Source organism: Cyprinodon tularosa, unplaced genomic scaffold, assembly GCF_016077235.1.
Source record: "Cyprinodon tularosa strain WSP-4 unplaced genomic scaffold, ASM1607723v1 ctg708, whole genome shotgun sequence".
NCBI classification, from domain to species: domain Eukaryota; kingdom Metazoa; phylum Chordata; class Actinopteri; order Cyprinodontiformes; family Cyprinodontidae; genus Cyprinodon; species Cyprinodon tularosa.
The window spans coordinates 278679-348955 of NW_024039461.1; the positions used below are offsets into that span (position 1 = coordinate 278679).

Below are 70277 nucleotides of genomic sequence, written 5' to 3' on the forward strand. Positions count from 1 at the left end.
ACATACACTACATATAAGCAGACACCTAAGTGGATCCTGGCTGACATGCCTACAGGGGGGCCATCCTGGATATGAGCACAGTTCAGACAGCTGCTATCAGAATGAATAGGAGGTGCCTTAGATCTCATTTTAATCACATGAAAAACTAGTCAAAGATAATATTACAATAATCGCTTACATGTCACAACCACTTAAAAGACCAAAACAAATTCTAAAATTTGTTTCAGTTAAATTACGCATATTCATTCAGATTAAAAACTATTTGAACTGAACTCAAACTGGATGAGATGTATGCAAAGTTATATATTTTGCAATTAATATGAATATCATAAACACAATGTTTTATATTAATATATTATAAGATCATGTTTTACAAATATTATATATTTTTTATAATGTGATTTAGAAGAGAGAGTAAAGTTATTATTTTTTTCATTTTATGTACATTTTTATTTATTTTTCTCCTTGTCAAGACTTTTTTGTCAAATCGTAGTGAATGGTACATTTATGTTGTAAATAACTGAAGGCTTCCTCAAAACTCTTTTTTAAACTATGTTTTAAAAAAAATAATAATTACACATTGAAATGTGAACATTTGTTCTTTCATCAGTTAATTTGTGTCATATATGATATTATATATGTATCAGTTTAAATAGTTTTTCTTATCTGAATAAATATGCGTAATCTAACTGAAACGTAATTTAAACATTTGGTTTGGTCTGTTGTAATATTATATTTGACTTGTCTTTCATGTGATTACAATGAGATCTAAGGCACCTCCTATTCATTCTGACAGCAGCTATCTGAACTGTGAATCCAAGATGGCCACCCCTTAGGCACGTCAGCCTCGCTGAGGAGCCTGCGTATATAATGTCTATGGTCTATGTATATGAAATTGTACAATGAGGCAAATGGGCCAGCTAGTGGCCGGGAGAAGTCAAACTTTTGCTGAAAAGATTCAATGATAATTATAAAACTAAAAAGTGTGTTTGTTGGTCTTGAACAAGTGAGAAATAAAGCAAACTAGACAAATCTTTTAAAGGCCCAAATGTATGAATGTCCTTGATACGTACATGTAAAGCTTTGACCAGATCTATATATCCAAAATAAAGTAGCCTTCTCAAACCAACAAATCTTTCAATTCTTAAAAAAATTCTTAAGCAGTTTTCATTTTTAATCTTTGTTGGCTTATTACTGTCCCATTCTTTACCTTTAGACAGTTTTGTATGTGATTTTTATTTTTTATTTTTTTTTATAGCACCAACTAATTGAGGGAAATTACAATTGGCATCTATTGATGAATTGGTTCAATCAAAAAGGTAAATATTTTATATTGCCCAATAGTAAACAACAACAACCCGTCCCCATATAATCCTGATAGGACTTGTGCTATTTTATTTATGTTATGGAGAAAGATGAATTATCAGTCAACCCTTAATAGGGCAATAGGGCAGTCAACCCCCCCCCCCCCCCTGTACATCTTATTTTGGAATTTGACCAATTACATGAGCCCTCGAATGATATATTACCAACTCTAAATTAAGGTGACAAAAAAAGTTAAGTTAAGAAAAAAAGTTATTTAAGCTAAATGAAGTTCAAAAGTTAATAAGCATAGTTAACAATTATATTTAGGTTTATAAACTAAAAAATGTAAGTGCCTGTATCAGCATTAATGCCTCTAAGTTTATGTTGTACCAAACAAAATGTGTTTCTTTCACTCTCAGAGGGTTTTTCATGAATTTCTTATAGAAGCACTTTTGTTACTTTTCTTAATATATTTGAGCAAGATGCCGTTTTTTTGTTTTTAAATCGAAATCATAACCATCATAATATCCACACATTTTTTTATGTTACAAAGGTAATAAGGTCTTGTCCTGGATTCCAATTACACCTTTGGCTTGAAATTTTGATTTTCAAACTATTTCACTGAGTGCCCAATAAAGGGTTAAAGAAGAGTTGTAATGTTTGTTTTGTCAAGGCATTCAGATCAGGTTGTCACTCTATCATTGAGCCTCTCTCAGCAGAGTCTGACCTGCTTGATTCCTGGATGACTCCCTAAGTGGCTCCACACAGGCTATTATCTTTCCCCTAGGCTGTGTGTTTCTCACTGAAATAACGCCCTGGACTCACATTTGTGGGAAGAAAACTTGCACTCCTCACAAAAACCGCAAAGTTAGAAGTACTGTCAAAGGGACACTTTGCACAAGACAAAAGCTTTTGTTTCCCAGTTTTGAGTGGGAGACAGCCTGTCACTTTGAGAAAGACTTGGCTTTTGCTTTGAATAACTGTGGGGAGGAAGTGCCATGCACTTGCAATTAACAGTGAATAAAAGACTTGTGTTTATTAAACATATTGGACATAACAGATAACGGATAAAAAATATTTTTTTCTATTTAAATATTGATTTAAAAAATACATGGAGGAAAATAAGTATTTGAACATGGTGCTAATTTGAAAGTTCTGCCATTTAGGAATCATGGAGGGGTCTGAAATTGTCATTGTAGGTGCATGTCCACTGTGAGAGAAATAATCTTAAAAGTAAATCAAGAATCACAATGTATGATTTTTAACTACTTATTTGTGTGATACAGTTGCAAATTAACATTTGAACACCTGTCTACCAGCTAGAATTCTGACCCACAAATGCCTGTTATTCTGCCTTCAAAATGTCCACATCCACTCCATTTATTATCCTAAATTAGATGCACCTGTTTAAGGTCGTTAGCTGCATAAAAACACCTGTCCATCCCATACATCAGTAAGAATCCAACTACTAACATGGCAGAGACCAACAACTTGTCAAAAGATACTAGAGACTAAATTGTACATCTCCACATGGCTGGAAAGGGCTACAGGGAAATTGCCAACCAGCTTGGTGAAAAAAGGTCCACTGTTGGAGCAATCATTAGCAATTGGAAGAAGCTAAACATGACGAAACAATCCCCCTCAGACTGGGGCTCCATTCAAGATCTCACCTTGTGGTGTCTCAGTGATCCTAAGAAAGGTGAGAAATCAGCCCAGGAATACACGGGAGGATCTGTTTAATGACTGAAAAGAGCTGGCACCAACGTTTCCAAGGTTAGTGTTGGTAATACACCAAGACATCATGTTTTGAAATCCTGCATGATGGAAGGTTCCCCTGCTTAAAACAATACATTTCAAGGCCCTTCTTAAGTTTACCAATGACCATTTGGATGATCCAGACTCCTCTGGATCATCATGGGAGAAAGTTATTTGGTCAGATGAGATGTTTGGAGGAATGATGAGTACCATCCCAAGAACACCATCCCCACTGCGAAGCATGGGGGTGATACTGTAGCATCATTCTTTGAAATGTTTTTCTGCACATGGGACAGGGCGACAGCCCTTTATTAATGAGAGGATGACCCGGGCCATGTATTGCGAAATTTTTGGGAACAATCTCCCTCCCCTAGTTAGAGCATTTAAGAAGGGTGTTCTGTTATGCCAATGACCCGAAACACACAGCCAGGATAACCAACAAGTGGCACTTGAAGCAGGTCATCCAGGTTCTGGTGTGGCCTGGCCAGTCTCCAGACCTAAACTCAATAGAGAATCTTTGGAGGGAGTGCAAACTCAGTGTTTCCCAGAGAGAGCCCAGAAACCTGACAGATCTAGAGAAGATCTGTGTTGAGGAGTGGGCCAAAATCCCTCCTGCAGTGTGTGCAAACCTGGTGAAAGACTACAGGTGCTGGTCATAAAATTAGAATATCATGAAAAAGTAGATTGATTTCAGTAATTCCATTTAAAAAGTGAAACTTGTATATTATATTCATACATTACATACAAACTCATATATTTCAGATGTTTATTTTGTTTAATTTTGATGATTACAAATGACAACAAATGAAAATCTCAAATTCATCATATCAGAAAATTAGAATATTGTGAAAAGGTTCAAAATTGATGGCCCCTGGTGCCACACTCTAATCAGCTAATTAACTCAAACCACCTGCAAAAGCCTTTAAATGGTCTTTCAGTCTAGTTCTATAGGCTACACAATCATGGGGAAGACTGCTGACTTGACAGTTGTCCAAAAGACGACCATCGACACCTTGCACAAGGAGGGCAAGACACAAAAGGTCATCGCTAAAGAGGCTGGCTGTTCACAGAGCTCAGTGTCCAAGCACATTAATAGAGAGGCGAAGGGAAGGAAAAGATGTGGTCGAAAAAAGTGTACAAGCAAGAGAGATAACCGCACCCTGGAGAGGATTGTGAAACAAAACCCCTTCAAAAATGTGGGGGAGATTCACAAAGAGTGGACTGCAGCTGGGGTGAGTGCTTCAAGAACCACCACACACAGACGTATGAAAGACATGGGTTTCTGCTGTCGCATTCCTTGTGTCAAGCCACTCTTGAACCACAGACAGCGTCAGAAGCGTCTTGCCTGGGCTAAAGAGAAACAGGACTGGACTGCTGGTGAGTGGTCCAAAGTCATGTTCTCTGATGAAAGTAAATTTTGCATTTCCTTTGGAAATCAAGGTCCCAGAGTCTGGAGGAAAAGAAGAGAGGCACTTCATCCACGTTGCTTGAAGTCCAGTGTAAAGTTTCCACAGTCAGTGATGGTTTGGGGTGCCATGTCATCTGCTGGTGTTGGTCCATTGTGTTTTCTGAGGTCCAGGGTCAACGCAGCCACATACCAGGAAGTTTTAGAGCACTTCATGCTTCCTGCAGCTGACCAACTTTTTGGAGATGCAGATTTCATTTTCCAACAGGACTTGGCACCTGCACACAGTGCCAAAGCTACCAGTACCTGGTTGAAGCACCATGGTATCCCTGTTCTTAATTGGCCAGCAAACTCTCCTGACCTTAACCCCATAGAAAATCTATGGGGTATTGTGAAGAAGAAGATGCAATACACCAGACCCAACAATTCAGAAGAGCTAAAAGCCACTATTAGAGCAACCTGGGCTATCATAACACCTGAGCAGTGCCACAGACTGATCGACTCCATGCCACGCCGCATTGCTGCAGTAATACAGGCCAAAGGAGGCCCAACTAAATACTGAGTGCTGTACATGCTCATACTTTTCATGTTCATACTTTTCAGTTGGCCAACATTTCTATAAATCCTTTGTTTTTATTGGTCTTCAGTAATATTCTAATTTTCTGATATGATGAATTTGAGATTTTCATTTGTTGTCATTTGTAATCATCAAAATTAAACAAAATAAACATCTGAAATATATGAGTTTGTATGTAATGTATGAATATAATATACAAGTTTCACTTTTTAAATGGAATTACTGAAATCAATCTATTTTTTCATGATATTCTAATTTTATGACCAGCACCTGTATAGGAAATATTTGACCTCTGTAATTGCAAACAAAGGCAGATGTACAAATATTGATATTGACTTTCTCAGGTGTTCAATTACTTATTTGAAGCTGTATCATGCAAATAAATTTTAAAAAAATCATACCTTGTGATTTCTGGAGTTTTTTTTTTCTCTCATATGATGAACAATTTCAGACCCCCATATATACATATGTATACACATATATGCTCTGGTCCATCTATGTCTTGTTCCAGTAGCTAATTTGTCATCAAGTTGCCCTGGTTCCCTAGCAACTGACGCGGACCTTGTTAACCCGGGTGACGTCCGAGCAGATATGGCTCTTGTATTTGAAGTTTCCCCCGGTTCAGACTGTACAAAGATGCCTCTGAAACAATACAGCACATAACAGCAGGGTGTAAAATGCAGGCAGGAAGTGCATACATTGAACGCCACAACCAGGTAACTGTCATAGTGTACAGGAACATCTGCCATGAGTATGGGCTGGAAGTCCCAAGGTCAAAATGGAAGACACCTCCTAAGGTAGTTGAGAATGATCGAGCTAAGATCCTATGGGACTTCAAGATCCAGACTGACAAGCAGGTGATGGGAAGCTTGAGAAATGCCAAGGGCTGAAAGAGGAGCTAGAAAAGATGTGGAAAGTAAGAGCAGCAGTGGTGCCAGTGGTAATTGGAGCACTGGGGGCTGTGACCCCCAAACTGGGAGAGTGGCTACAGCAGATTCCAGGTAAAACATCAGAGGTCTCTGTCCAGAAGAGCCCAGTCCTAGGAACAGCTAAGATACTGCGCAGAACCCTCAAACTCCCAGGCCTCTGGTAGAGGACCCGAGCTTGAGGTTGACACATACCACCCCACTAGGGGTGAGAAAACAGTTTTTTATTTTTCTTATTTTATATATATATATATATATATATATATATATATATATATATATATATATATATATATGAGAAGGTAAACTGCTTCTCATCTTAAAACCCAACATACGATGTGCCAGGTGCTCTGTTGTTCCAGGAATAATCACGTCCTTGTGGTGTATTGATTGCAGCAAGTGCTCGTGAGGCAAATGTAGTATGGAGGTGGTGCGCCTGTATGTTAGAACAATGTAGAGAGTTGAAGTGCTTAAAAGCAAGAGCAAGGACACGGCACCATCTTGGCACATATTGCATTTAGTATTGTTATTCTCTATTGCTTCTCCCACATTATGCACAGATTTCTGTATTTCTATATTTTCTTCAAGCAAAGTTTAAGAGAAAGATGTCTTCAACTTTTGAGGATTAAAAAAAAAATCTCAGAAAGAAATGAAAAAAAAAAAAAAAACTGTATTGACCTCTCACTAAGAAGACAGGGGAAAATAATTTTCTGCTGTGACCACAAGGTGTAAATATTATTACTTGTCGCCTGCTCAACTGGCTGTGCATAACCTGACCAAAGAAACAATTAGTCTCTCACTCTGTGACATCCCTTAAAAATCCCACTAGTCTATTAATGTCATACGTTTGGGCCAAAAATTACTTAAGAGAGCATCTCCTTTACGGTACAGAATAATGCTGTCGTCCATACCTGATTTACGATAATAGATCAAAACTAATCAAGCCACTTGACTGTCCTTTGGGCATGGAAAAGCCAAATGGCTGGGCTTTGGGCTTTCAAATGTTAAGCTACAAAAACACAGCTTTGGCACAGATTTTATGTGGGCTTTCATGTAGGATTTATGCAACCTGCATTTTATTTCTATTTGCCGCATTTGAGCTGAAATGATGCATAACACTTGCCAACAGTCTTAAGTTTCTATGCCAGTGTGAACAGACTGAGTCTCCTGGCAGAATCCCTCAGGCAGGATTCTGGTTATTTTGTTACATCTTCCATGGAGGTATTAAATTTAAGCATGGCAGAATATTGTTCTCTTGAAAAGTCTAGATATAGTTTGTATAAAAAGATAGAACTGTGCATGGATTTTTCATTATTCTAAAATGTATTTCTCATTCTCTTCTGTAGGTGGGCAAAGCAGTTAGGAATGGAAACGAGGATATGTCACTTACTAATGAAGTATTGCTGATGATTAAAAAAAGAGGTTATTTAATAACATTACAGTTGATTAATTCACACAAATGCTTTTAATCCTGTTGTATCTGAAGCATTTTCCCCATAAACTCTTTGTTGCCAAATTAAAAGGAGTAGTATTGAGGACTTTCCGATGAAAGTAGCCTAAAATAGCCTTTAATTTCTAACACGGTTCCTTATCTGTTGGTAGCTGATGGAACGTGATGCATTTAGGTGACCAAAACGGTATAAAGCGGGAATGAAGGGAGCATTGCATGGATTGGTCAGCCACTGTAAGTGTAATTGTTTAAATAGAAGAAATGTATTCATTGAGCTGCCTTAACTTCCAAAATACAACTCACTAAACCTTAACTGCAGATTCTCTAGAACTTGCAAACATAACAACTTCTAAATGCAAGCCACCAGATATACAGTAAGGCAGAAACAATATGTAAATCTATCAAAGGTCACATAAAGAGACCTTGCTTCCTGTTGATTTGTTTATGTTTTATTTTTCTGTTAAATTAAAACCTTTCCTACTTCTTTGCTATGTTTTCCCTGCTCCATTCCCTGGCCTTCCAAACCCAAGCCAGTCACAGCTGATAGCATATTTTATTCAGTGTTTTCTGCTTTTGTTTCCTTGCTGTTATAAGAGAGGGTTCCTCTCTGCTGCTGCATCATGCTGGCTTTAGAGGAGCGGATGCTCTCAAATCAGTGACTTTACTTTATCCAATGGGCTTTGTTAGATAAAGGTTTTATCAGCTGGCACACAATAAACAGGATCTACTTTGTTCTATTACAATTTTGACTGCATTCGATGGCATGTAACTGGATCTGAAACTGATTATGAATTTAGTTGAATGGATTTTTTGTCTTTTTAAGTGCTCTGACATGAGGTGCAAATAGATGCTAAATAAATTAACTGTCTCTGTGATTATGCTCTCAACTAGTGTACACAGTAACACTAAAGTGGCACTGCAAATAAAATATTTATTTTCTTTATTCTTTTCAATCAGTTGCAGGTATGGCACAAAATGAGTGATAAATCCAAAGAAATACAATGAGAAAGACATCCGATCATTCATACATGGATATCAAGCACAAAACAGAGAGGATTGACAGGTTATCATTACAGGGTATCTCCACAGAACAGGTTGAATAACTTTAGTGAAAGCACAGTTTTTTTTTAACCTTTAATATTATGTCAAATTTCATTATTCCACTTTTTTATCTGGAAGGAGGAAGGGCACAGCATTATCTTTATTTGACAGCCCAGCCAAGCTGGAACTGGTGTGAGAAAACATGTGGCCTCAGCCTAGTTTATGCTTCCTGATCAGAAAATAAAGGACAACGAGAAGAGTAAAACCATCAATATGCAATGAGATTCACTGTAACAGTGAGAATCCAGTTTACCAACCAATAAAGCTGTCAGCCTGAGCAGTCATGCCATCAAATGTTGAAACACTGCATTTTCCAGTGTAGAAACTTGAAACTGCAAATATGTTTTTAAAAAATCTTATGTATCCAATAAGTTATATTTACAGAAATCTATTTAATGCCGTGGCTGAAGACAACTGCCTGTTTTTGATAAGGCAGTTTATTTCACTAAACGAGCCATGTTTAATTCTGGCATTAGATGTCCATGTTTTACACCAGGCATCCCCAAAGTCGGTCCTTGAGGGCTGCTGTCCTGCAGGTTTTAGAGGTTTTTCTGCTTTAGCACAGCTGATTCTGATGATTGCAGTTCAGCAAAAGCTTGTTAATCAACTATCAATGTAAATCAGCTGTGCTGTGGAGCAGGGAAACCTCTAAAACCTGCAGGACAGCGGCCCTCGAGGACCGACGAGATTCTGCTTCGACACACCTGAGTCAAATAATCAGGTCATCAATAAGACTCTGTAGGTCTATGATTCTTCCGAATACCTCAAATTCTTACTCCTACCTCCTGTTCCAAACTTCTGTCCCTTCACTTTTTGCAGGGTCAACAGTAAGAACACTATCCAAAGGGGGAGACAAGAGCTCTTGATGTTTATCATATTTTGACTACAGTCTTTTGAGAGAAAAAAAAAAGCAGAAATGTAGTGAACATTTGCAGAATGAAGTTCTCCACTGAGAGAAATATTTCTAAGTTCAACACAGAGTGCATGCAATGAAATAACGTTTTTAATTGTTCAACTCCATGATGCTTGCCTATATGTCGCCTAATACAAAGGATTGTATTGACACATTTCTGGATCAGCTTAAGTGTCCTTATCAGTTTGCACTATTCAGAATGAGACCGTAACTGCATAATCAAGGGGTGATTCGGTTGTTTGGAATCAGAGATGCATCTAAAGGGTGCGGGACAGCACATGTCAAGAACTGAAATTGAAGAAACCATCGCATAAAAATTCACTGCTGATATTTCTATATAATGCATAGCTGATTTGATGTCACTCCCTTCTATTAAATCAGTTCAGAACTTTATTGATTTAGATCAGTTAGGATGACCAAAATCAATAGACAATAGAGGAAATTATTTGATAGGGACAAACACACATTTACATAGACAAACTGAATGAAACAGCAGTCCCATGTTTGCATCATGGTGCAATAGCAACAGCTAATTTGCAGCACTTGTGCTGTTGTTTCATATTTGAAAGTGTAGATACACTAAGCTTACTATACCTTTAAGCCTAAAATAGGCTTCTGATGAAGTCATGGCTATGTGTGTTTCTGAGTGGTTATAAGTATGTTTTTCTTCTTCTTACAGTAAAAACACTGTTTACTTGGGCACAACGAAATAGATATCGAAGAGAGATTTAATCTCCAAAAGTGTAAACATGGGAATATCATGCCATTATACTGTTTATAGATGCCTCTGGTTCTGTTTCTCACAGAATGCCGTGTTTTGGTGGCAAATTTATATAATAATCCAAGGGTAAAGCCAAAATAAAAACTTTTCAGGATCATCAAAAAGGTGTAAGATGTTGATAAAATCCAAAGTGACAAGATCCAAAGTGGATTATAATAACATTGGTTGCAAGACAACTCAGGAAAGGGAAAAATATTACTCCAATACCCAGAACTGCTCTCTTTCAATTTTGGACACATTTCTGTGGATTACAAACAACTATTTCAAAAGGCTTTATTGGCCATTATTACTAGGGCTGTAAATCACATGTTTTATCACATTACGTTGAGATAAAACTGGTAATTTGTTTAGATGACACAATTGTCATACTTACAGAAATGCAATTAATAATAATAATAAAAAAAAAAATATCCAATTATTCATATTCTAAGAAGGTGCAGCCCGCACTAGAGTATCCTAAAGATAATTATGTTTTCATTAATATTTCAAATGTAGCATTGATGTAACTAAATTATTAATATTTTAACCAAAAATATCAATATGGATCCAGGTGTTGTTAGACCCCAATTACAGTATTACATTTTAGGAAAAAGGCCCACAAACACCATTCCTATTGTAAAGTAAATGAGTGGCAATGTAATCTTTTTTGGGTGCTTTACTATTTTAGGTAGGTTAATTGTGAGGAAAAAAGACATCGTGTGGAGATATTGAAGCAGAATTTCAAGACATCAAGGAGGAGATAAGTGTAGGTAGAAACATGACTCACTTACATTGCAGTAGCTCTGGTTGGAGGAATGGGACAATACTCCAGAAAACTATTGTTGTCAGGTGGTGGAAGAAAACCCAAAATGTTTGATCCACGTTTTACTGGTGGAATATCCAGGAAAATAACATCTATTTAAACTTCTACATTTTTATTTTAGGTGAACATTTTTTTTGGGAATAAAAGCAAAAAGCAATCATTTTTGGTACTTCTGTTTAACTTAAAGCAAGGCATTGTGACTCAGAGAGTAATACACATCATTATCTAGCGACAACTGTTTAGGCTACTGGCACAAAATGGTAAAGCCCTTCTTAAGCTAGACAGAAAATAAAACATTTTTTTCCCATGGACAAAAACCCCCAAAAAGGTTATTGTTTTTTTTTGTTTTTTAGAGAACTTTGATGGCACAAGGTATTTTGACAGTAAAGTAACACATACAAAAAAAAAATAATCATGTAATCATAGTTGAGGGTACAGTAAATTCACATAATGCTCAGTGAAGGATCTTGAATAATATCCAAAACAATCCACAAACTCACATATTTTGCTTCCAGCCACATTACAGAACAAAATATCGCTCTTTAAGCAAGTTTGCTTCAACACACACTTTATGTTATTACAAGGTATGCACTTTTAGGAATTAAGGCAAAATCCTCCTATAAATTTCATTTTGTCCCTCAGCGGGTAGTCATGGTTCTACTCACATGGATAAATTTAATCACATTTACTAAAGAACTGGGAAATTGTTCAAACATATTCCATCTTGCAGTAATTATTTTAAATCTGTTGCCTGCAAAAGCTCTTGACAGACCTCATCCCTGAAACGCTACGGTACCTCCAATTTAATGGCACTAAGGTAAGCACTGGGTACATTCATGCACAGTTGCATTTTTCATCTACATTTTTCATTAATGTCAAAATAAGTAACAGATATTTGGGGAAAACGAATTTAAGATAGAGCAGCATTAAGACCACTTTTTTGATATTCCAGGAGCCCAGCCTATCTGACAATAGCTTATTTTATCTCCATTTCCTGGAATGAAAAAAATGCTTTATCAGAAAAGATTATAAAACTGCATCATAGCAGAAAAACAATTTGCTGCAGTATGCCTGCCCTCTTATTCAGCCAAATGTTATTGCCTTTTGAATGCATTAAAGCTTGACTTGAATCAATTGTTTTCCACCACAAAAGAACACTGTAATATCTTTTGTGACCAGTATGCTGCTTTGGAATGCTACATACCTGACCAAACATCGCATTTGTTTCAGCAATATAGTGTTTGCTATTTTACTCGACTTGACAATCTTCATGTTTATTATTGCTTATAGTTTGTAATTATTGCTGTATAATTTCAAATAATTTGTAATTGGTATTGGTGAAGCTTAACAAAAGTACAATTAAGAAGGTATTATCGAATAGGCAGGAGTCACTTGCAGACAAATATCAAAATGGTGACAAAAAAAAAAAAGTGTAAAAGTTGCTGTATTCATAGCTCATTCAAGCTTACTTTCCAAAAAAAAAGATTTGCAATTTTTCCTCAATTTTCATCCCCTGGTGAGTGAAAATTGGGGACGAGCACATAGGACGGCCTTACGTAAAAATATCACCAGAATGATTGACAATTAGGTGGACCACTTATTTTGATGATCCACCTGGAAAAAGAACATCCTCCACTATACCTTTAAGGTTTATACTTAGTAAATGAACAATATTGTACAGTGAAGCAGGACACTGATGTGCTCCGGGTGCAGGTAATGAAAACATCTAAACTATTGTTTATAAGGAAAATACAATAAGTGCAATAAATCCTGAAAATATTAAGGAGTCATTCCAATAAAAATCCAAACTAATTTGACTCACTTTAGCATATTTTTATATACAGCACATTTGCTACAGAACGTCAAAGCAAAATGCATTGATTGTATTACTCTGTAGATAGTATTGTCTATATTAATTTCAGAAGAGCAACAGAAAATAAAAACATATATGTGTGTGTTTATGTACTGTACCAAAAAATATAGCAGTAAGAAAACAAAAACATCTAACAATATATTTGCTACTGAGTATCAAGATCCACTTTTCATGCTAAACTAAAACTAATATCTTGTTTTTCATTCCTGAATATTTTCCACCTTTCAAACTCTAAGTGTATTGCTTTATTTTCATTCACCTCTATTCAGAAAATAACTAATTAAAACCTGTAAGAAGTACAAGTGGCCCACATTGCTTATATATTTAAATCCTTTTAAATAAAGCAATGGTACTTTGTTGGAGGATTTTTTTTTCTCAAAGAACAAATGAGGGCAGAGAGTGTCCCCATTCTCTACGACCCCAACACTCATTTACAAGGACAGGAGAATGGCTTCAAATTAGAGAACTGCACAGGAATGGAAATAGAGGATGTGGTTGAAAATGCAGGGTGAAAACTATTTCAACTAGTGTAGTTATATTATAATATTTATTTCATTTTCCCTATAAATTATTTTTGAATTGAAAGTTATTTAAGTAAAATATTAATTCTAGTTGGCATAAAAATGTTCAAATAAAAATCTGATAAGGTCTGTCACAGAGTTTGTAAGCAGGAAGACTATTTTTGGTGCAGAATGTACAGGTTTATAAATTGGAATTAAACATAGAAAATTATGCGTTTTTTCTGGTTGGCAATTAAATTCCAAAATTTTATCTCAACATTAGAAGTCTAAAGAAAGAGCTAAAGAATATGAATCAAACTAGCTTTGTTCAGACCCACTAACTTCCTGTCTTCCCCCCAGAAAAAAATAACAACTCTGAATTGAAACACTTCATTTTATTAAGGAATAAACAGACAAGATATAATGCATTATTTAATGTTTTGGAGAAGCTGGCTGACAGATTCTGTGGTTGTTGGACAAACTCAAAGCGTATTTGCTTATTTTCAGTCATAGGCAATGCTACTGTAGGTGGCTCCTGACTGTAGCATAACACACTCTGGTACCGCTAGAAAACAGTTTCTGAAAATGGAAAATTCATTGACCTAAAGCAGCTCTATCTAAAGTAATCATTTATTCAAACGCTGAAGCATTCATGTATTTAGGGGCTGTTGTGGGTTTTATGTGCCAATCTTATTTAATGCCAAAGGGTATCAAAGCAAATATTTGAATAAACTCATATCCATACTAATAACAGCGACTGCACTTTGACACCTTTTGTTTTCTCCCATACCACAGAAGGATACAGCAGCAAGGGAATGGGTTCTTTGTCTGAGTTTGTAGTTTTGGAAACTTTTTCAGAGTCTGTATCAGATAAATCTTTTACGTTTCAATAGTGTCAAATAACCTAGAAAAGGCTGAAATTCTGCATCATCAAAAACACACAGAAAAAACATGTGATTTAGTAAAACATTACATCTAGTCAGAGTGTAAGGTTAAAAAGCGCCCAAGGACTTCATATACATTCAGTGTGATTTGAAATTTTAAATGAAAAAAATAAAATAATAATAATTAAAACAAAAGGAACAGATTTATGGATAAAATCTTTGATAAACATACTATCTAATAATATCATACAGACCAAACAGTTTTGTATGGATGCCCTGAAATGCTTGTCATCCTGCTCTGTTTTGCTTATAGCATATTTATCTTCTTTACATGTTTCAGATTCTTATAACAACTATTGTACACAGCTTTATGCTCACAAACAGACACACCCTACTCCGACTAATCCAGGCTTTTACTGAGGAGGCTACATATGTTGAACCACATCCGCATTAATGGAGATTTCATTTATACTCTCGACTGCTGTGGCAGCATTATAAATATGAACAATAAAATAGAATAGAAAATGGACAGACCTTTATGTCAAACACGGACTTGTGTTTTGAAAAGCCTGAATCCGTGAGAGTAGGCCCCGCATGTGTTGAGAAATATAAAGGAATAATATACTGTCGAGACCTTAAATTGTATGTTGTGCTTCCTGTACTCCAACATAAAACATTTATTATAAACCTTTGAATAGAATTTCTTTAACATTTACAAGTTATACATATACCAAATTGGTTTACTTCTTATGCTTCCATCAGCTTTGATATCTCAGCAATGCAAAGGGAGACAACAAGAAGAGAAAGGAAGTTTAAGTCTTCTTCAAACAAAATAAAATAAAAGAAAGAAACGAGACACAAGTCCTCAAAACATCTTGTCATAACCAACAATGAACAGAATTCTTGATATTCTTGATTTCTTTTTTTTATATAATACATTTTTTTAAAAACCCAGCTGGTTAAGGTTATGGTCTCAGGTAGATCTTCCACAGTCAATCTTCACAGTTTGTGTAAAAGCAGAGAAACATTCTCGCAAGAGTAATAAAATATCTTGACTATTATTATGGTCACTATCCCTTTTTTTAATTTTCATATTGTTCCATATAAATGGTGGTGGAGACGGGTGAGACACATCACCCTAACGAAGAGCCTGGAGTCCCGAAGTTTTTGCTTTCCTCGCTGTACAACTCCATGTTTTATTCAGTAGTTGCTCTTCTCTTTAGTTAAAAAATACTCGCCCACAGGGAAGGAGAATTATGAGAAGAGAGTAGGGTATTCATTCCTTGAGATGTCTTTATCCACTAGCTTGATCTTGAACCATCTTCAAGAATAAAAAAAAAAGAAAAGAAAGAAAGAAATCGTCAGCCTCCCTTTTTCCATTTTTATCCACATTCCTTCCGAGCGTGTGGCCAGGGGTGGGCACCAGCTCTGCCTGTTTTGCTGCCCTTTACGTTATAAAATGCAACGACCCAGGCATGTTACGCACACACATGGAGTCACAGGCAACCGTCCCATGGGGAAAATAATAATTGAGCAGCTCAACTTCTGTACTCCCTCTGAGCTTGCGTTGCTTTCCTTCAGCACTTGTGGGGCAAAAGAAACGATAGAAAATAGCCCATCAAAGGAAACATGAACAGAGACTTGTTCAATGTTGATTAACACTCAGGCTCACGATTCGGTTTGTAATCTGAAGGCACTTTTGTTTCATGGCAGAAAGTAAAGTGGCTTCTTTTCCACAGGCAGCACACTAAATGGATCTCTTTCTACTCTGCCTGTTTCTTCACTTAAAATTCTTCTTTTGAACCGATCTCTCCTCTTTCAAATTTTATTTTAGCTCCCTCAACTTGAACTTTACTGTGTACAACTTGCTAAGCGTTCTACCTTTAGCCCTGCGACCACACTGTCCGTTTGCCACTTGGACTCGTGAGCACAGTGTTATCAGATATGTAGGCAGCTACAGGGGGATAAACAGACATAACTAAATGTTGTCAGGTTCCAGATTTTCATACAGAAAAGCACCAAGCAGATAAGGAAATGCCAAAGTGTGAGGCTGGGCTAGGATGGAAAAAAAAAAAAAATTGATGATCAGCATCTGCTGCAAAAAAATAAGGATAAAAAAACAAATAAAAAAACGGTCTGATTTCACCTACTTCAAGGGAGGGAAGAAATACCCAAAATCTAAAAAGCCAGCAATCTGCGTTTTGCTGCAATCCAAAATGTTTTCCACATATTGACAAAATGATTCTTGTGCTTCACAAACTGATTTCCCTCAACCCTTGTGAACTCCTCTTTCTTGTGCTCATAAAATCCAGAGTCCTGCAGTCAGGATCGTTTTACATAGAAGAGGTCTCTTCAAATAAAGATTAGCAAGTTTTCTTTATTACTTTTTGTGTCGTCTTTCATAAAATCCACCCTGCCCTCCCCCCAATGGTCTGTGGTCCTTCTGGGGACCCTGATGCTTTCGGTATGCATGAATCTTTGGTGATTGGATGCAGAGGGTATAGCTCACAGACGGTGGGTCTGAACTCTCTCCTCCGAGATGACAAAGAAAAAGGGTCACCTTTGACCTTCAAGGAGAGTCAACACCAAGGTGGTGCAAAGCAGCCATATATGGGAGGATGTGGACAGAGCATTGGCACTGATATCTAAATAGGAGAAACAAAAGGAACTGTCAGCATTATGCACTACTAAACAATAAAGCATACAATTGCATAATAGTGGCTTTAGCTCTAAAAACAATTACATTGGCTTTCTATCTTACACATTAAATGTTTTTTTTTAAAGTGCTGCAATGTTTTTGGGTTACCTGCTAGCCAAGAAGGTAAAGGGTTCCACTAGTAAATATGCTGGTGAAGGTTCTCAGTCATCCAGGTTATAGTCATTCCCAAAAAAGGAAATTAAAAACAATCCACTGGACGTTGTTTCCAAGTTTGAAGATGTTTCGCTTTCAATCCAGGAAGCTTTTTCAACTCAAAATGTCAGGAATAGCATTGAGTTCGAGGTTTTATACATCAGGGTCCCCAGAAGGATAAAAAAAATACTTTGTTGGGCTACTGTATAGAACCTCGGACTCAACGCTATTCCGACATTTTGAATTGAAAAAACTTCCTGGATGGGAAGTGAGACGTCTTCAAACTTAAAAACTAAGTTCAGTGGATTGTTTTTAATTTTCTTTTTTGGAATTCCAAGAGTACACCTCTTCCTTCCTAACTTCCTGTAACAGTTAGGTTTGCTGCTGAACTGGCTTGTGCATAGCTAGGAATGGCAACTTTTGATTGTTTTTATATAACTGTTATAATTTTAAACATGCAGAAAATGTAAACAGAAATATTTTTATCTTTTTGTTTGCTGCTTCCTGTGAGTATAAATCACAAAATGCTTCAGCGACAAATAAGGGGTGTAGCTCTGGACAATTCCTCATCCAATAACAATAGGGTCTGTAGATTGCTAAAGTTGTTAGTTAGATGAAACAATTACGGTATTTGGGGGAAAAAAAAAAACAGTGTTTCCTTAATAATCATTTTAAATTAAAGTAGTACATCTGCAAGAATGCACTTAACCCATTGGCCACCATCTTTATGGGAGATCCTTTCTCTCAATTGACAGAACCTCAAACTCCTACCGGTTTCTCTGAAACGGTCTAACCAGGGCGACACAAGTTAACTCTCCTAACCTTCAGCTCCCTCTGAGATGCTGCTCAATATTCTCTCTTACATTATCTAAAGTCATGTAAGATTTATCATTCAAGATTAAATTTCATAATTTATTATCCTCTATCCTCAACCTGGGTGACGAGACCCTTCTACTCTCCATGAATTAATGTTACGAGTAACCATAAGGGATTGAATTAAATAAAATAAAGAATAAAATAATAGCATGAGTGGCAAAAAAAAACAACTAATCTACATGTACAGTGTACTTTATTTGATTTTTGTTTTTCACTCATTTTCTGCAACTTAAGTAAATGGGTAAAACAGATATTTCAGCAAGTGAAGCAAAGCAGTAGCTTTTCTCCTGGCTAACAATATGGCCTTGTCAACTGTAGGCCATTGTCTGTGGCCCAATATCTTTTTTTTGCCTTCATTGTTCCTGAGCTGCAATTACGATGTCCTGCTTGGCTAACAGCATGGCTATCGCTGATGCGATTACAACCTTGTTGCTATGGCAACCATGTTTTTTCCATGAGACGCTGGATCGGTGCAGCCAACTGTCTGAGATTAGATTCTGTAAATCTCAAGTATGCCTGGCGATGTAAACAGAGAATCTGGGGCTCAGATCAAATGAAAGACAGGAGGAGGTGGGCGCAACTCACTGGGCGGTGGATCTCGACACTCCCCTTCCTCTAGCGTGACATCATCTATAGCAATATCTCCCTCGATTCCTGGGCCCCGGATACCTTCAAGTACAACCTACAGAGAGTAAAACAGTTATTAGCAGATTATTTATTGTTCTATTGTCTTTACTAGGCTGAATTCAAAACATTACAGAAGGTGACAGGTACTACCTTTCATATTTAACAGTGAGTAACTATATTTTGATCAGTTAAAGATAAAGCATTTTTTCTGAAGCTGTTTCTATTTTCCAGTGTTATCCCTTCAGCTACAAAGTGTACATCAGCATCCAAAATATAACTGAATGTCAGCCAGTTTTATAGTCATGCACCCCTACAGTAAATAAATGCTTCATGAACACAGGCAGGAAATAAAACAGAGGACAGCCAGGGAAATGTATGTGCTCACAGGATTGATTACTTTTTTGTCTCACCTGGAAGGATGATGTTGGATGAATGCTTACTTTGGCCTGCTTCCACCGGTCACCTTGATTACCACTTAGCGACCACACGGGAGCGTCTAAGGTCATTTGGCCCTTTTGCTTTAGGAAGGCATTAAGTGTTCCTGTGTGAAGCAGAGAGAAAGTGACTGTGCCTGCTTTTTAAGACTTGTATCAATGTAAAATAACTATCGCTTTAGGTTCAGCATTATGAAAAAATGTAACTAAACAATCTTAACTGATTTACAGCTCTGCAAACTTATTGTTTGAGGTTTCTATCAGACATTTACCCTGTGTCATTAAAATGGTTACAGATATGGCATTGCATGGGATTAGAACACTGAGTAACTGCTGTGTCTTGCCAAAACAATTTGGTTTGTGAATAAACATTGATCTCTTGGCAATCAAGCTGATAGGCAATATGCTAGCCTGAATAAAAATCTGTTTGACTTTGACCTTTTTGGAAAAGAGGTGTCCAAGAAATATATCTGAAAATACAGGACAAGGTACAAACTTATTTTTATTGCTCCATTATAACAAAACAATATTAATTGGAATAACTTGAATAAGCCAGAATAAAGAGAAATCTGCAATGATTTTTTTTTTAAATGTGGACAGAAATAAGGTGATAAAAACAAACACCAACCAATAAAATAGACTAAAATAAAATAGACTACCTAAAAGATTATTAGTTTTTCCAAACTTTATAACATTATTTTATATGAGCAATTATGCACAACTTTCTCTAAATTGGGGACCACCGGCCCCCTATAGTTGTGCTTGAAAATTTACATTTACTTCAATAAAGACAGAAACAAATTACAAATACAAATTCCAGCAAATACAAATTATGACCATTTAAAGGTGTTGTCTGTAATGTTTAGTCAGAATTCTGCACCTGTTGACAGGTATGCTGGTTCACTGTTCATGAGCAAGGTACTTTAATTTGTCTGGGACAGTTGGTTTTTTTAGAATCATTTTTTAAATGAAAATCAATATTTCATATCAGAAAATTATCATTTAGTACATTTTTATTGATTATTACTTTTTTCAGTTTTTTTGTGATTTGATTTACTAGTGTAAATTTATCATTTTCTTTAACAGGGTATGAGGGTATGTTAATTTTCAACTACAGTTTACTGTACAAAGATCGCAGGTTGTACAAAAGTTTCTACAAATCACCTCCATGTAACAAGAAAAGATGTATCTCTGAAGATCTTATGGGAAAAAGCGTTCTGAGATTGGAGTTTCCAGGACTTTAAGTGCTATGTAAGGTAGCTTAAGCAAACAATCAAGTACAGACGTCCCAGCTATGGTCTTAATTTCATGATTAATCAAACTGCAAATTACAAAAAACATTTACTCATCATTTTATGTTCTATAATAATAATAATAATAATAATAATAATAACTGAACTTTATTGAACTCACATTGGAGAAATTTACATCTGCATTTAACCTATCCCATTGGGGAGCAGTGGGCTGCCATCGTGGGGTGCCCAAGGGGCAATTGGGGGTTAAAGGTCAGAGATCCCGAGTGTTAGTCTGTGGTAGTAGGTTTCAAACTCACAACCTCAGGATTCCGAGCCCTATGCCCTAACCACTAGGTGCCACTCCCCATTCTATGCCATAGTATAGTTTTAAAAACAGTATTTTAGAGACAATGATTATAAAAATGCTAAAATAAAACTGGAACCAAGATCTAGGAACATCAAAATTAGTATCTATGGGTTAAACATATTCCTACAGTGAAGCAAGGTTGTCATGATATGGACAGTGTTGTGCCTGAACGAGTTCATTAAACGAAAGTTCATGAACTCGTTCATATTTTGGGCGAACGTGAACTGAACGTACTGTATTACTGCCTGATGAACGTTATTGTGAACTCGTTCATTCTGCTGTCTGTGAACGGCTCGCTCTCTCAGTTCAACTCCTGTTCAATAGGTTGCCAAATTTCTCTAAAGCCCTCCAGGCGAAACCCCGGCTAAATCACACCGTAAACAGGCCTTAATATGTAGCGGGAAAAACACCCAATCTGGCAACACCAGCTACCAGTGTCGTAGCCTACAGCCGCGTGCGTCATCAAAACAAAATGCAGCGTGGAAGCCACAGCAGCATGGAGGCGACCGTGGATGCGACAAAGCAGCAGTATGATCACTTAAAACAGTTGTATGACCAGGTGGTCGGTGAGGATGATGACAATAATCTTACATTTCTCTGCAAACTTTGCCCGCCGGCTTTCAGTAAAAAAAAACGCACTTCAGTAACCCTAAATTCCTACCTCAGCCTGGTCCCTCAGTTTGTGTTAGTCAATGTTCTTGAGGGTTTTACTATTCATGTAACTTGTTTGTTAAACCTGCCTGGTATAATTTTCCAGGATTCCAGTATTCCTTTTTAGTATGTACTGAAATGGAATTTCAAATTGAAAAAATTATTAAAATTAAAAAAAACATTTGCACCTTACAGACTACTTTGCTGTTTTTCTTTTAATAAATCCTCATAAAAAAGACCATTCAAGCAGCACATTTTTCCTGATGTTTTTGAGAATATACTGTAGGGGTGAAAGCTGCAGCTGCTACTACTGTGAAGTGAATGGACAGCAACAAATGCTGTCCCCTCAATGCTAATGTAAACCCTGGTTGGATAAGGATTCAAAACTGGATATGAAGATAAAATCTGACGCACAGTTTCAGAGTTACAACTGACAAAATAATTGCTGTCTGTGGTTCTACAGTAGGTTATGGTGTAATTGAGCAATATATGAAAAAAAAGAACTATGAACTATTTCATTTTTTGGAACTGTGAACTTAGTTCAAAATTTTGAATTATGAACTATGAACTGAACTACTTCATTTTAAAATGTGTGAACTGAACTTTGAACTTGTTCACGTAGAAAGAGAACTTTCCCAACACTGGGTATGGATTCATGTCACTGGAACACAGAAAGAGAGCTTAAATTATGGTTGTGTAAAAACAGTCAAAAACACAAAGAATTTGATCTTTCCCAGTGGAAAATGAATAAGGACAAAATCAATTACTTTGAAAAGCCTCTTAATCTCTAATACAGCAAAACAGAATAGTTGTATGCAGGTTCCACACTGAGTTTAATCAAAATTTAAGAGTCGTAATCCCTCCTATTTCCGTCCTTTTAAAATATTTATATTCCCATGCAAATGAAGAAAAGCCAAGCAGTGGCAAAGGTTAAACTCTGGTCATATAAATTAGTTTTGCAAGTGATAAATTATTCTGTAATGATCAAATTAAATTGTGATTTATGTGCGATGTGTGTCGAGAGTACCCCAGTTCTTCTTTCTTTCCATTTGAATCAAACTCTTTCCCCTCATTTCAGGTGACTTTCTTTAACAACAAATGTTTCTAGCTGAGTTCCTACATAACCACTCCAATTTTATAAAAATATTGGCTCCTATTGCTGCAGAAAACTCAACATGCCAGGTCTGAAGACTCCCTTCACAGAGACCTCCTGTCTGGCCTTACGCTTTAATATGAAACTGTAAGATGATGACACTGAGTGCAAACGCTTTACTCTTCCTTCAAAACACAATTTTGAAATTTATTTATATAATTATTTTCTATTTTCTGAGCCGCTTGTGTGCATGTGAGTACTATCCTTTTGTGGTTGACAAGGGGGAGCAGCTTCCAAAGGTCCAAATGAGGTTAGCTTTAAGCCCAACTGTGAAGCCCTACAGGACCAGTTCTTTAGGGTTGGGTGAATTTTAAGCGTGGAGTATTTTCGGCTTGGAAAACAGCATCTGAGCGCCAACACAACTGGAGAGCCAAACCTACAGCAACTGGGACTGCAGTCATGAGTTTAATACATCCTTTCCTCAGCAAGGTGTCTCATTACTGCTCAACTCTTTCGAAAAAAAAAAAAAAACATATCTATGTGAGGAATTGAGGGGAAGCTACACTGTATGTCTCTGCTCATAGTGTCTCATCAGCTCAGCACACTCTTTCCCCATCGACAGCACAATCTCCTGTGAGAGATGAGCTCCTGTACGAAACATGACCTGCGGTTTCATCTCCTGTTGGAGTGTTTAGAATGGAGGAGGATTTCCTGCTGAGCAAGCTGGCTCACTTTTTCTTTGAACCCATCATGATGTAGGCGGTTATGTCAGTGTCATCATATCCTGAACAAAGGCATGTGTTGTATATTCTTTGTTGTACCTTTTTTCCTAAAGGAGTACCTTTGGCAGCCTTGTGGACATTAAAAAGATCTGAGTTGTAAATTACGTGAGTCTGGCTAAAAGGGAGAAATAGCTCCTGGAAATGTTTAATTATGCAGAGAGGACAAGTGAGGGTTGTTCTAAGGAGCAGTGCCACCATTGTTGATTAAAAAAATATAAGTTTGTGCTACAAAAAAGGTCAGGCTTTAGAAAAAATACTAACTTTGCTTTGCTTGATACTTAATCCTATAAACAAAATCAGATGTGGGCTCCAAAGTCAAACTGTGATGTGTTGTTCAGTAATTGAGTGTGACCTTGTCTCAGGTATCCCTAAGCAAGCAAACAACTGAGCAGTTTTTTTTATGCTGTGCCACTGTTCTCCTCTGAGTGTGGTTGGCTTTGCAACGACTGAATGTGGATTCGACTTCTTAAACAGAACCACCCAGTAGCGTCGAAATAGTGAGATTAAAAGAAGTAGTATTCACAGAAAATCTCCCCAAACTATCTTAAACTGATTGGAGTAAGTCTTTTGACATCATATATTGTTGTGTAAATAGCGTTCTGTTTGAACTTTTTTATGTTCTCTAATTGTAAAACTACAAACTTAAATGTATGCTTTGCATTAAAGATTAAAACAAAGTAGCCTATTATAATGGACTGGAAGCATTTTTTTTCATCTAATACCTGAAACATACACATCAAAAGCACTTTTCCTTGATTTGGAGTATCAAATCTTTGCAGAAATATTTTTATCAGTTTTGATACAATCATTTGCCCTTCTTCTGATTTTATGGGATTATTTGTAAATACTTTATTGATTCTATTAAAAATAGGATCATTAGCACTCCTCTAAATATGATCAGAGATGGCAAAAGTACTGACTTTCCGTACTTGAGTAAAAGTACAGATACTTGTGTTAAAAAATACTCTGGTAAAAGTGGAAGTACTGATTAAACTTCTTTACTCAAGTAAAAGTAACAAAGTACAGGCTTGTAAATTTACTTAAAGTATAAAAGTAAAAGTAGAAACCACTTTTTTCATGCCGTTGCCTACATTTTAAATGGATGTCTGCCAATAGGACTAGATCTCCGTTGTGTTCGTTTTCAATCATCTCGTCGTCCATGCTACTATGCTAACGCCACCGCCACCAAGCTGCAATGATTTGCCGCTAATGAATACCGCCGAATCTGTCGATTCATCTTGTAGTGGTGCGTCAAATGCAACGTAGATCCCCATCCAATTAGATTGAATTTGGTATTGATGACGTGAAAAATAATAACGGTAACTCCATTGAAATGGTTACTAAAGTAACAAGCCAATTTTTTAAAATGTAAGGAGTAGAAAGTACAGATATTTGTGTAAAAATATAAGGAGTAGAAGTAAAAAGTCACCATAAAAATAAGTAGTAAAGTAAAAATATCAGAAAAATCTACTTGAGTACAGTAACAAAGTATTTGTACTTTGTTACTTTCCATCTCTGAATATGATTGATTTATGTCTGAAAGGTGATCCAGCATCTGAGGTAATTATAATCTGAACTGGGTTTAAATTGCTTTCATCTAGTTGGAGTTTCAGAGTTAGCAAAATTATTGTCTTCATCTAAGCCTTCAACTTGTATGTTAGATCTAGTTCCAATCATATTATTTAAGTATTTCCTAAAATTTACTCCTCCATTTTAGATAGATTCATCTCTACCTGTAACAGGGATATGTACCTCTTTTAAGGTTGCTGTAATTAAATCAAATTATATTCTCATGACTTCAGATAATTGAGTTGTATCTGTACTAGTCCTGTTAGATCTCAGTGCTGCGTTTGACATAGTTGATCATAATATTCTTTTAGAAAGACTTTAATATATATTTTGTAGGAGTTAAAGGAACAGCCTTAGGCTGGTTTAAATCATATCTGTCTGACTGATTTTAGTTAGTTTACATTAATGATAAATCTTTCTCATCCTCTAGGGTTACCTGTGGCGTACCACAGGGATCAGTGCTAGGACCAATTCTCTTTACTATATATATGCTCCAAATCAGTAGAATTATTAGACAGCATTGGATTAATTGCAACTGTTATGCTGATAATACTCAGCTATATCTGTCTATAAATCCAGATTAAATTAAACAATTACATCGATTACAGGCATGTCTTGAAGACCTAAAATCCTGGATGACTCTTAACTTTCTGGTCTTGAATGCAGACAAAAAAGAAGATATAGTCTTTGGACCAGAGTCACCTCATTTGGATAGGATTAAATTAATCTGAGATAATAAAGTAAAAAAAAAGGTTTTATTTTTTATCTGGACCTGTCATTTAAATTTAATATTAAAGAGTAGTAGTAAAAAGCCTGTAGCTCTTTCAAAATACAGCATCCAGAGTACTTATGAAAATTCAAAAGAGATATCATATCTCTCCTTACAGTATTTTGCTTCTCTTCATTGGTTTCCTTATAAATCCAGGATAGAATTTAAATCCTCCTTCTCACATATAAAGCCTTATGTCCCCAAGCTCCATTTGTCATCACAGATCTCATTGTTCCTTATATCCCAAACAGAGCACATCGCTCTCAATCTGCAGGTTTACTAGTGGTTCCTAGTATATCTAAACGTAGAATGGGAGGCAGATATTTTAGTTATCAGGCCCCTCTCCCATGGAACCAACTACTGTAGCAGTTTTAGTTTATGCGCAGACACCTTGTCTACTTTTAAGGGTAGGCATACAACTTTTTGATAAAGCTTTTAGTTAGAGTGGCTCAGGTTATCCTGAGCTATCTCTATAGTTATGCTGCTATAGACTTAGACTGCTGGTGGACATAGGGACCCCTTTTCATCATTCTGCTTCATTCTATCTCTATTCTCCCATTCTGCAGTATTTGTTAGTTCAATCTCTTACTTCATGCCCTCTCTGCTTTTTCTCATTATAATAGCTTCATCTGGTATGTTCCTGTTTGGCTGTGACTCCATCCCGGAGAGAGATATCAGCTGTTCTCCTGCCATCAACACATTTGTTTATAGATGTTGGAGCTTAACATTTTTCAGTGTATTCCTGTTTCTGTAATACCCCTTTTACATTGGCTGAAAAACCTGTTTAAACCCGGGAACAGTCGGCTCTTAGTGGGAGTGAAACAGCTCACTGAAGCATGTCTACCTGGGTTAAATGACTCGGTAAGCAGCCCGTGTTAAAATCGCCTCGCATTGCCTCTGATGGCATGCAGTGGGAACACCAGAACTGCCGTAGCTGGTAGGAAGGATTAAGACAGATAAAAGAGCAAAATAATAAAGAATATGAACTATGCTCTGGCTCCCGTCCAAGTTGCTCTCCATTATTTAGCCTACTTTCCTGATTTCCATCGCACTGTCGACATCATCATCACTCATCCAATGTGATACCTTCATCAGACATGCAGTTGGGGGGGGGGGGACTGTGGCCATGCAGCCTGCCAGCAGGCGGTCAAACTCAGCCTTTCGGTCATATTGGAAAGGAGCCAAAAGCTGATTGCTAGTGGGTCAACCCGGTTTTGAAATAAATGAGTTTTCAGTGGGAAAGCCACTTAACTGTATGTGCTCTCCTTCATCCTCTCACATGGCTGTTTATTTCCTGGAAGGGGCCGCCTTTGGACCTGGTTGAGACTTCCCTTTTGTATCTCTGCTTCTTTTTCTATGTCTGCTTCTGTCTCCTTGAACCCCAGTCAGCCTCAGCAGATGGCTGCTCACAATGAGCCGGCTTTTGCTGGAGAATTCTTCCTGTTAAAAAGGAATTTTCCTCTCCTCTGTCGCTACAAGCATGCTTAGTGTAAACGATTGCTTTAGAGTCAATGAGTCGATACAGCTGGTTGGTAAAACTGAATTGAATTGGCAAAATATCTTAGTTGAAAGGAGTCAGAATGGATGAAGGGAGTTTGTAGCTCTGAACTTATATCCTATTCTCAAATGCTAACAATATCCTAAAGTTCTATATATGTCTGTTTAGTTTTCAAGTGCTGCTTTGTAGTCATCTTCATGCATCTTCAATGTAGCTCTGACCAACTTCCTTGTTCCTCCATATGATAAAGTTTTTCCATTCGATGGTATTGTCACATGTCACTGTTTACTCTTTTACGTTTCATTAAGGGCAGCCTAAGGATGATGTAGGCCTTTAAAGGCAACTTTTACAAAAAATATATGCATGCCCACACTTGTCAGACTTTCTACTTTATAAAAGGTGTGCTTCTCTGTGTTGTGCTATAAAAACAGAAAATCAATAAAATTGATTTAAAGTTTGGGTTCTGGTACAAAAGGTGTAAACGTTCAAGATGTACTAATACTTTAGGCTACCTTGTAACATTAAGGAGCAAAAATCTCAAGAGATTTTCTGTATACTAAACAAAGCGTAGGTTTGGACGATCTGAGCTAGGTTTCAAATCTTGACATTTAGCCCATTCATCATACTACACCATAGTCTAGCTGTGGATTTCACTGTAGACAAGGAGGGAGGGTAGGGAAGAGAAGGTCTGGCTGGCGATCAATTTGAGCAAATTGGAAATGTCACGGCCTACTCAACCTCGGCAGGGAGCCGGAGGAGCTCTCATCTTCCCCGCTGAGTCGCCCTGCCAACACCTCTATCCTTATATTCTCCCGACTGCCCTCACTTCCACCTCTCCAGATGTTTGGTCCAGCCCACCTGCCAGGACACTTCCACTGTATATTTCCAGTGGGGAAACCCTGGATTTCCATGTATCCATGTCTTTTTGCTTTTCCAGTATTGTATATCACCAAGAGTCTAAGGCTTAAGATGTCTGTCAGACAGAGTTGAAAAAACAAAAAAAAGAACATTTTTGCATTTTTGAAAATGCCTCCTTACTTTTATTACTTTTTTGTCACACTCATAAAGCAGCGTGAATGTAAATCTGTTTGAGGGTTAAAATGTAATTGGCTTCATGAATCATGAATTTCAATTTTTCTGGAGGGACATGTTTAGTTTGACCAGCCACACTTGAGCCTCATCCCTCCCTGTCACCAGAGTGTTACGGGAACTCTTAAACAGTATCCGTGCAATAATATTTCTTAGCCTAAAAGATCTATTATGATAATAATCTAATAAACTATTCACATATTTGAACACATTCTTAGAAAAAACTGAAGAATACATATATATAGTTCTTGAAATTAAAATGTTGAAAAGAGATCTCTCTTGTTTTATAACTCAAATTATCCTCAAATGTAAAGAACATGAAACAGAGGTGAACATACACAGTATATGCTGCCTTCTATGAGTGGTCCAGCCTGAATTACTTATTCCTGATCCTATCATCCTTGTCCCTCCAAAATGGGAACCTCAACATCTTTCCATCTGTTACCACCAGCTCTTCCTCCTGTCTTCCTTAAAACATTGCAAACCTTACAACATTGCTAGTCATACTGCCATATTTTAAACCTTTTATTTTTCTCCCCGCCTACATCACAAAACAAGCCTGACACATTTCTCCACCCATTCAAACTTGTTTGGACAGGTCTCATCTTTCCATACTCACCAATTATCTAGACTGGTAATAAGAACCTAAAATCCTCTATCCTCTTTATCTCTGCTCTGTTACCTCACAGCCCCATGGTTGCTTCTTTTTTTAGTTAAGAGCATCATAACTAAAAAAAACAAAAACAACATCAATGTATAGCAGCTCTAATTAAGTATACAAATATAGGCTTTCTGGCAAAGTGAATCCACCTTTCAGATATCACATTTTTGATAGATTTGAAACTGACAAATTAGAAAATAATGAATTTGTAAGGAGGACCTAGATAGTCACTGATAAAGAAAACCAGAAGCTAAATGGACCAGGTAAAGCAAAAACGAAATGCAATTTCAAAAAGGATTTTAAAATAAATAAAGGAATAAACGGAAATGGAGTAAGGAATAATACATTTAACTGTGTGATTAGGAAATGTAGTGAATAATCAGATTTATGAATTTTGGTTTTTAAATCTTTTTTCAGAAATGAAGATTGGAAAAGAAATTTTCAAATTGCATTATTTAATAATGCAGTCATAAATACAATTTGCAATTTGTCTTAAATAATTACATTTAAAATGCACAACCAGGAAATGCTTTTCAGTTTGGATTTCAAATTGTGTGATTGGCATTTGATAGATAAACAGCTATATTCATTTGGCCAGTATACAACTGCAGTAACACTCTTTTACGGTGGTAAACCTAATGAGAGACATTGAAAAATGCTTTTATCAATGTACAAAATATGTTCTTAGTAATATCTGCACATCTCAGGGTAGCTTGCTCTAAATTTCACGGTTTAGTCAAAGAGAATCAATTATATATATATATATATATATATATATAGAGGAAGCGGACCTGTCAACTCCACTCTCTACATATGATTCATTTTATGTTTTTATTAAATACTTAAATCCATTAAACCTTGACTCATTCCTTCACTAATAGCTGGATTTCATGGGTGTTTTCAGTTTAAGACTTTTGATTCTTTTGATGTTATTATATTTGTCATTATGTAACCACAACAGCTCTGCTACCAGCCTTGAAATTGCACAGAAAGTCTGGCCTCTCTCTACTTATTCTTCACAATGACATAGACATTTTAAAGGCATATAAAAGGATTTTTTCACCTTGAGGATGATGTACGACTCTCAGACAAACCCCAGAAGAGGGAAGTTTTGTTGAATAATTTTAAAATGTCCAGCTTCTATTTCTATAATCATCAAAAAGCACAATTCAATTATGCAATTTCATAAGAACCCTTAGTAAAATCACAGACTATAATCTGCTCTTAAACCCCTCTTTATCTTAAACAGAAGTGGTCATCCGTAGCCAGAGGAGAGTACCTACTGTTGACTGCCTCTATCCCTACCTCAGATTAATCTTTTAAATAGTTTACCTATGTTTGCTTATTAAACTCAAATTGACCAACTACCAATTCAAAAACTCTTCCACTTGCATAGCAATGAAGCCTGCAGTCCCTAACAAAGGGGCCCACATGGTGTCTTCCCTTCTGGACCTTCCTTCACCTGGTGCAATTGGCTAGAGGTGACACGCAGCTGAATCTTCTGGCCCGGCTTATTCTCTCTTCCGGGTCTGCCACCAACTCTGTCCCACGGTCAAGGAACAACAAGAGCAGGACCAGCCAAGAGCTATAGTCGTGATAAAACTTTTCTCAATCACAAACACCCTTGTCCAATGTTCACATTCTAAAGGTAGGAGACTCTATAATCAGAAAAATCCAATTTTAAAATCTATCTATGCGGTGGTTTTCATGAGGAACTGTTGCTTTCATTCTGGATAACTGTACAGGTCTGATTATGTTTAGAAAAATAACATTTCAAAGCTGTACCACTGTATCATTTGAAAGGGTTCAAATATTAAGTTTATAGGTTTTCTTTAAAACAACATAATGTAGTTAAATTACAGTAGATGATTAGAAAACACTGGAATTGTGTAATTTTTCTCATATTATTCATATTAAAAAAAACTAACTACATATCTGTATTTATATACTTTGACTGAAACAACTTTTTTCTATTCGTTAAGAGTGAATGTTCCTACCTTTACTATTTAAAAGCTAATTTAAGAGCTAATCCCATCCATGCTTTATCCTTCTGTTTTTTAATTTCCTCACTGTTATAGTAATTGTTCATATTTCTCTGTCCCTTTCAAACATGATAACGTTGAACCTGTTTTTAAAAAAAACAGCAGTTGGGATCCTTCTAATGACATTTCTTATATTCACAGTGACATCAGATATCACAGAAAAAAAACTGGCTGATCATCTGATTTGTTTAATGGAACTGCACAGGCTTTTTATATATATGTAACAATCTAAATATATATTTAATAGAAACTGCCGTGCATAAAGTTTCAGAGATCATTGTGGCCACAGAAGCAGGGAATTTACAGCTTAGGCTTAGTTAGACATTTCAGCAGTGTTTGACACTGTCTAATTAAATTAACTTCACTCCTTCCTAAACAGAGCGGTACAAATGAACATTTCTCAAGAGCTCAGTTTACACAGATTGAACTCAATTATTAATATTCTACATTCCTCATTGAAAATAATAGAAAAGTATCTCCAATCTCCAAACATTCATGAGTTTTTTTATGTTCATTCATCACTTTTAAATGACATCAGATGTCCTAAAAGGTGCTAAAAGCAGTCAAACGTCTAACATTTTACTATCTTATTAATTTTCTTATTTTCTGTCTAACACCAGTATGCTATAATGTATGATTCCGAAGAAGACTGTCCTTATTAGCATATGTTATGTTTCACATGTTTTTTTTATTGGTTTATTTAATACGTGTGAACTAAATCGTGAAAGAACCAAAGTATTTCAAATGTTTGGACATCTTTATTGATGATCACTAATAATGGACTACTATATAATGGACTTTCCATTAAATCACTTCCACTAAAACGTTTCTTTTTTTTAAGTTAAAGTAACAGGACAAAGTATATTTACTATCAGTATGGGCTTTGAAGGATAGGAGCTATATAAAAATGTGTGTGATTTTATAGCCTGATTGACTGTAGAATACATAGGACACAGGTACAGCAAGTATTATCCTAAGTTAGTATTTTTCAATTCAAAAACAAACTTTGTTTAGGTTTATTGTTAAAAGGAACTTTTAATGTGAACGATGCAACACTGATGATGTCCAACACCAGTATTTACACCTGTTTGATTCCAAAAATAGATTCACTTTACATATAAAAAGACCAACTGCATAAAAAATACATAAAGATTTTGATTTGGGAAACCGACCCTTGTCCTCAATTCTCACCAAAATATATAATCCCAATCTCTAGAGTTTCCCTGACAGGTATCACCAGGCCATGATGCAGCTACTACTGTGCTTTACTTTAGGAAAGTTTTTAAACCCATTTACAGGCCATTTAAGACTCTTTGTAAAGTTTTTGTTTTAAAAGATCAAGTAAAACTATTTTAGCAATATTATATTCTTTGTCATTTATAAACCATTTTAAAAGCTTAGACAATACCCCAAGATAAAATTAAGGGTTTGATGAAATTGTTAAAGATGTGTGCATAAAGGACTGTAAATTTGGACTAATATAAAAGAGATCACTATTTTTTTTCTAAAGACTTTTTTTTTAAGTAAGAGTACTTTACATGGAAGAAAAAGCTGCAATTGTGAGTGTTTCAGTCTCATTTAGGTTACCCTTGTAATAAATGCTGCCCCTAATGATAGGAAGGAAACCTAAGGCTGAGATTTCATGACAAACAGCCTTTATTTACAGTTTTAGTGGTTTTTAGTGTTTAGCAGGGGTTGTCTTACTCACAACCCCCAAAAAGCACAAACACTGCATACAGCATGTACTCAGAGAGCAGGAGTGCTGACGGTCGACTGATTGGGTCCCTGGTGAAGATAGGCATTGGTGAGCAAAAGAGTGCCCCTTCACTCAGTCCACTATCTTCAAATGGACCATGCAAGGTTGTTATCTATATTCAGGGAATGTTAAGAGCTAATGCCCAGGATCTTTGTACACACCTTTAAGGAGGTTTGCTAAAATGAGATAGCTTTTGCTTGATACATCTGTCAGACGCAATTGCTAGATTTAAGCCTCAAAGCACAAATCTCCAAACTGCAAACACCATGGATAACAACTCTCGTTATGACAAGAAGAAAAAATGCCGGCCTCTGTAGTAAGACTGTTTTTTTTCTCTAGATGAATGCTTTTTGGTAGTAGCTTCATATCGGAAACGCAAAGATAGTTGAAGAATTGCATGATTCTATAAATAAAATTAAGTTCAGAATGTCTTTATTGACTTTCTTTACAAGTGGAGAAACTTCTGTGAATCTCTTTCATTAAGCAGAGAATTGCAATTCAATTTGAACATAGAATAAAGAAGACAAAGATCAACGACACATTTTTTCAAGAGCCAGAGTAATTATTCTTTTCTTCTTCTCTGTTTATGATTTAATTAAGATAATCTCTCATTGCATGCATTACTATTTGTTTTACAAAGCAACTCAGATATTTGCTTTGCAACAGAAACGAACAGTAATCAATACAAAAAGCATGTCTTACCAATGTGTTTTCCATACATGTGGTAAAAGAAGCCAAAGCAGTACGCAGGCGGGTTAGGGTTGCCATAAGGGTTTTTGGGTGCGATGTTGAAAAAGGGGCTTACAAGCCGAGCCTCGTCTCCTTTCTTACGTGGTCTGGATGTTTCAATATACATGTAGAACCCTTAAAGCAAGAAAGAAAGAAATAAATTTTCTTAAAATGTATGAAGAAGTCTTTGTTGCACAAAAAGTACAAGGAAACATTTAAAATTCCTGCAAATCAGAGGAGAAAAACATGATAAAATCATTTGGTAGTCATTTATTCTTTGTTTTAAAAAATGGTAGGGAAAACTCCAGATTCTTGACCAAAAGCAACATCCATAATCATAGATTAAATAACCTGGAGATACATATTGGTAAAGTACGGAAGCCGAGAGTGGTCATACTTTTTTCCTTGGCCCTCTCGAGATAATGACATAACTAACTTGTTATCAAGGTTAATCAATTGATTGTTTTCTCGTGATAAAGAGATAATTACCTCGTCATCGCAAGAAAACAGTAATTGATCTCTTGAGATAACGAGATGATTAACCTGTATGAGTAATGAATGAGGCTGGACAACAGGACTGGAATCCCAGTCCATCCATGCCTGCGGTGCCCGTATGTGTCCGTTTGCAGAGCTGCGTGTGTGGAAATAATCAGATTTTTTGTTTCCTTTTTCTTTTCACTCATTGTCAGATCATGGTGGATGATTGCATGGCATGGAATACAGTAGAAACAAATCAGTTTTTTAAAGAAAATCTTTAATCCGGACTCATTTTGGTGGGTTAAAGCATCTTATACTGTAACAGAACAAACAGCACCTAAGGTCAGAAAAGACCTAAGGCGCCAAAGGCATAGGTCTAATTGCTTATGAATCAGAAGTGAAAGCAAATCATCAAACCAGAAACATTGTCTTATTACTTTAAAGTTAATCACAGGACTATTTACAGAATTACACATAGGCTGCCATGACTTATACTTATAAATCCTCTCCCGCTGTTGCGGTATTGAAGGATTTAACACACACCAATCATCTCGTTATGATGATAAAACAACTTCCGTTGTCTTATATAAAGAGAAAATTATCATCTCCTTATGATGAGAAAACAGCTTTTGATATCTTAAGATAATGAGAAAATTAACTCTTTTTCTTGAGAAAACCACCTTGAAAAAGTATCGGAGGGACACAACCGCTTTCGGCTTCCATAGTAAAGTGGAGGACATAGGGTCATTTTCTTAAGCAGGTGCCACCCAAAGCAGCTGGTGATATAAAGATTGTAGCAGCCAGTCAATAGAGTATTTGTTGCAAGTAATATTTTATACTTTTGAAAAATCTTAGCTTTATCCATTTATAGCTCTATAGAAAAAAAGATTTATAGTGTACAAAAATTGTCATATGTCATGCATGCATACCAACATATATTATGGTGGAAGAAGACTGCCAATAGCCCCTTAACTGAACTGTACCTATCGAAAGTCATTTTGCCATTGCAAGCAAACCAAACAAAGAGAAAACATTTATTGTTAGGGCATTATTGTGTAATTATAAAAAAGCTTAAATCTCTCCGTAATCTTAAACATGTTTACATTGCTTTGTACAGATTTCAAACCTCTTATATTATATCCCTATCGTTGATACAGATCCCTATTTGTGCAAAATAACTCTGACTCCTGGTATCTCAAATTTCACAGAGTAACTTCCAGCTGACATATTTAATTTTGATTACGATGACCCCACTTTATTCTAGTAGGCATAAGTGGGTTACATAAAATAAAAATCAAAGCATTAAAACAGGTACTAAATGTCAAAGACAGTTGGGATATAAAAGACTTTAACTGCAAAACCAATAAATCATAAGTATTGACTATGAAACATCTAAAATCAGTAAATGCATCCAAAGATATGTTAGTAGTTAAGATGTCAACTATAATTTAAACTGAGACGACATAATAGAAACTAAGCCTTCCTAATAAAGGATAAAGCATAAAGTTTTGGATTTGAGATTCTCTTGATCGCAACAACAGAGAACAAATTTGGCTGATAAGTGAGTTAAACTTATACTTTTTCAGCCTGAAAGTCATGAACAGTCTTTGAGTCCTCTGTGTTTGAGGAAAATAATCTGAGGCCAAACTGTGCTCTGCTACAAGCACAAGGAAGGTAGCTAGTGAGCAGCTCCACGCCCCTGCAGCCAAAATCAAATGGAATATCTCTCTTTGTTGAATCTCATATCAGATAATTATACTCAGAGAGGAATGGGCCTGGTAATGAAATGCTGGACATTTGGAAACCATTAGGTGATTAAAGCCAATGCATTATTTACTGCTTCAGCTGCTGCTAGAGCCACAGCAGCATAATAGGCATTTATATTCCATCACAGATAATTACCATCAGAGGACTCATATGGAATCCTCAGACTGATTCAAACATATCTGATTTTAATGGTTCTTTAGTGATTGAGTTAGTTAATTCATGGACCATGAGGATAGCAAGATTATTTTGAAAATAAAAAATGGAGGCTCTGCATTGCTGGAGTAGGTTGTGACACTGCTGTAAACATCTCTTATGCAATCAGAAACCTAATGGTGCAAGCTTGTATCAGCTTGTCGGAAAACAGGCACTCTTAGTGACATGTTTACATCTAAAGGACCAAAATAGTCAAAACATGGAGCAGTATGTTTATGTTGGTGCATCATTTATCCATATCTGAAAAAAAAAATCCCAGTGCATTGTGGGGAACTGTGTCATCTAATATGGATCACCTATAAATACAAATGTTGTCAATGTTTGAGAGTCTGCACCCGTGTTATCAGCTGGAGCTTCTGGAGCTTTGCTGCAGCTGTATAAAGTGATCATGAAGGAGTCGAACAGCTACGATCTGAGGGTGCTATTACATCGCCTTTGCAGTGTAATTACTTCTGTCCAAACCAGACATTTGGTTCCTTGGCAAGTTGTAAGGCAAGCAATTTCAAATTATTTTCTGATCTGCAACACAGTTTGTACACAGAGCCAAATAATCAAATTTACTGGCAAGTATCATGTTCCTCTGCTGGAGTATTTGACCTAAAGTTTAAAACGGAGTGCTAGTGCGGCTAAGTAAAAAAATTAAAAACATATTAATTATCAAACAGATACACATCATTAACTGAGTGATCCCTGATCTAAAAGGTATTTAAAATACGTGTGTAAAACAATAATAATAATAATAATAATAATAATAATACCAGCATCATAAACTGTAGCCACATAAGAGAATTATATACTAAAAGAATAGATTTAATCACTAGTGGATTGGTGGACTAGAGGTTAGAGCATTGCGCTTGGGTCTCGGAGGTTCTGAGTTCAAGTCCCACACACTGCCACTGGGTCCCTGAGCAAGACCCTTAACCCCAGACTGCTCCCCGCAGTGGCAGCTCACAATGGCAGCCCACTGCTCCCCAAGGGGACGGGTTAAATGCAGAGAGTTCATTTCGTTGCACTGTACTTTTGACAGGGTAATGACAATAAAAACGTTGGAAAATACAATTTACTGATGCTATACTTGCTTGAGACCCATTTCTGTTTAATTAAAATTCTAACATAGCTGCCTTATTGATATGGTGTGTTTTCTAGTTCCTCTCATTTTGAATCTTTGTCATGTCCAGTCCATCACATAAAGTGATACATTTTCACACTTTTATGGAATCCATCAGTCCTTCTCTGATACAATTTAAAAACCAGATGTTGTCTTGTGCTGTGTAAAAATGCATACTGGTAATACATTTCTCGTAATCTTTTACATTAACATTGGCTAAACTTATCTTTTTTGGAATGATGCATAATCATTCCTTTGCAGAGTAATAAAAGATTATTTAGTGATCTTTATATCCATTTTCACAGATAAACTGTGTTTTAAACTTGACATATTGTAGATGAAATCATGTCTTAGGTGTCTTTATACCAGCTTCTCACAAAAGGTTAACCAAGTCAGGTTAAAAGCTTTTTATGTTGTCACATCAATTTGTTACTGATCAAATTTGATTTCAAGCTTCAACTGCCTGAATGAACCTTCAACACATCCTTACAGTCTTGAAATATTGCATCAGCATTTCCACATACTGTAATGTCGTTGACCATTTTACAACGTTGAACTATAGTTCAGATATTAAGGTCTACTGTATGTTCCTGAGTGTATTTGCACACTGCATTTTGGCTTCTAACTGTATACTGCTTTGAAGTATTGGCCTCTTCCTCACTGAGTGGCCAGATAAGTATTTTAAACATTGGTTCTCTCATTGGTTCAGATTTAGCCAACGCCTTTGCTTGGTCCACAACTTTCTTTTCTTTATCCACCAATTATCTGACATTATTATTATTTTCTTAAGTTCCTTACTTCCCTGGGAGAAGTAAGTTTAGTTCCCCTTACTTCTCCCGAAATTTACTCATTACTAAAAAAAAAAAAGTTAGAACTCTAAATTTACAGTCAAATGTTTACATTACTGTATTTATATATATATATATACATATATATATATATATATATATAGATAGATATATATATATATATATATATATATATTAGGGATGCACGATATTGGGATTTTGGCCAATATCCGATATGCTGATATTTTAAAACTCATGTAGCCGATAACCGATATCGATACCGATGTTAAAGCTGGACAAAAATAAGTAGTCATTGAAAATAGCAGTTTTGTTATCCATTTCTGACACTTTGAAAAATAATTTACTCAAATATGTTTTCATATGCTGATATCAAATAGATTTTAAAAAAAGCGGTATCGATCTATTTTACTTTCAAAATCTCGTCAAATGTCATCATTCTGTTACAAACTCTCGCGATATTTTGCAAATTCTTGTGAGATTTTGTTAGTAAAATAGATTGATACCGCGTCAATATATCAACATATAAAAATATGGCAAAATTTCGTGAATTTTCGGGGGATTTCATAGCATAACGATGACATATAGCAATATTTCATCAGTAAAAGAGATTGATATGGTGTTTTTAAATGGCAATATATCAGCATATGAAGATATTGTGATATTTTAATGTATCAATATTTTTTCCCTCGTCTTTAGAAGTTTTTAAGTCTGTAAAAAAGAAGTATTTGAGGAAGAAAAAGAAATAGTATTTTAAAAACTAAAATATCGGTGGGGTGGCCGATGTCCGATATTCAGTTTTAAGGCCGATACAGGCCGATACTGATAGGGGGCAGATTATATCGTGCATAACTAATATATATATATATATATATATATATATATATATATATATATATATATACATATATATATATATATATATATTTTTTTTTACTATTCTTCAAGGCTGCACTTTTAAAAGGATGAAACTGTCCAGAGAACTGTTCCAAACTAATTTTTTGTTTTGTTTTACACTTGTGTAAACAAAATGACAAATAAATCTGTCTAAGTCTCTAAGTCTGAGGCTATTTACTAGGCAAAGTAACATTATTGTTACTTCAACTGTAAATACAACTAGAAGATGAATGATTAAGTATAGAATGTTTTTTATAAATGATCAATTAAATAATTAATTAATCAAAAGGAATATATATGTCAAAAGATGTACTAATCTATGCCATGTATGTAGATCAGTATATTTATTTACACGATGAGATGATTATTATGTTTAATGTTTATACTAGAAGAGCAATAAAGCAAAATAGATATTAAGGAGCATAGTATTTGTGCACATTGACAGGGTTTGACTGGCTAAAAGATAACAAAAATGAAATACGCTTTAGGATAAAAGCTACACAGGAGTCACTGTGCCATAAATAAACCACAAAAAAAACCCAACTAAAATAACTTGAAGACTATCCTCCGATATGTCCATACAAGAAAATATGTAATTTCCCTCTGGGATTATTAAAGTATTTCTGATTCTGAAGTATTAATGCAAGTGAATTCAGTTTAGCACTAAAGAAGTAAAGAGCAATGTTTTGATAATGACAGCCAGCTATAGCTATGTGTTGACAGTGAGACAATGTGAGGAGCTTTATTAGATTAAGCTGCTTGTAACCAACATTGACATGGATAAAGTCTTTGTTCCTGAACATAATAAGCAAATCAAAGGAACGTTTAGCCTTTAATTTTAGAGAAAATGGTTCCAGTTTAAGTATGCTGTAACTGAATGCACATCTGCCGGTGCATCCAGTTACATCTCTGTGTGAGCCACTATTGTGGCTGCACATCTGCCCACATTTTTTTTTATTTATTTATTTATTTATTTATTTATTTTTTTTCACAGATCAAAATAAAAACTCAGAATACACCAATAGAATAAAATAAAAAAAATGTGATGGAGTGTGACAGAAACCCTTTAGGGCTTATACCAAGGCCACACCCGTAAACCAACAAAATATCAGGCAGCTCACATTATGAAAGTCCTTTCAGAGAAAACAAAATAGACATATACAGTAACATTATTTTTACATTTTAGCATTCAGATTTCAGGGGGTCAAATTTTTGTAAAATCATACATCACTGTCTTTTTTGGATAACAGTATTTTTTTCAAAGACTTTCTACCATTTATTTCTGAAGATTCCAAATATTTTCCATATTCATTCCATAATTTTGCACCACGATGCCGAAAAGAAAATTGCACTTGAGTTTTAATACTTAACGGTAAATGAAAAGACAAAGCTTGTCTAGTATTATAAGAATGCACTTGGCAGTTCTTGACAAAATATTTCTTAAAAGTATCAGGAGACTGACCTTGTTTTATCATAAAAATAAAGGTACATGTTTGATAAATATTAATTTCAAAAATATTCAACAGCTGTAATTTGGAAAAAAGAGGAACACTAGCTGCATCAACTTTAGAGAATGTTGCTAAGCGAACAAAAGCTTTTTGCAAAAGTAGTATTTTTTTAAGATAACTAGGAAATGTACTTGCCCAAACAATATTACAGTATGACAGGTATGGATAGATTAATGAATAATATAGAGTTAACATCACTTTATTGTGAACAAAATTTCTAATCCTTCTCAAAATACCTAGAGATTTAGTGACTTTTTTGCAGACTGTACCAATTTGTTCTCTCCAAAGGAGTTTGTCGTCAAGTTGGACACCCAAAAAACGAACAGTAGAAACTTTATCAATTTGTTGGTTTTGAATACAAATTCTTATATCATCAAATGTGTAATTTTTGTGCCCAGCAAAAACCATGAAATTACATTTTTTCACATTCAAAGATAACTTATTGGCTTGGAACCAGGTTGAAAACTGGGCTAGATCTCTGTTGAAATTCTCTGTAATAGTAGTCAAGTCTTTATGAGAGATTAGCAAATTTGTATCATCTGCAAACAGAATAGGTATTGTAGAACTTGTGACATTAGCAAGATCATTAATGTAAACTAAAAACAATAAAGGTCCTAGGATGGAGCCCTGCGGTACTCCAAATTGTATTGAGTTTTGCTTTGAATCAAGACCATTCATTGATACATACTGATATCTATTTTTTACATAACTAGTTAACCATTTATGAACAAAACCTTGAAACCCATATTTAAATAACTTTTTCAGTAAAATTTCATGATGAACAGTATCAAATGCTTTAGAGAGATCCAAGAACACTCCTATTGTATATTCATTATTGTTTAACGCAGTTAATATTCTGTCAGTAAGTTCTACAAGTGCCATATAGGTGGAATAATTCTTCCTAAAACCATATTGATACTGATAGATTATATTATGTTTATTTAAATGTTTTAATAATCTTTTATAAATAAATTTTTCTAAAACTTTTGAAAAACATGGTAAAACGGAAACAGGACGGTAATTTGTGAACATACTTGGGTCACCAGTTTTAAATACAGGGATGACTTTAGCTACTTTTAAATCTGTAGGGACAATACCAGTAATCATTGACAGTGCACATATGTGTGTCAGAGGTTTGCTCAATGGGGTCTGCATATCTTTTATCAGAGAGGCTCTAATGCCATCATGCCCTGGAGCTGAGTTTTTTAACTGCATTATAACCTCACACACTTCATTACTGTTTGGAAGATCAAAGCTATCCATTATTGGAAATGAATCTTTAATATAGTCAACTGGATCAATCGTTGTGTTTTGGATCTTTACGTCCCCTTTGCCACTCGCATGCATCACAGCTGCTGCTTGATCTCTGCACTTAAAGCTCTCTCTCCCCGCAGCAGAGTGTGTGCTTATGAAAAGTTTCTTTGATTGATTTAATTATAATAATGAGCCTTTTGTTAGATAAATAAAAAGAAATTAGTTATGTTACTCTATTCCTGAAAATATAACTGTGTTACTAGCACCACTACTATGTAACGCTGTTATTTCCAGCACTACAGGAATGTGGCTCTTTCACACCTGGAAACTGCAGGTGTGGAACTTCCTAGTTTTCTTTCTTGATTATTTTTTCCATAATGTGAAATAAGAAAAACTTCATCTGGCAGGCTTTAAATATTTAAGTGTTCTAATTAATCCTTCAGAAGCAACGGTATCTTCATTCTAATTTTTCAAAGGAGCAAAATTTGTAGAGTAACGTTCCCTAACAAATTCCATGTCCTATAATTCTGATATTTAGTGAGACATAGAAAACTGTTGTGTTTCAACAGAAAACACCAAAGGTTAATTATAATTTAATGTTGAACAATAGTGGTTATTTGACTTTATATACACACTGTTTATAAGCATATTCCAGTAAATATCTGTTTTAGGAAATACATTTCTACTCACTAGAAATCTTTTTAAAAGCTGACTAAAAGCATCTAATGTAACCTGTTCTATTGTTCTATTAAACTAAGTGTGCTTTTATTGTTTCTGATCTCATAAATGGCTCCAAGATAATTCTGTTAAAAGATGATGCAAACAAGCCTTAATGTATGAGAAAAGGAATGGATAAAGTCGCTATATGCGCTGGTTTAGCAATCCTGACAAATAGTGGCATAATACGGTTAGCTATCTTGGTGAAGCAGCTTCACCTTCAGTTGCCCCAAAAGCCCGATCCAGTGTCTCACTGGACTGTAAGGTTTTTAATTCAGTTAAGTTTTATACTTTAATTGTGGGGGGTTCTTTGGGTTAGTATTGCTTTTAGTGATTATCTTAAAAAATCCCATGAAAACTGTGCCTGAGACTTCACAAAGAAGAAAATTGTATCTTTCATGAAAAATGTGTGTCCACAAGAGTGCACACAGCAACTCTGAAAACACTGCATAACATATGCTGGGCCCTTTGGTGTTGCCACGTACACAGAATCACTATTAACAAAAACACCAGGCGTGTGCAGATAGTGCATGCGAGGAGAGAGAGAGATGAACCCAATATGTCACTGATTAAGTCAGTTGTTTCCAACAAATCTTTTTGACAGTCAAACCTAGAAAGAGTCACATAGAACACAAGCAACAATTACAGAGTTTATTGAGTTGAGAAATATACCCTTTGGTGCTCAGGCCTTTGTGGAAAATAAAAGCAAAGAGAACGATGACATTAGAATTGAGCAGGTGAGTTAGGATGGGTTTGTCTTGGTGGAAAAGGAAGCTGATGAATGAACAATCCTTCTTAAAAGCTCCGATGATGATCGGAAATGGCAGAGGCATGCATAGGCCCGATCGGCTTGCAGCAACAAAGCATCAGAGGGTGATTGGATGAGAGGTTAGCCTTTAGTTCTGAATTTTCACTTTGGGAAACCACTGGTTTAATTAAAGAGGTGACACGCTTAAAAAAATATGAATCCAGCATATTTTCTTTGGAAAAACCAATATGCAATGTATTGTCATTTAGTTACGCTATAGTTTAAAGCTATAAAACATTACAGTACTTAATAATCTCTAATTATAATTATCTACTTTGTATGGATCCAAAAATCAAAGAGTAAAAAGTAAATGTCACAGAGCAGCTTTACTGAGAACCAGCATAGTTAGAAAAGCTGTAAGAAAGAGAAAAGTATTGGCTTTTAGAAATTTTTATTGAAATTCCTAGAAATAAAAAGTCTGAACTTTTCAGAGAGGTGCTAGTTCTGATGCTGTCACTTCTATTTAGCCTCTAAATCTTACTGCTATATTCTGTGGCTTTATCCTTGTAAGAGTTGTAAGCTTGTTCTAAATTGAGGACGACTGTTCATGAACAGAATCGCTTCATTAATTTTTTACCAAAAACCTCAGACTGTGTTATTTATACATTTATTTGAAATCTGTCATCATGTACGACCTCAAAGACACTTCTGTGGTTTTACCTCTGCTGTGCCAGTAAGCTGCCAAAAAGCGCATAGAGGAAACTGTTGAGAAAATTAAAATGAGATCTCCCATAAACTCAATGCTGCATTTTTATGGTTTCCCAGGGATGCGCTTAGACTTTCTGCATCGGATGAAACAATTATAGAGAAAAGAAAACAGCAGTAAAGCTGAAAGATTTCTTCAATACTACTGTAGAAGTAGATTAATGTAACTGTATTTCTTAGATTTGATAGAAATTACTACAGGATGAGAAGAAATGATGGCTATAATTGCAACCAAGTTTTTAAACATATTTTTGCTGATCGTATTTCTCTTCTCTGAAAATGTAAAACCTGCTTTTGTATAGAAACACTTACCCTGCTTAGACCCAGTGTGGTCGGCGCTGGGGCCAGTGTTGGGTGTATACTTTGTGTCCCGGGTGGCAGCGCTGTGCCTTGTCCAATCAAAATCATCATTCTTGTCCTGGGTAAACATGCAGATCGGCTCTTCCTCAAAGCTGCAGTGGAACTCCCCTAGAGATCGGCAGAGAGCACACCCGAGAGTACACATCATCACAAAGAGAGCAGAGAACAGTACAAACTGCCTGGAAGCTACAATGATACACGTGAGCTGCAAGATGCCTTCTGTATATTCATGAGCTTTCATGTAATGCCTCAGTCTCAGGAGTACATACAACAATCCAAGTCCTAATTACATCATGAAATGTGGTCTGAAAGATGTCTAAAGTAAGATGTGACCCCTGTGTGACTGCAGAGAAGGCAGCACTAAATGTTTTTAACCTTTTCCTGACAAAGAAAGACAGTCTAGTAAGCTGATGGAGAAAGGATGCTGAAAAATTAGTGTAGATGTGTATAAGTAAAAGGCGTGCCATTACTAAAGCACTCAGCCAAAAGGAAAAATACTAATATGGTAATATTTCTGATTTGGCAATATTATTTTAAGGCTTCTTGCAGGGGGGTGAAGCAGTTCAAATCTCTTCTTTGCACATAACTGATGCTAAAAAAATTAGATGACTCTCCTCAGAGGCTAAGGCAGGCTTCATTTGCACACATTCTATACGTAATCAGTTTTAAAATCACCATCATCTCAATGACACCTCATCTTCAAGGTGCACTGCAGGTGGAGCCCTGAGACCCTCCATCCCCCCGACTGTTTCTTTTTCGCTGCATCTTTTCATGCCCCTTTGACAGCAATTGTTTTAAAAAAGTCTAGTCTACTGGGAAAATAAATAAAAGGAAAGGGTAATATAATGGTTATGATGGGTCACTTTGAAGGTTATGTCTAACAGTTAGTATGCAAATCAATAGTCAGAAATTCCACGCAAGAAAAAAACAAAACTATAACAACAGTAAAAAACTTGTGCATTTGGGTTTAATGAGGGCGGAGCAGAAGGATCGTTGGTGTCAAAACCTCCATTTAATCCATAAAACAAACAAAGCTACATGCATAACCAGAGGACATGGCACCGCAAAGCTATGTCCTCAAAGAGATTGTAAGCGGGGAACATTTAGATGCGGGATGTGGGCCTGTGAGCTAATAAATATTCATTGATTTATTAAAATGTGGCCTGGAGCGGCTTGGAGCGTTGACCTTGCGAGGAGTAGGATCTCCAGCTTTTACTCAGGTAATGTAGGTAACATAGACAGTGGTACATAGTGGGTGGATCGACTGAAGAATGGAAGAGGGCATGGATGGTGGGAGAGAGCTGTGAGGCTGCGTTTACCGGCACTCTTGACTTTTTTCTCACAAGCATACCGCATTTAAATGGAGGGCTGGTGTGAGACATTAACGCCCCCATCCGCTCTGAGCTAAACTAAATGTTTCTGCCTCCTGCACCCGAGAGGGAAGCAAGGATTCAGAGAATAGGTAGAGGATTGAGGGTCGTAAGAGGAGGCGTTTAGGTAAGACAGTCTCCTACGGGGATTTGGATAATGATCCCGGTGATTAGGATGTTTGTTATTGTGCTGGCAATGTTTGTGTGAACACCCACCAAAATATAAATCAGCTGTATATAAATATATAACAGCAGCTCCACACAGCAGTGCACCTCAGTATAGTAAACAATGATTAAGCATGGATTCTCAAGGCATGAATAAAGTGAATATGTAGAGTTTTATGTATGAAGATGCACGACAAATGGAACAAAGCTTAAAGCATATCAGATACATGCTCACAGAGGAGGAAATATGCCAATAAATAAACCAAACGCACAAATATGTAAGTATTTTTTACTGTTATCAAAGGTGTTTAGTGTTGCTCATTGGGATAAATTCTAGCTTAATTTTAAACTTTAATATTTATCTACACTTATAGATGAACAAGACATCAAGACAATCTGAATTTACAAATCAAACTTAACACCCTTATTTTTAATAGCAACAGGCAGAAATGATAGAAATGGCCAATGCTAAAGTAGGAATGGACATTTAGATTTTTATTCCGTAAAAATTCAAAAAATATCCACTGGACTTAGTTTCCAAGATTTGAAGACGTTTCACCACCTCTCCAGGAAGCTTTCTCAATTCAAATGTCTGGATCCGCAGTGAGTTTGAGTCTTGTATAGGCAAGGCCTTGTATCGCTTGGAAACATGCAAATGGTAACCAATGAATGGGTCGTTTGGTTCCATCGTTAGCCTGTAATATCTGAACCTGTCTATTATTCTGAGGGTCGGTCGTTAAAGGGGGGGAGAGGTTGTCTCCACAGACGCATGGCCCAACACAGAAGAGCGGCCTCCTCTAGACAAGACTCCGCAGTACACCTACACCTTGTGGACAAAGGACATTGAGGACCAGAATGTTCACATTTTGGATAAAGAAAATAGGTGGTTTGAGAGGGGCGTGAAGGAAGCCATCTATGTTAAGAGAGAAAAAACAACTTTAAACAGAGGTGGTGGACTCCAGCTTCCAAAAACATACAATTCAATCATAGACATGATCCCTTCCAGATATCACCAAACCCCCCACCCCATCACAGAGGAACGAGGGTCCTACCCGCTCCAGCCGGTGAACAATACCTCCTTAACGACCGACTCTTAACAACCATAGACAGGTTTCAGGTATTATAGGAGACAATCCCCCCCTTTAACGACCGACCCTCAGAATCATAGACAGGTTTCAGATATTACAGGCTAACGATGGAACCAAACAACCCATTCATCGGTTACCATTTGCATGTTTCCAAGCGATACAAGGCCTTGCCAATATAAGACTCAAACTCACTGCGGATCCAGACATTTGAATTGATAAAACTTCCTGGAGAGGTGGAGAAACGTCTTAAAATCTTGGAAACCAAGTCCAGTGGATATTTTTTGAATTTTTACGGAATGACTATGACCTGGATGACTGAGAACCTTCATCAGCATTTAGATTTTTAGAAACCCCAAAATACAAATACTTGATAATAATTTAGAATGAGTGGTTGTGTGATGATCATTTAGTTTTATGTGAAAATATTGCTTTTCTTTGGGATATATATTAATAAAGTTAAAGCATTGATAATGTCTAGTCAGTGATAAATCTGAAGTGCTGTCTGACTGCTGCAGCATCTCCGTATTCAGGTAAAATAATGTAAGCTAATATTAGGGGTTCTTGGAATTCAGTAAGAAAGAAGGCAGCCTTTGAATGTGCTGATAGAGCCAAACAATAAAGACTTTTCCTGAAGTTGGTTGACATTCATTTACTAAAGCGTCCAAAGAGCCTCAACTTCTTTCAGACTCATTTCTGGATAGATTCTAGAACATGTTTATCTGTTGCTCTCTTTTTTCAGTACATAACTTTGTGATTTTTATCTGTGAAAAAAGCCATACAGCAGTAAATTTTACCTTCTTAATTGCTGCAAGGCCACACTAATAGTAAACAATGACAATACTACAATATCACTACTTTGCAGCTTTCAAACAGCAATAGAATAAGAAGATATCTAGAAGAAGAATCTAGACTGCATGTTATCAATCAGGTTGATCCAATTTGAAATAATTTGCCTTACATCTTACATTTCTTTCATAATCTTACATTTGGTCATTTGAACCCAAATATTTCATTTTTTGTGACCAGATTATTACTAATTACTAATGCATTTCTAAATATAATTTTATCGTAAATGTGTAATATTTAGTATATTAGTTGTAGTAAGTAAGCTCTAAATGCATTTTGATGTATTACCCCAGAGTAAATATAATAGGTTCTAAAATGTTATCATACTTAAATATACTTGTATACAGGTGCTGGTCATAAAATTAGAATATCATGAAAAAGTAGATTGATTTCAGTAATTCCATTTAAAAAGTGAAACTTGTATATTATATTCATACATTACATACAAACTCATATATTTCAGATGTTTATTTTGTTTAATTTTGATGATTACAAATGACAACAAATGAAAATCTCAAATTCATCATATCAGAAAATTAGAATATTGTGAAAAGGTTCAAAATTGATGGCCCCTGGTACCACACTCTAATCAGCTAATTAACTCAAACCACCTGCAAAAGCCTTTAAATGGTCTTTCAGTCTAGTTCTATAGGCTACACAATCATGGGGAAGACTGCTGACTTGACAGTTGTCCAAAAGACGACCATCGACACCTTGCACAAGGAGGGCAAGACACAAAAGGTCATCGCTAAAGAGGCTGGCTGTTCACAGAGCTCAGTGTCCAAGCACATTAATAGAGAGGCGAAGGGAAGGAAAAGATGTGGTCGAAAAAAGTGTACAAGCAAGAGAGATAACCGCACCCTGGAGAGGATTGTGAAACAAAACCCCTTCAAAAATGTGGGGGAGATTCACAAAGAGTGGACTGCAGCTGGAGTGAGTGCTTCAAGAACCACCACACACAGACGTATGAAAGACATGGGTTTCTGCTGTCGCATTCCTTGTGTCAAGCCACTCTTGAACCACAGACAGCGTCAGAAGCGTCTAAAGAGAAACAGGACTGGACTGCTGGTGAGTGGTCCAAAGTCATGTTCTCTGATGAAAGTAAATTTTGCATTTCCTTTGGAAATCAAGGTCCCAGAGTCTGGAGGAAAAGAAGAGAGGCACTTCATCCACGTTGCTTGAAGTCCAGTGTAAAGTTTCCACAGTCAGTGATGGTTTGGGGTGCCATGTCATCTGCTGGTGTTGGTCCATTGTGTTTTCTGAGGTCCAGGGTCAACGCAGCCACATACCAGGAAGTTTTAGAGCACTTCATGCTTCCTGCAGCTGACCAACTTTTTGGAGATGCAGATTTCATTTTCCAACAGGACTTGGCACCTGCACACAGTGCCAAAGCTACCAGTACCTGGTTGAAGGACCATGGTATCCCTGTTCTTAATTGGCCAGCAAACTCTCCTGACCTTAACCCCATAGAAAATCTATGGGGTATTGTGAAGAAGAAGATGCAATACACCAGACCCAACAATTCAGAAGAGCTAAAAGCCACTATTAGAGCAACCTGGGCTATCATAACACCTGAGCAGTGCCACAGACTGATCGACTCCATGCCACGCCGCATTGCTGCAGTAATACAGGCCAAAGGAGGCCCAACTAAATACTGAGTGCTGTACATGCTCATACTTTTCATGTTCATACTTTTCAGTTGGCCAACATTTCTATAAATCCTTTGTTTTTATTGGTCTTCAGTAATATTCTAATTTTCTGATATGATGAATTTGAGATTTTCATTTGTTGTCATTTGTAATCATCAAAATTAAACAAAATAAACATCTGAAATATATGAGTTTGTATGTAATGTATGAATATAATATACAAGTTTCACTTTTTAAATGGAATTACTGAAATCAATCAACTTTTTCATGATATTCTAATTTTATGACCAGCACCTGTATAAGAAATACTTTCAGCCACTATATTGTGAGAAAAATTAATACATTTGGAAAATGTACAAAGGTATCTTTAATCTTTCTTAATGAATATGTAAAAAATTTATATATCTTCCTGTTAACTTGAGGATTTATGAACTTCATGAGTATAAATTCAGCCACAAATATTTACATAACAGATATCACAGAAAACTATTTATCAGCTTCTTAAAGGTGTTACTTTTCTGTACTATTTTAAGCCGGATGTATATTCAGGATCAGTGGTGCACCAGCAGTTAGGTCATGTGAATCTGTCAAAATATTCTCATCAAAGTCTATAGTGAAGCCTACAGGGGCATATTCCACTATGTGAAATATGACAATAAAAATTGACTTTTAGTTCACAACAAAATAATGCTAAAATCTTGACTTGTTCCCAATAAAAGTATTGCGATCTTGGAACCTGTGGACCCAAATGGAGAAATGAGAGAAGAAGTTTTGAGTGAAAAAACAATTTAATGAAAAATGGATGGCCTAGAACAAAAACAGGATATGAGACATTAAAATTAAGATTAATACCAAAGTAATAACTAAAGAACATGAAAACCAAAAATGAAATAACAAAAAAAACTAACTAACTATTATTACATAATCTAGTCATGCCAATGCTTTTACAGACTTTTATGGAGGCTAGAGAGGAGATGTTACTTACTTAGGTGAGGGTTGATGGGAGCTGTGAGAGAAAAATACCAAAGACATTTGTTAACGTTGAAGATCAAAGTAGTTTTTCATTACATGCAGCACTTTTAAAAGAAACAGACCTGTAGAAACATCACAGTTTGAAATACTTTGCTTCATCACTGGCGTACAAAATGATGCACAGGCACTTAGTTGGTGCATTTCTATCCTGTCAAAACCTGGTGTTTTGCAGAGCCGGTAGTCTACATATGAAATACAGCCAACGAATGATTGAAAGCATACGATAACAACAGATGAACAATATAAAAAGGCTGCAGCAATCCTCTTTATGCCCTGATTACTAAAGCAGAGCAGAAAGAGATGTCTGGGATTTCAGAAAGAAAAGGTGGCAGCAATCATTCTCTGACTGTTATCTAATGTAAAAGACAGGATTAGGAAGATGGCCTGATCACATTAATAAGCTTATAACGCTTATCATTACTGCCATTTACCGGCTGTGCTGATGTTCTTGTCCAAGGTGACTTCCATTTGAAAAGCTAACTCAATTTTATGCATCCATTTAGAAGCTGATAAATCTTAAAAATGACTAATAATTGCAACAATGGTAGCTAATCACCTCTATGAAACATCTTGTCTGTGTTTACAAAACCATCATTATAAAAACTTGCAGCTATAATACTCTTGTGCTTTGACCTCTCAGGCGCATGTGAGACTGTTTGCATTCTGTCCACCTGAAGCACGGTTCAGTGCTTTGCTTATTGATAATTTAAAAGCCTACCGCTGAAGGAAGCACAAAAAGGTCAAGGGCATCACGCAGAGTTGCAACAAGCCAGTTATTTGGCACTTCACTTTTTGCAGATTAAATACCATTTAGCCTGTCCAGAAGATTCATGAGCATTTTCATGATCGATTGCTGACTGGCTGAATAGATGAAATACATCAGCTTTGCCACAAAACCATGTTGCTGTGTGATTTATGATACCTTTCTGCACAAGGTGGAATTGATTTTAATCCAGCCAATTAAAGAAAGCAATAACAAATCATTCCTACAAAGGAAAACATGCACTGAGGTGTGGAGAAGAACAGAAGTTCTGAAATGCTTTTTTTTTTTTTAATGCCTCAACTAGAGAAGTGATTTCTGCTTATTATGTTGGCAATTTAAATATATGTTACTTGTGGGGAAAAGAGAAAAAGACCTTACAGAAAAGGTTAAAGAAAATGCTGCATGGCTTTTACTGTGCTCTTACATACTAATAAAGTTTTATGTCAAAAACACCTGCCTTCCAACAATCACTGCTGTTTATTTAACCTACTGGGCTTCAGAAAGGCATAAAATTAGTCATGGGCACGAAATCTACCAAGCTGTGGCGGGGAAAATATTTTAAGTGACAACTTACAGCCTCGGGCTTGCAGAGAGGATGCCGAGTTTTCCGACAAAACTCAACCTCTCTCTTGCTCTCTTGCTTCTTTCCACTCAACTTTCCTTTTTCCCTCACCTCCTCCCGAATCCTTCCTGCTGCCTCCCCAAACACTTCTTCCTCTTTCCGACACTGCGGTTTAGAAAGTATGGTTTGTTGTCATATTTCTCACCTGCAGCTTCGCTTGGCTGTTGTTCTGTGCCTGAGTCCAGATTAATGTGCCTGCTCAAGAAATGTCTTTCCCCCACTGAGGAGCTCAAACTGAGCAGTGAATAGGCCTTGAGGCTTCTTAACTACTGTTGTGTATGCAAGCACTCTCTCCAAACTATATAGGCACAGATAATTTAACTTCCATCATGAGAGACTAATGACTGTGAATTAAAAAAAAAAAAAAAAAAAAAAACAGACATGCAATAACTTTAAACCAAAGAACTACTGCAGACTTTAAAGGCGAGAATCATTGAAACTGTTTAATTCAATTCTTTCTTTGCATCTTAAGTCATAAGAATTATTAAAAATGCATATTTGCTTTTAAAGCATTGCTTTGAAACATGCCCAATGAAGACTAATTTAAAACTATTGCTAACATTGTTTGCTCTATGACATACTAAATTGGTATTATATGAATTCAGCACTTTTACTGACCTGACTGAGGAGATGTATACTACATTGGCCCAAATAAACCATAGTTCTGCTTAACTTGTCAGGTTATTTAATAATACTTATCCAACAATTAAGATAACATTCCTTTCTTTGCAGCAAAACAACCCTAGCACCTGCAGACACCAAGATTCTCACAGAAAAGATAAAATAACAAACCCATACATTCTTCCTGGGAAGAATTAATGCAATGATATGGAGATTTATGGACTAGACCAGTGCATGTGTGGCTAATGCAGGTAAAAATTTCAAGGCGGCCTAAACAACATAAAAAGCCATCAGTGGAAATAAAATAACTACTACAAGCTTTTAATATAAAGACCTGCAGCTGATCTGTAAGCTATTATAGGTGGCCTAAAGTAAACCAACACTTGGGAAATGGGGGTGGGGTGTGCACCTATCTATAACTCCTCACAACAGGGATTCATCCTTCGATTCTTTAAACCATGAACCAAGCTGGGTTGCAATCTTTGTAGTTCAAAAGCATAACACCAACTTATTGCAGAGGGAAAAAATAATGTCCAATATATTGCCCCTTATTTTAAATATTTGAAGGTTAAATCCTGTTGGTTTTCAGCTCCAATCTTTAAAATCTCTTTTTACAATTCAACACACATTTATGAAAAAAACACTGAGCTAACAGCACTACGTATAATACCTTGAGAATACAACAAGGAGGTAGAAGGTTTACAACACATTTGGAATCTTCAGTTTCCTCTCATTGTTTATGCACCTCTGTAAACTTATCTCCACATCATAACAAAGGTAGTTTTTTATGCAATCATGCAAAGCTGCAACAAACAAACCGTTGTTTCATTTATATCACTGACCCATGTTGCGTTCTCTACTAGCCAAAAGGACAATCTCTTGTCTGAAACATGATTGACTTCCATCCAAAATGCCTAATTTTGATTGGAACACAAAGTGAGCTCAGTGACCGCCAAAGGACATTGGTCCATCGAGGCAGTTTCAGATAAGAACACTGACTTTGTCTTGGCAGGAATCCCTGCCCACTGGTATCCCTGGTGTGTAACAAAGCAGCAGATATTTTCGTGACTGCAGCTTATTACACTTACAGACTGCATGGACTCTTCTGTCATTTTATTGACCTCATATAATCTACACTATGAAAAATTCTTTATGATGCACAGTTTGAACCATCAGTATCAACTGCTCTGCAGAGTCCTAACTCCCAGTAGGAAAATAAACTGTGTAAATTATTATTTTTTTTATTTCTTATTCTTTTCTTTGGCCTCAGTTTTCCAGTGGACCTCCTTATGGATCAGCTTCCGGCTCGCTTCCGAAGAAAAGGTATGAAAAACAGAGTTAAATCAAACCATATGTATTTCATGCTTTTAGAAGCATCAGGGGAAATTGCTTACATCCAAACAAACATTGCTGCTTGCTCTACATGAGCTGATTTGTAAAGAATGCAGAGCCCGAATGAGCATAAAAAAATCCATAAGAAAACCAGAAATAGGGTCTGAACAGCCAAACAGATAAGTCACTCATTTGCAGTCTGGCACAGCTGGTGAGCTTAGATTTCCATAAAGAAGCCTAAGGGCAGCAGGTGTTCATCGAGTGGGGCTCAGTTTTCCTAAATATGTTGATAGGTAAGGAAATTTACCCATTAGCAATCCTCAAGAGCTCTCTAATTTACATCCATCTATTTTTTACACCTGCTTAATCCTTCTCAGAGTAATATTGGGACTGGTACCTGTTTCCAGTAGTCAACAGCCAAGAGGTACACACTGATGGGGTACTAATTTACAAGTTATACCTCATATTTCTTCTGCAAAAAATGACTTTTAAAACAGCTATGGCTCTTGGATATTTTGTGGTTTTGTGCAGCATCCAAGCAAACAAAAACTCCAGAGAGCTGGCACTTCTAGTAATCCCATTTTTATTCTTTCTTTCAATTTCAGTTATCTGGCAGCTGATTTCATTCCTTATATTTAATTGCCATATCTGAAGAATATAATGTTCCTGTCATGGACTGAACTGTTAGAAAGCTATAGATGCACTTGATCTGCACAATATACCATTAAAAATAAAAAAATAAATAAAAATAAAATAACTGCAGTTTCACTTATACAGCAGAAGCTTTAGAAAAGTTCCCATGTTGCACCTTTTATAATACATTGTATAAGTTTCAAGATATGCGTTTTGGATCAGGATAAGTAAGACTGAAGACAAATGCCTGATACACTTCATACAGTGGATTTGTAAATTAAAAACAGTTAATACACAAATTAAAATATGATCAGATTTGTGGTTATAATGTGAAAAAAGGTGAGAAAGTAAGCCAAATCTTAGAACCAAACAATTTCCACTAAAAATCTAATGTTCATACTTAATTTAAGCAACTTTAAGTTTTCAAAATCTACAGATGAAAATGTAAATAAATGTAAAAAAACAAAACAAGAAGCCACTTAGTTGGATTTGTTGTTTTCGGGAATTTAATTATTGATTCCTTAGGTAAGACCACCCTCCAAATATGCACAGAGGCAATGTGCAGCCATGCAGTCTGTATAAGCAATCACACTGTTTGACTCAAATACAACAAAAACTAAGTTTGATTTAAGAGTTAGAAGAAGCAACATTTCTGTCAGCCTCCTCATGAGATGCATGAAGATATAATTTCAGGAAGCAGCTATTCTACAGAGAGGGCTGACAAAAAGCTTAAACTTTAAATCCTGAGGTGTACAGGGAAAACCATAAGAGCGAAGGGAGGTGATGACAAACACCAAGCAGATGCTCAGTTTGTCACTGCAGCATATTTTAAACCAGCATCCAGTCCTAGGTGACACAACCATCCCTCACCCTGCAACTGGAGACTTAATAAGTTATTTTGTGTTCTCTTACAGTCACAAAAAAATCCACTGCCACCGTGGAACACAATAACAGCTCGGACAGTGGTGGTCCTTTATCCGAAATGTAACAAAATGATCAAGCCTCTTTACATTTTTAAATTTGTAAACTTTTGGGAGTCTTTTTCAGCTTTTTCTCCCCCATCAATGGCATAGAGGGCAAGTTGCACCACAATGTATTGAAAACTAAGATCAAGCAGAGATAGATAACAAAGAGGTGCATAAAAACAGAAACACTTAGGTTTACTCTAACTGTTACTGCAGCTTGTATTACATACCTTGAAATTTGTCACATAACAAAAAAATCCTAATGTATATTAGGATTTAATGTCATTAATCATCAAAGATAAAAAAAAAATGCATCAGCAGCAACTTCTTTCAGAGTGACAAGGACACTATTTGGATTTAATACATTTTTGAATGACTCTATACCCCTATGTGTATCTTTGTTTTAGACCATTACCACAAGAAAATAAAACTTGAATCAAAGCTTGTGCCTCTGATGCAACAAACTGTGAAAAAGTTGAAAGAGCTTGATCATTCTGGAAGGTACTACAAAGTGTTCTTTCTGATAGCGATAGGCCAAAACATTGGAGACATGCGAGCACCTCAACACTAAAGCAGTCAGTCACTTAACCTTTCCTATAACATAGCTAAACACAAACTAAAACTAGCTCAGACTGCTAATGAGTAGTGGGTTGCTTGAGGATAAAAAGCCTTGTTGCTTCTTGGGCTGTGTGGGAGTTTTAGTCGCAGTCTTAGATGCGAAGTGTTGCTGCTTTGAAAGTAAAAATTACGTTCTGTTTAAAAATGATTTGGCAGGTTATTCAGTGGGTATTCTGTTCTCATGAGTACCTCAAACATGGTTTAACAGCAAGACTAAAGAAAGTGAGCTGACTATTGATTTACTTTGAGAGAAAGCGATTATGACTATAGGAGATATAATAACTGTGTGGTTTATAGACAGTTATTCATTCATATTCGACAAATGTAGTTTTTAAATAATGGCTATATTAAGATAAACGTATCAATAGTTAATTGCATAGTTAACAATAAATAAAGTACATTTACATAGACATAGTCTAATATTGCAAATCTGTGATAGCAAAAAAACAAAACACTAATAGTTTGTACACAAGAGCCCCTCAGGTCGTAGCTCTCCAACCATAATTGTATAGAAGCCATAGCAGAGACGATCTTGGATCGTATTTCCCCCATCAGTCAGGGTGACTAATGGGACACGTTTTCAGTGCAGAATGAATTTGGCTAAGACCTGTGTTGGCCTGATACGGTGACGTTATAGAGCGCGTGGGAGAACAGAGCACCCCTAGAGTGATAATTAGTCCAGTCTCTCATTGTGCAGGCTGGAGATTTGAACACCAAACTGACTTTGTTTCTCTCCGTCTCTCCCTTTTTTTTCTTTGGCCCCACTTTGGCTTCCTCTGTCTATCCTCCTGAGCTTCTAGCTGCCTTAATTAACCACAATTCTTTACACTTTTGACTGATTTCAATTTGATTGAGTTAATCTGATTTCAATTCAAGATTTAGCACAGACCATGGGGGAAAGTTAGTCTGCTTCTCCGTCTTTCCCTCTTCTCCAATTCTCTTTTCTCCTTACAGCCATGATGAGCTGCAGTGAAACTGAATTATTCACAACTGCAGCAGCACCACTCGGAAAGATCTCAGCAGGCAGTGATAGACGGAAAAACAGTTACTTTATGAAAATGCACATCTCAAGTACCTTGGTATCTTGATGGTTCTGTCACCCTTTTCATCTTATATCAGTCAACATGCCGCACAGTTGAAGAATAAAAAGGTCCTTGCAAACTCTTATTTTATGTCTGCGATAAAAGTGTATTACAGTGCATATTTAATGGCTCACCAGGCTGATATACCTACAAAAACAAAAATCTTCTGTGTTTGGCTGATTGAATCTTTCTTTTTATTCTAAGGCTACAGTCTCCCTAGCATCTTGTAGAATAAATATTTTGTTTTCTCTTTGGTCTCCATTTTTAACCTTTATAAACCAAAATCCTTTCCAACTCTACTACTTGCCTTTGTCTTAAATTCTAAATGAACAAATTTATCCTTAAGGACCAAACTCCTTATCAAAGTGCTTTGTGAAAATTAAATTAAATTAAAAGCTTCCCTTTTTCTCCTAGATTTCGTCATCATATAACAGACGATACACCTAATATTCAAAAGGAAATAAAAGATAATTTGCTGATATGGGTCTGGTTCTGGTTTGAAAACTGCATTATTTTATCATAATAAAATCATTCCATCCATCCATTTTCTGACACGCTTGTCCCGAGTGGGGTCGCGAGGGGTGCTGGTGCCTATCACCAGCAGTCAATGGGCGAGAGGCGGGGTACACCCTGGACAGGTCGCCAGTCCATAGCAGGGCAACACAGAGACATACAGGAAAAACAACCATTCATACACACACTCGCACCTAGAGAAGCCAATTGTCCAACTGTGGGAGGAAGCCGGAGTACCCGGAGAGAACGCACGCATGCTCAGGGAGAACATGCAAACTCCAAGCAGACCCTGGGCCGGGAATAGAACCCAGAACCTTCTTGCTGCAAGGCAGCAGTGCTACCCACTGGTCCACTGTCATGTCACAAACCATTAAAATGCATTGTAATGGTTTGTGTAGTTTATGAATTTGAAAAAAGCTCTCCGAAGAATATTGGCTTTGTGCAATACTTGTTAAATGAGGAAATATTTCAAATGAACCCATTTGTAAAATTGTCCTAATGTAATATGTATAATTGTCTAAAAAAAAAAAGAAAAAAGAACAATATTCTGTGGAGAGGTAAGTTAGGTGGGAAGCTTTTTAAAACTTTTTAAACTTGCTGTAATGGCTGTAATTTGGTGCTCTTCCAAAAATGATCCATTATACACAAATTTCTCACAGTATAGCTAAAAAAAAAGATTTTGGCCAGTAATTCATTTTCTGAATCAACTTATGTTAACCTATTGAAATGGTAAATGGCCTCTACTTATATAGCGATTTTTCAAGTCAGGAGGACTTGACCAAAGTGTCTTACACTCCATTCAGTCATTCACACATTCATGCACACTCACACACTGATGGTGCCAAACTATTGTAGCCACAGCTGCCCTCGGGCTCACTGACAGAAGCGGAGCTGCCGTACACTGGCGCCACCAGGCCCTCTGGCCACCATCAGTAGGCAATGAGGGTGAAGTGTCTTGTCCAAGGACACAAGGACACTGAACGTCGGAGCTCGAACCAACAACCCTCAGATTGCAGGGCAAATTCCTGCACACGGACGCCACTGTTGCTCCAATTAATTTTAGACTCCTTACTAAAATTTAGTCACTTCCAGGCTGTGTAGGAATATAGCTAAACTGAATAACATGTATCTTTCCTACTCATGAATTGTCTCATTAAAGTGCCTTGAGATGAAATATGTTGTGAATTAGTGTTACATAAATAAACTGAATAGAACTGAATTGGTCAGGCAGAGATAAAACTGTCTTTGCATTTGTGTTATCCTATTTGCTTAATAGTACGTACACTGTTGATAAAGAATAAAAAAAAGTTAAAGGACGGCTAGTTACTTTGCTTTTTATGCTAACTCAGATATTAAGTGTGCCAATTTAGCTTTGAAATTTTGTTTTCAAAGGGTTTTGCTTGCAAGAAGACATGCATAGCGCGGCTTATTCGGGTAAATATCCTCTATTTTGATTCCTGAAGCAGCGGTGGTATGCTTCTGTTGTGGATATCATAAAATCCTCTATTACATCAACTTTTTGGAATTTATTATAGTAATTTTCCTACAGACATATTTAAAAAAAATGGAAACTTACACATGGTAAGTCGCAACGAGCTATAAGCTGCAGATATCTACTGAACTGCCGCCAACCAAACCTGTAGGGGGAGCTCTACATATATATATAGCCCCTTGAGTAGGGGAGAAGAAGAATGCTAGCTCCCGTTAGCTTGTTGGCTCACAGCAGTAAGAGCTCCTAATGAAAGATGGGGCTTTGTTGACTCATTATTTCAGCTCTGCAGGAGTTGAGCCCAGTCTCTTTATTGGTTCGGCAGCTTTAATGTAGCAAATAAATGTCAAAATGTGTGAATTCTGGATATTTGTTCTCTGTCCTGCCTGCTGCTAGCATTTTCTTGTGCTAAATAACAATTAGCCCCCTATTCAGTCATTTCTGTCTTCACCCTCTGGCAGTTAGGGAAAATACACAGAAAAGCTGCATGGTTCAAAGCGTGGGAAAGAAGTTGTGGTTTATAGTCTGGAAAATACAATATATTTACAGTCTATGACAAGATGAGACATTATGACTGCTTTGTTTGCTCACTGTAGTAATATAAATACCTATGTGGTATTTGAGCAGCATTCCAGGAGACACAACAGATTCTCTGGCAGGAAAGTAGAAATGAAGTCTCAGATAAACAAACAAAAAAAATGTCTCTGAGCAAACTGAATGCAGTGAAACATGACTCATCTCTGACCAGTTTTGTTTGGTCTCATGACCTAAGTGACATATTTGAGTCATCTGATGCTCTGATGTTACTGCGATCTCTCAACCACACACAAACACAGACACAAAAAGTCAGCCTTTAACCCAGCAAAGGATAAAAACCTGACTCAGGGAATAAAGGTCAGAGGAAGAGATTAGTCAGTTGATCAGCATTCATTGGGCTCAAACTGGAAAGAAGCAAAGCATGCTGAAATCAGGCTGTCCTCATGAGACCTAATGTGTTTGATGCAATTCAAATTACTTTAATGAGTTCACTTTTTACTGTTACATATCATGCATAATAGATATCTATCATGATCAGAGAAATGGCAGCTGATACCAAGGTGAACTGCTTATATTCATCCATGAACTGATGAACATGTGTCACATGAAGCACACACTGGAGCTAAATTTGAGTGCACAGCCTTAGATTAGATTAGATTAGATTTAACTTTATTGTCATTACACAGGTACAGGTACAAGGCAACGAAATGCAGTTTAGGTCTAACCAGAAGTGCAATAGCAGCAAGTGCAGGATAAATAATGGTTCGATAAATACAGGACATGTGTTTCTACTGAATAAGTATAGAGATGAATACCATTATAAACAGAATCTTACTAATAGAAGAATATAATATAAAACTAGTGTTATGAACTAAATTTACAGCTGGATATGTACCAAATGTACTATATAGGTGGATATTACTATGAAAAGGGTTTTTACAGTTATGTACAATAGCATATATTCGGATGAATTTTACTATAAATGAATAAATAAAGTTTGGACAGAAGCTATCTAAATTAAAGTGCAGTGGAAGGTAATTGCATATTACAGTTAAAGTATGTTATTGCAAATGTATATGTAAACAATTGGTACTGTGAATAAACATTCGGCAGTGCAAATCAATATTCAATAGATAAATAAATGAATCAATATTCATTTAAACTGACTATTACAGCACTGTGCTTTAGGGTCACACACAGAAGCAGATATCTATCAGTCTTTAGCCTGCTTTGATTCTCTACTTGAGACAACATTGGGAAAAGTCAGATCTTACAGGGTTTGTGACACTTACCACTGTAGGTTATGATCCGGATGGTTGAGTCTCCTTCTCCAAAGCGAGTGATGGGAGTAAGACGCACCTCATAAGATTCAGGTTTTATCAGCTCAGTCAGGTTATGAGTCATGAGCTCCCCTTTGCCGATGGTATCTCCCACAGGGATCTCCTGCTCCCACCAGCGCTGCGAGCCCACCTGAAAGAAAAAAACAGCAAGAACATCTGATTATTATATCATTTTAAAATATACTAGTCAATATGGAAAGAAAATCAAGAGCTTAATTGAAAAATAATCAGATTCACAAAAGTCTGTTTCAATAATTTCTAAGCTTTCAGATATTACGTTCCATGGTTTTTATGCCCTGTCCTAAAGAGTCAATAAAAAATTAAAGCTATTGCATATGTTAGGATAATTATCATTGATGATGTATGTTTATTACACCTTAATATTAGCTGCCTGTTGCGTATCAGAACTAAAGTTTTCCCCAGTAGTTTATCTAATTAGGCCAGTTCCTCAGTCCGGCTACATACAATCTTAATTTTGTATGTGGCAAAGATTTGGGAATGGAATGGCAGCGGTGTCCTTCAGCTAAGAACAAAGTGTAATATTTTGATAAACCTGGAGCCATGGATCTCTCCTCATCTGCAAACTAAGTGATGTAATGATGAGATGATATGGCAGACTGGAGTGAAATGCTTCTTTAACTGTTCATCGGTGCCACATCCCGAGAATTGAGCCTGGTTGGTAAGCAGCTGCCTTCGGTAACTAACCAACTTCTCTGATCTGAGTAAGATTACGATTTCTATTAAAATCTTTTGTCATGTCTCATGGTTATGTAATACATATAAGTTATGAAGTGTTATTTAAATAGTTTGTTCCCAAGTGATCTCTTTTCAGGAAAAAGAACCGAAGAGACAAAGCTTCAAGGTGTAGACACAGAGTTTTTTGAGTCTTTTCAAGTGCAATATATACAAACTCATGGAGTAATTGTGATGACCAAAATGATTGCTATAATTTTATTTTAAATTTTAGCATAACTGTGCAACTTCAATTAAAAAAAGCTCAATATATCTGAATTAACTTAAACTGGAAATTATTTCAGTTTGAGCAAAATTATACAATGAATGCAAAACAGCACTTAAACTAATGGTTTGGTAGTACAGCTGCTTAAATGAACAAAATGGAAGCCATGTTTGTGAGTTGGCTGGTTATAATGTAAAGGGAGAAAAATAAGTATATGCTTCTTCTTCCATGAGCCCTGAGTAGCATAACTCCTATAGAAGATGAATCAATCAAACCATCTTGCTGCTCAATTATTTACAGCAACAGAGTTTATAGAAGACTTTATTCCTAAAAGTTCTGCACTTGGGAAACCTTTTCTCTATATTATGTAAAAAAAATAAAAAAATTTCTACAGGCATTTAAATCACAATATTTATTAATAAATATTTGTAATTTTGCTGGCGGCTGAAACCATATGAATTATGTTTTAAGTATATTTGTCAAGAGGAGGAACAACCTTTTCAATTTGGTTTTCAAATAAAAAATACCATTAGAATCTGGGTTACCCAATGTTAATGAAAACAGCTAATGTAGGTTTGCATCATTCAGATATTTATCTACAAACCCGTTTCAACATGGAGCTTAAATGCTCCTGCAGAGTACAAATCCCTTAACCAATTTTATGAGCCCAGCTATCATACAAAATAGTGTTTTTTTTTTTTTTTTAATCAGTAGTAATAAAATGCATCCCATTTAGATTTCAAGGGAAAAAAGAGTCTACTGAAAATACTATGCGTACATTTTATCCAAAGAAATCAGTTTCGAGAAATAACCTGCACCAAGTTAAGTAACTGCTTCTACATCATTACTGAATATTCATGCTCTTCTCCGCTCTAGAAAAAGAAGAAGTAAGCAGCCTGGTACGGTGGAGATGGAGTGTAAATAGGTGTGATAGCTGAGCACTGAAGTCATCGTGTATACATGAGAAAACAATACTAATTAAGTAATTACTTGGAGTTTGAATGATCTGCAATTATGGGGTGCAAGTTTTCATCACCATTAGTTTTGCAGGTAAATAGAGTATGTTGTCTGACACAGCTAATTACACTTGTCCCTACCTATCTGAAAAATTTTACCTTCTACTTAAGTACAAAAGGCATGGCTGCTAATTGGTATAAATTATACAGTGTTCTCCTCAGTATGTGTGTCTTGTCAGTCTTAAAGAGGATGGGGCTGTAATTTGTTTTTTAAAATCAAGCTTTTTTAAATGAAAAAAGTCCCAATTTTGTGATCACTGATACATCAAGATGTTTTGAAGGGTCTACATTTTGACATTTTATTAATCAAAGACAAAAATGTAAACGGACACCAAAGAAAACAATATTTGGGCTTTTTTTGTATGTAGAGGCAATTAGCATCCAAATACTAAATTCATGGATAGCTACATACTTTATTCCTCTTTGTTAAATGCTGACCTTAGTATTTAAATGTTGCAGCTCCAGACAAAATGCATTGCACCAGGCTGTTTATTTAACAGTCACATTTAGGAGACATTGTAATAATTTAAACATTGGTTTCTTTGTTTTAGCTGCCTAGAGTGAAATTTAGGGAATCTATGGCTGCTTCCCTTTCAAAGGTTCACATGTTTTTACCAAGAATTACTGCAGCCCTTCAGTCATCTTGAACTATGCCACTCCTCTGAACACCAACTAAACATTTCTGCCCAAACAAATGCTGATCATTGGATATGTCCCCTTCTATGGATGATTAATTGGGCTGTAAACCGCATGCATGAATGTCTTTTGAAATATCAAAGGTCAACTGTTTCAGATATTGACCAGCCCACTAAACACCAATTACTCCATACACCCAGTCACCTAAATCCTTCTTTCTTCCATATTTTTATGACAAGTTAAAATTTTAGCAAGTCATTTTACTAGTGGCAAGACTGTACATTCTACTAATTTACAGCGGAGGTACATAATCCTTTAATACCCTTATTAACAAGAATCAGATCAATTATACATATTACAATGGCAATGATTGTAGTTGCAAAATCTGTGTTGCACATTTTAAAAGTTATCTTAGGCATTAGAACAGATGTCTTCAGTGTGAGATGGGTCACAGAGGTACTGCAGGGTGGCCATTTATCAGAAATAAATTATAAGTAGTGACATCAGTAATATTATTCAAAGTGGGAAAAAATATTTTATAGGTTACTTTTACACAGGGACCTTTATAAAGGCACCAAGCATTTTACTGTAAAGTTATTCTTGACCTCATAACCTACATCCTTAAAAGGTCAGCTCACCATCTACATCCCCCTATGCTTTTTGTATTTCGAGCCAACCCAGTCTCATGGGAAAATGTACCCCCACTACGTTGGTCCACACTGCAAAACGTAGTGGAGGTACATTAATGGCCATTTTTTTGTGGTACTGTTACGTTTCTTCTACCTATACGCTTTCTATTGTTTTACGTCCTAGTCACGTGACTTTCAAGATTCCAGCTGGGAGAACAAAAAAAATAAATATATGGCCGACATTCGCTCATTTTCTTTTGTGGAAAGATTAATGATTGAGTTCGTTTTTGCATTAAAATGAGTTTTGATTACATTTCTAGTGAGAAATGTATAGTTTGTTGCCAGAATATTTACTCAGGGAATGTACATATTCACTTGCTTGTTCGTTTCTTGCAAAGATTTTTCAAGATAATGTGAAACTGTAACATTTTGGTATAAACATGGCTGAGATTTCTCTAACTTTTAGTGGGAAAATCAATAATTTCAATCAGTTTCTGCATTTAAATGGGTTTTGATCACATTTATAGCGAGAAGTGTAGGGTTTATTTACATAATATTTACTTAGTGAACATACATAATCACCCGCTTGCTAGTTTTTGCTACGTTTTTCGGATCTCGTCAGGATTATGTGAAATTGCAACGTTTAGGCTGCTACCCATCGCCTAGCATTTAGCTGCCGCCCCGATTCAACATTGAATTCTTTGTGATTTAACTCCATCTGACGGATCAAACCCTCGCCACTGCGTGCGTTGCATCTGAGGTTGATTTTCAGATCAATGCATTACGTCGTGGCATACGGGAGAAACTAATTAAACTAGTTAAAAAAAAGGATCATGGGTTAAGATCGGATGTGTTTTATTTGGAAATCTACCGGATCCTTTGAGCATTTCACTTCCTGTTTGGTGCGATCTCATTGATGGGTTTTGACCAGATTCTGACCAAAGAGGAACTAAAAAAAAAATAAAAAACAATTTGAATACACAACCAGCATATCTGGAATCAGTGACAGAGAGCGACTGGGACCAAAAGTTTATTAATTTCTCCCCACTGATTTCCATTCAAAATGTTTTCGATCCCACCAGGCTCTAGCGAAGGGGCGGGCATACCGCCACCTACTGTTCATGAGTGTGTTGCAACATTGTTTTACATCTATTAAATTCTATTTTTTAATTTTGTATTCTGAAGATAAATAAATAATGCTTTCCTTAATCTATAAATATCTTTTATATTTCCTTTATTTCCCAATAATCCTTTAAGACTCCATTCTTGGCCTGTCCTCTTTTCAATTTCTTCCTTTCAGGTTCATATGTTTTGCAGTTCATCAATACATCTGCATTTTCTATCTCTCCACATCCTTCACATTTATCATTATTTTTCCTCCCTATTAAGTATAAATTGTCATTTAAATAAGTATGACCTACTCTTAATCTGATCATTATTATTTCTTCCCTTTGGTTTCTCTCATTAATATTTCTATTTAATACTGACTTTTGTACTTTATATAACCTTCTTCCTTTTTATCTTCATTCCACCTTTTTTTTTTTGCCATTTTTCAATTTCTTTCCTCTTAAGAAATGATTTTCCTTCCCCTTTCCCTAAAGGAATTGTAATTGTTATTTGTCTACTTTTCATTCCACCTAACTTTCCATTAATTAGCTTGAAAACAGCACTTTGTAGGCACCCAGTTTCTCTAACAATGGCCCTTTTTGGGTTACCCTCCATGCATTGGGTGTCAGTTCAGTGGCAGTTCCAGAACATTTTCTTAGGGTTGACCAGGCAGCACAATAATGTGCATGTGGCCAAAAAGTAATAGGGATCAAATTCGGTTAAGAGTCAAGCTATTGGGATCAGGCATCAGGTTCAATTTGCATATTTTCCTAGCCAAAACAAGGATTTGTTGGGCTACTGTAATTTTGAATTGAAAAACGTCCTGAATGCGAAGTCTTCAAACTTGAAAAACAAAGTCCAACGTTTTTTTTTTTGTTTTTTTTTGGAATGATTATGACTTATGATTTTATCTTCATTCCACCTTTTTTTTGCCATTTTTCAATTTCTTTCCTCTTAATAAATGATTTTCCTTTCCCTAAAGGAAGCCTCATGAAGGTCTGTTCTGTTATTCTCTTTTGGAGAATATAGACATTGTGGGCATTCATTTCCCTGATAAGCTGGTGAAGATTCTTAGACATCCAGGTCATAATCATTCCAAAAAAAAACAAAAAAAAAACGTTGGACTTTGTTTTTTAAGTTTGAAGACTTCGCATTCAGGACGTTTTTCAATTCAAAATTACAGTAGCCCAACAAATCCTTGTTTTGGCTAGGAAAATATGCAAATTGAACCTGATGCCTGATCCCAATAGCTTGACTCTTAACCGAATTTGATCCCTATTACTTTTTGGCCACATGCACATTATTGTGCTGCCTGGTCAACCCAAAGAAAATGTTCTGGAACTGCCACTGAACTGACACCCAATGCATGGAGGGTAACCCAAAAAGGGCCATTGTTAGAGAAACTGGGTGCCTACAAAGTGCTGTTTTCAAGCTAATTAATGGAAAGTTAGGTGGAATGAAAAGTAGACAAATAACAATTACAATTCCTTTAGGGAAAGGGGAAGGAAAATCATTTATTAAGAGGAAAGAAATTGAAAAATGGCAAAAAAAAAAAAGGTGGAATGAAGATAAAAAGGAAGAAGGTTATATAAAGTACAAAAGTCAGTATTAAATAGAAATATTAATGAGAGAAACCAAAGGGAAGAAATAATAATGATCAGATTAAGAGTAGGTCATACTTATTTAAATGACAATTTATACTTAATAGGGAGGAAAAATAATGATAAATGTGAAGGATGTGGAGAGATAGAAAATGCAGATGTATTGATGAACTGCAAAACATATGAACCTGAAAGGAAGAAATTGAAAAGAGGACAGGCCAAGAATGGAGTCTTATAGGATTATTGGGAAATAAAGGAAATATAAAAGATATTTATAGATTAAGGAAAGCATTATTTATTTATCTTCAGAATACAAAATTAAAAAATAGAATTTAATAGATGTAAAACAATGTTGCTACACACTCATGAACAGTAGGTGGCGGTATGCACGCCCCTTCCCTAGAGACCGGTGGGATCGAAAACATTTTGAATGGAAATCAGTGGGGAGAAATTAATAAACTTCTGGTCCCAGTCGCTCTCTGTCATTGATTCCAGATATGCTGGTTGTGTATTCAAATTGTTTTTTGTTTTTTTTAGTTCCTCTTTGGTCAAAACCCATCAATGAGATCGCACCAAACAGGAAGTTAATTGCACAAAGGATCCGGTAGATTTCCAAATAAAACACATCCGATCTTAACCCATGATCCTTTTTTATAACTAGTTTAATTAGTTTCTCCCGTATGCCACGACGTAATGCATTGATCTGAAAATCAACCTCAGACGCAACGCACGCAGTGGCGAGGGTTTGATCCGTCAGATGGAGTTAAATCACAAAGGATTCAATGTTGAATCGGGGCGGAAGCTAAATGCTAGGCGATGGGTAGCAGCCTAAACGTTGCAATTTCACATAATCCTGACGAGATCCGAAAAACGTAGCAAAAACTAGCAAGCGGGTGATTATGTATGTTCACTAAGTAAATATTATGTAAATAAACCCTACACTTCTCGCTATAAATGTGATCAAAACCCATTTAAATGCAGAAACTGATTGAAATTATTGATTTTCCCACTAAAAGTTAGAGAAATCTCAGCCATGTTTATACCAAAATGTTACAGTTTCACATTATCTTGAAAAATCTTTGCAAGAAACGAACAAGCAAGTGAATATGTACATTCCCTGAGTAAATATTCTGGCAACAAACTATACATTTCTCACTAGAAATGTAATCAAAACTCATTTTAATGCAAAAACGAACTCAATCATTAATCTTTCCACAAAAAAAAATGAGCGAATGTCGGCCATATATTTATTTTTTTTGTTCTCCCAGCTGGAATCTTGAAAGTCACGTGACTAGGACGTAAAACAATAGAAAGCGTATAGGTAGAAGAAACGTAACAGTACCACAAAAAAATGGCCATTAATGTACCTCCACTACGTTTTGCAGTGTGGACCAACGTACTGGGGGTACATTTTCCCATGAGACTGGGTTGTTCGAGCATGATATGACATAAACTCCAAATTTGAAGCAGGCAAGAGAAAACTTCCTCTATACCTGTGCTCTTAAAAGGATTGAAAATAAAGAAAAGCAAATACTGCAGAAAGATCATTCAGTAAAACTGAGACATCTGCCTTAAATAGCACTCATATGGATTCCATACTCTCCAATTGCTAGGAAACCTGCTCATTCTTCTCTAACCTTCATTCTAATAGTATTTTTCTTATTAGTTTTGCCTGATTAGCTTCAAACCCACTCATGTTTGTAGGAAAAGCACTTAAAAAGCAACAGCTATATTAAATTATTAGAAAAACAAAAGTAAACGTTTTATAGCTTGGATTTCAAACTACAATCGCAAATTAAAACATATTTATAAAACTAAATAAAGCTTTATTTAATACTTAATACACTAAGCTGTTAATGTTTAACAAGTAGAAAAAGAAATAAAACATATAAGTAAATATTCAGCATAAGTTAATGCTTTTATTTCTCTAATTATTTTACAATGTTTAAATCCAGCTATAAGTTTACATATAGTTCATATAACAGACCAAACTATTTCTAAATTTTTCCTAAAGATATTTAAAATTAGTTAAATTAGTCTTACAACAGGAGTGAAATCAGCTTAACATAATAGATGAAAGGAAGTGAAGAAAAATAAAAACATAAACCTCTTCTGTTTTTTTTATTTCAAATTTTATGTATTTACTTGTAATAATGTTTACCATAAACTGATATGTAATTAAATGTAACAACAGAATTCTTAAACCAATCTGTATTTTATCAACAATATCTTAGGAGAATCTTAAATTTCTTCTTGGTTGCAGCCACCATGGCCCTCGACACTTGTTCCATTGAATGGGATTAGAAAAGAAAACAATAACCTTTTGTTCACTAAGCACGGTACAAAAAACACGGACTTACTTTGATACCAGTGGAATGGCTTGTGGCAGAATTTGAACATGTGAATTACTCTTCAAGTTCCAGAGAACAGAATAATTTTATGTAGAGATGTCATTTTCAAAATGCCTTCTTCTTTCCACCATCACAATAACGAGCCCTCCAGCTACTTCTGGGCTCATTTTAAAGCCTTATGTGAGAATACAGTACGGGAAGGCGCCAGTGCTTGTCATGTTTACTGTTGTGCAATCTGCTAAGCTGTTTACATGTATGGTTTAATAATTTATTGTTGAATTTGTTTTCAATGTGTTTCTATCTCTTAGCCAGGCTTAGAAAAAAATATGGTTCAGACACCTATGAATTCAAAGGACAGGCTGGATAAATAAATTCAAATACATTAATTCTTACAACGATAGAAAGTTAAATAGGGAACTTTAAGCACAATCATAATTCCAAACAAGCATTTGACCCAAATGTACAAGAATGGTATATGATAAAAGGAGAAAAAAATACTGACTTCAAACAACAAAGAACAAAAATATAGAAAACTGCAAAGCTATTTCCTTTTATTGCATTCAATGGCAACTGTAAATGTCTGATTCTCAAAATCCAGATACTTATATTATCCAATGAATGACTTATTATCTTGTGGATGACTTTATGAACCTTGTATAAAACTTTAACCTCTTATAACCCACCTGATTTTAAGTATTCCCAAATTGGCCTGGCTAAAAGGCTGGTAGTTTCTTCAACAAATAATATTACAAAAACATTTTTTTAAAGCTTTTTTGATATCACTTACTTAGATAACTACTTCACTATGGTGCATCTGTATAGGTTATAATTACACAATCCAAAACAGATTCATATGCAAATATAAAATTATGAATGGTGTAGGAAAACTTTGATTTGTTAATAATTGTGTTTGATGAATATTTAAAAATACTATATATTAAACAAAGATATCTAATATATTATACATTTTAGGGTACTTTTAATTAGGGTACAGAAAATCAATAATCAATTGGAACCAGTTCTAACTTCTTCTTCTGGAGTTTATCAATTTAATTTTACTTTTTGATGCCCAGTCTGCCAACCACAAACACAATGAAGAGGACTGGTGCACAACCATTGGTTTGTACTGCCAATTTTCAAACTGAGGATTAAAGTTAATAAAGATATGACCGTTTAAAATACCTGAGATACAAGCGATGGAATTATGTTATGCAAGAGTCAGGCGGCAAAACACAACCAAATCAGAAATGAGAGCCTAATCTTTGACCAGCTGTTGTGCCAAGGAAAGTTCCCCCAGGGAATGAGTCTCTTTGATTCATAAAACATTGCAGGGAGATTGGAGCTTTTTTTATAGTTGATCTTAAAAGATACCTTTTTTGTTTTTTATTTTTGG

General features: G+C 36.0%; 1 protein-coding gene across 1 annotated transcript; it reads right to left on the minus strand.

The window, feature by feature from the left end:
* Window positions 1-13764: 13764 nt before the first annotated feature.
* On the minus strand, window positions 13765-60716 carry LOC119772318 (MAM domain-containing glycosylphosphatidylinositol anchor protein 2; the record flags this gene model as incomplete). Its single annotated transcript, XM_038268674.1, has 7 exons — window positions 13765-16917; window positions 18585-18681; window positions 19037-19167; window positions 33275-33436; window positions 43874-44029; window positions 50025-50045; window positions 60539-60716. Coding segments are annotated over 7 exons (834 nt in total), but the record flags the coding sequence as incomplete, so codon positions are not given.
* Between the last annotated feature and the right edge of the window lie 9561 nt (window positions 60717-70277).